This window comes from Bacillus rossius, chromosome 10 (genome assembly GCF_032445375.1).
Source record: "Bacillus rossius redtenbacheri isolate Brsri chromosome 10, Brsri_v3, whole genome shotgun sequence".
Taxonomy (NCBI): Eukaryota; Metazoa; Arthropoda; class Insecta; order Phasmatodea; family Bacillidae; genus Bacillus; species Bacillus rossius.
In genome coordinates this window covers 37,403,326-37,455,020 of record NC_086337.1, presented here as the reverse complement: position 1 = coordinate 37,455,020, position 51,695 = coordinate 37,403,326, and the positions used below count along the sequence as shown (strand labels likewise).

The 51,695-nt window shown below is 36.3% G+C and overlaps 2 protein-coding genes and 1 long non-coding RNA gene across 6 annotated transcripts; 1 reads left to right on the top strand and 2 right to left on the bottom strand.

Annotated features, from left to right (window-relative positions):
• Positions 1 to 2,305: 2,305 nt before the first annotated feature.
• On the bottom strand, positions 2,306 to 20,207 carry LOC134535967 (26S proteasome non-ATPase regulatory subunit 4). 2 transcript variants are annotated; one of them, XM_063375430.1, is made up of 9 exons: positions 19,925 to 20,207; positions 16,907 to 17,047; positions 15,467 to 15,578; positions 14,440 to 14,595; positions 12,794 to 12,925; positions 6,943 to 7,029; positions 5,056 to 5,170; positions 3,860 to 4,021; positions 2,306 to 2,837 (listed from the first exon to the last, which is right to left on the bottom strand). In XM_063375430.1, exons 1-9 carry the CDS (start codon positions 19,948 to 19,950, stop codon positions 2,566 to 2,568), a joined length of 1,203 nt encoding a protein of 400 aa, XP_063231500.1. In that variant the 5' UTR covers positions 19,951 to 20,207; the 3' UTR covers positions 2,306 to 2,565. The 2 variants fall into 2 exon arrangements, with proteins under 2 accessions (XP_063231500.1, XP_063231499.1); XM_063375429.1 differs by having other exon boundaries at positions 12,794 to 12,946; positions 19,925 to 20,195.
• Positions 20,161 to 38,984, top strand: LOC134535969 (NAD-dependent protein deacetylase sirtuin-2-like). 3 transcript variants are annotated; one of them, XM_063375432.1, is made up of 8 exons: positions 20,161 to 20,415; positions 23,510 to 23,655; positions 25,290 to 25,386; positions 29,723 to 29,955; positions 30,659 to 30,782; positions 33,511 to 33,703; positions 35,288 to 35,474; positions 38,498 to 38,984. In XM_063375432.1, exons 1-8 carry the CDS (start codon positions 20,364 to 20,366, stop codon positions 38,624 to 38,626), a joined length of 1,161 nt encoding a protein of 386 aa, XP_063231502.1. In that variant the 5' UTR covers positions 20,161 to 20,363; the 3' UTR covers positions 38,627 to 38,984. The 3 variants fall into 3 exon arrangements, with proteins under 3 accessions (XP_063231502.1, XP_063231501.1, XP_063231503.1); XM_063375431.1 differs by having other exon boundaries at positions 20,192 to 20,469; XM_063375433.1 differs by having other exon boundaries at positions 20,377 to 20,646; positions 38,498 to 38,983.
• A 2,013-nt stretch (positions 38,985 to 40,997) lies between these two features.
• On the bottom strand, positions 40,998 to 45,368 carry LOC134535972 (uncharacterized). Its single transcript, XR_010075739.1, has 2 exons — positions 45,176 to 45,368; positions 40,998 to 44,708 (listed from the first exon to the last, which is right to left on the bottom strand). It is a non-coding gene; the product is annotated as an uncharacterized LOC134535972 (long non-coding RNA).
• Positions 45,369 to 51,695: the final 6,327 nt, after the last annotated feature.

The following is a 51,695-nucleotide window of genomic DNA, read 5'->3' as shown; positions in this document are numbered from 1 at the left end:
AATAGGGTAATGTTCTGACATACATCTCATTTATTAAATAATGATTTTCATTTCCACAGTTAAGTGAGAAATATAATCGAAAATATATTATTATTCATAACTTGCAAAGTAATTAAGATAAAAAGGCAACAGATATGTTGGACTTCTCAAAAATGACAGTACAGTATTTAGAAGGTTTACAATACATTTGATTGGCACCTACTAAAGAAGTTACAAATATTTTGTCCTTCAAATAATGTTTTTTTTTGTTTAAGAGAAAAGTTAAATATAATATTTAGAAGGTTTACAGTAATTTTGAAGAGATCTGATAGTGCACCTACCTGATGTCTACAAATTCTAGTAAACCAATTTCAGGACTTACAATCTGCTTACAACTTTTTCGGACCTTTAATTAAAATGTATTTTATAGCATAGTAATAATAATCAATTAAGCATGCACAAATGTTATATAATTAAACAAAAAAAAATAGGCCTGCTACACAAGCTGTCAGCTTAAATCAGTTTGGAAGAATACTGAAACAGCTGTCCAACAGCTGGCAGTAACGCAACATAGTAGTAAAATAGTTTGAACTTACTGTTAGACTGTGGACCAAAACATTTTCACAGGCAGTTGAATTGTTCATTTCTTTCTTCATACCTCAAGTATCCGTCACAGCCTCAGCTAAACCACACACAATTTACTGTTAGACCATATAAAAATCAAATATCAAAGAAATTACTTAAAATTTTATTTATATTTTAATATTATCTTTCAGTTGTATTATCCTTTGTACATGCATCTGTATTTCTTCTTTAGTGTGCAAAAGTATATATATATTTTTTGCAATTTACTAGCTCTTAGTTCAAATTGCATTCTAATCATTTTTCTTCTGTGCTGATTTTTTTTTCTACCAGTACCTTTAAACAGCAGCGACAGCTCCATAAATACTACGGATAGCAATTAGCGAGTGCTCCGCTAGGTCATCAACCAAACAGTCTTTGTTAATAAAATAACATCTTTCCACAGCTGCATTTTCATGTAACATCTAGTGTTTTTTTTTTTTGCATAAATATCACCCACATGTTTGTTCTACACTCTCAATTCAGAAAGCAGGTTCAAAAGAACAGTGTTTAGTTTATCGGTTTTTCTGTAAAATTTTCTGACCAAATTTTCGAACATCTATTTCACAAAATTTCAAGCAGTCTCGTTTAATGCAATCTACATCTGAACGACGTAGCCCGGGAGGAGTTATGTGGGGTCCTTTATCCTCTACTACTATTCCATGAGATTTTATTGACAGTCAATTTTCTTTACTAGTTCAGTCATGAAGAAAACTTATTCACAGAAAAAATACTGTGGTTATACTGGACCATCTTCACAAAATCCTGGCTACGGCCACGATCTGAAGGAATCATTTGGTGCTTGTCCAAAAATGATTCTAGAGCCATATTTACTCTACCAGTCCTTACAACTTTATTTGTTATTAGAGCTGGAGATAGGCAAGATGCTCTTTTCACAATTTTGTATTGCATTTTAACACACAATTTCGCAAAAAAAAAGTCACACAATTTCTTGCATTCATTTTTGAACTGCATGACATCAATTTCCTTGAAATATTTTAATACAGATTTTGTCCCAAATCCTAAATCAACATTCTCGCTTGGTTTCTTGGGTCAAGGGTACTTTAACTTGGTTCCACTTTGGCTATACAATAAAATAGGTTTTTTTTTTAGATATATAAATCTGGTTGCTATTTCATTTAGGAGTGAGTAAAAATCATTAAAATCTTGCAATAGTGGTTTGTTGGATTGAAATGTGGTAAATAATTGTTCCAACTGCAATGGAACTGACAGAAAAAATTCCATTTTCGGCAACATAATGGATCAACCAAAATGATTTTACCTTAGCAAAATTTTGTGAGTTTGGAGGATGTTTCTCAACAGCAGAGACATATTTTCTTACAAATAACAATACTTCAAGGGCCCTCTTAAAAACAATGGCATTTTCAAAATTTTAGGAGAAACAGAATGGAAGAAGTTACACGTGTGTAATTCTGATCGTTGAGATATAAAAGTCTAAAACTAGTAGATTTCTCCCAGAAAATCACAAATATTCCAGCCTTAATATTTGTGAGTAGTCTTGTACCTATTTATCAGGCTAACCATCAATTTCTTTAACCCTTTCAACAAATAATCCTAGGGACACTACTGCACGGTTCCAAATGTAATGGGTAAAGAATTATAGTTTTATTTCTCAGGGGTAGTGGACACCAAACAAACATTTAAAAAAAATCAATTTTTAATAAATAATAAGAAAACTAAACAATTTAAATAATTATAACTTTATTAAAATTACTGTGTAATTAATTTCACAAAAATGACACAAAACATACATAGCTATTTTAAAGAAATACATCTGTTTCATAACTGGCATTTACAAACAAATGATTTTAACATCAGGAAGTATGCAGGTCACGTTGGCAACGGATAAAAGAAAATAACCAGTGTGACCAACCCCTAAAGAGAAAAGAAAATGTCTATTACCCCTTAAGAATGACAGCAAAAGGTAAACGGGCGCCGGACAATTCACTCCTTCGGCTCGTCTTTGCCCTTGGCTTCTTTCTTCTTATCTTTGTCTTTGTCTTTCTCCTTGTCTTTGTCCTTGGAGAGGCTGCCGACCGCCTGTCGGATGGCTTCGCTCTGGGGGTCCACCCCGGGGAGATTCTCCAGCACGCTCTGCAGGAACTCCGGGTCGTTCATCATCTCCGAGTAGTCGTCGTCGCCCTCCACTTCCATCGGAGTCTCCTTCTTGGGGCCCGCCTTACCCCCTTCCAAGCCGCTTTTTCCGCTCGTCTCCTCTGCAACACACAGACGAGAGCTGCTGCCGCGCACACTAGCCAGGGAGCGCACACACACGTCTGTCCCAAATTTTATATTTACCTGACTCGCTATTTTTTAATTAATCTATTTTGCAATTTTCTGTAAAAATCAAAGAAATCCAGCCTCTATCATTCCCAAAGCTTGCAAACACCATTTTACAGTGTGTAGGACTACGCAAAAAAACATTATAGAGAGGGGGAAAAAAAATTGCTAAAACAGTCTGGGTGATGGCAGACTGGAGTATGACATTTTTTTCCTCAAACTATATCAATGAGAAATTTCCACAAGTTTTCCAGGATTTCAAGTAAACTCCCTAACTTTTACATGATTTTTCAGAATGTGGACACCCTGCTAACAAATTGTGCACAACTGCCCAATTTTTACAGTTTTTTTTAAAATTTTATTTCATCTTAATGTCTTGCCCACAACAAGCTCATTAGAGATGGTGGCACACGTAGATGAGTGGGATGTTGGAGAAGGAATTGTCAACTGCCCAATAAAAAGGAACAATTATTCCAGCATTTGCTTGGAGAGATTTGTGCAAATCATGAAATACCAAAATCAGAATGGCTGAAACTTGGTCCTGATGCAAAGTGAATCTAAATTGAAAGTTTAAAATAGTCGCGAAGTTGAACTGATTTGCAAATATTTTTTCTTGGCTTAGCTGTATTACCCATATTTTATAAAATACAGGATTGAAGCAAAAAATATAATGGTTAAACATTTGTAAAGTTTGTACTGATTAACTTTTGTAATGTTTGAACTGATTAAGTGAATAACCAATTGGGACCTTCATACAACACTCAATAAAATTATAAAATAACCATGCATAATATTAATACTGAATATTCATTAACGTAAACGGAGCACTTTCTTTTGATTTTTTTAAGTAATCAACCTCATTCAAGCAAAAAATATACAGTAAAACAAAAAAAGGAAAAGTCAAATTAAATATTAAGAAGAACGACGTGTCTCCGGTTGAGAGAAGAGCTCCACTCACGGGCGTCTTGCATGGACATCTGCATGGCGAACGCGATCTGTTCCTCCTCCGACATGGCCGCGAAGTCGGGGACCGCCGGGGCGGGGCGCTGCTGCTCCTCCTCCCCTCCCCTCTCCAGGGACATGGCGAGGGCCCGCTCCAGCATCGCTTCCTCGTTTGGGGCTGGCATCACACGTACAGACACATGTTACACACACGCCTGCTCGCGCTCAATACACTGTGTTCCTCGCCTGACGGTGGAGCACCAGCCGAGGTTTTCATCAATCACAACCAGGAGTGTATAAGAAAAAAGTCCACTCATTAACTCCACAGAACAACAAACCAAGTTGAAGCTGTTCTGATACTGGTATAGCATACTGGCCGATATTCAGCTCTCTGCCAATCACTAGGTATCGGCACAGGTATCGGTGTTATTGGAGAAAAAAAACCTGCACAGGTTCATTTTTCAAATACTTGCTATGTGTGCTTGTTGATTGTGACAGATTACAGTCTCTTTGCTGTCAGGTCATAGTAAATCTTAATAATTATTAAGTCTACTGGTTAACTCTGAGTAAACAAGAGAATATTTACATAACAAATATGTGATTTATAGTGTTTCAATGAGATTGCTTTTATTTTAGATTATTTATTTGAGAATTTTAGAATTAATAGTAAGATTATGATATTCATTAACAAAATTATAAAAAAAAATGTTCCAACAACTTATTTATAAAGTGGGGCAAGTAATTATAAAAGTAGGTTGTAGTATCAGGTATAAGTGGTTGTGTCGGAAAAGGGGGCATCAGAAAGGCCTTAATATGAAATAACGAAGAGATTCTCTTTCTTACTTCCTTAGTTTATGTAAAAGGGATAAAAAAATTTAAATTACAATATTTTAGCAAATTGTAATATAAAAACTGTTTTAATGTTTATTACAAAGTTTAGCATTATTTTTAAAGAACTGTATTTTTCTTCCCTGAAATGTAATTTATGGTAACAAATTTTCAGTGTGTGTGAAACCATGGATTAAAGCATTAAATGCAGTCACAGTTAAAACGTTACACTACACAGTTATGTTATAGAATGCTGAAGGCAACCGGGACATCACAGACAAGCTCCACATAAATAATTAGTCACAGCCACATCATGCAATGCATCCAACTTCAGCACACTTTGCCGTAACAGGACCGTAACGAGGCGAAAATCTCAAGTTTTACCTTCCTTGATGGCTTCCGGCACGGGCGCGCTGCCCTCGGTCCCAGATGCGGCCTGGACGCGTCGAGCCTCCTCCTCCTGCCTCTGCCGCTGCTCCTCCATGGACACCCGCAGGGCCTGCGAGCACGGACCCCTTCATCACCCTCTCCCGCCCCTTCTGCATCACACCTTTTTTTTTTTACCAACCTTATCAGCACTTCACAGGGTTCAAGGTTCCTGGTTTGAATGCGAAACGTACATAACAATATCACCTCAGCTCAGAGAAGACTTGAGCTATACCTATCAATGTTTTGGTTTAGAATACTATGGTCTAACAAAATATGGTTTTATTTCACACTGTTACTTTCCAGGTAACCGGAAATCATGCAAAAAAAACAAAGTTTTTTCTCTCTTTATAATATCTTTAAAAAATTAAGGTTTACTTTTACAAAAAAAAAAAAAAAAAAAAAAAAAAAAAACAGTTCAGAGAAAATTAGTTTTCCTTGTAAGGAAAAAAATTGCCACCCTATATACATTAATATTCAAGTGATAATATAAAAAGGACCAAAAAGTTTTTCTCACACCAGATGGAACTATAACACACTCTTAAGAGGTCTGCCTAGACAGGGGTGTATCTGTGTTAGAGAAGTGGGATGACAAGTGCTTCTAGCTCTGTGTCACCTCTAAGCGCAAATCATTTAAAAAAAAACACGTTTTAATTATTTTCACTCTTCTAAAAATAGTTTTAAAAGAAAATGCCGAAATGAAACAACGCATTCGGCCTCAGTGTATTCTTAAATGCATTTTGTAAAAGACACCACTTCAATATCTTGAGCAGTTAAATTGCGTGGTTTCTTCTGAAGCTCTGCACACAGTGTGAGTTTGCGTGCAAGGGTAGGCAGGGGCTTTAACATCATGTCGATGGCAGGGTTATTAGAGACATAAACATGCAACCACACATATTAGAGAATTTGGGGAAAGAATCAGCTATGGAACTATCTCCGCATCTGCAAAACGAGATTTCAGAAAACCACAGAAAGTCATAATACGAAGGCCAGACAGTAGCAAGTTTAGTTTCGCACCATTGTGCCATCTTGCTCCCTAACTTAGTTTTAGAACAAACTGTTCCAGTTTGCATCACATGATCATGCACAAGCAAGTTCTGGAAAAATTATGAGCCTTCTGCTGATTTTCATGGTCAGTACAAAACACAACAGCTTCCTACCGCAAATTGGACATTTATTATTAACTTACTTCCCTTTTGAGACTATATACTTTACATACCCATGTTATCTACTCCCTAGTTTCTATGCAGTGTTCTGCCCAACATAATGTACCCTACCTCGAATGCCAGGCAATTATATTTTCAACTGTAAAATTTTCTGGTGCTACACCACTACTCTAGTGGAAACCAAAACACATACACACACACACACCCAGAAATTATATGCAAGGGTTGATTAAAAAGTAATATCTCCATTGCCTCAACATTTTTTTTTATTTGTAACCAGATTTATGGTATTTACATGTTGGTTTTGTAGGGGTATGCCACAATGTTTCAATGACTGCACCATTAATACTCCCCAACCGGTCTTTGCAACCGTGAAAAAATAAACTACCATTTTGTGTGTCAATGTTGCTAATGAAACACACATTTTTTTTTTTTTTTCCATTGCACACACATCGCTTTGTTGGAAGAAGTCTCGTCCATAAAAAAATAAAAAGCACCTTAAGATATTTATATTACTATGAATAGAACATACTACGGTTCAGCCCAGGGCTCTCTCGTGGAACTACAGATATAAAACATCTTACCCTGAGACACTACACATTAACTTAGAAGTGGTGCATGTTGTCGCAACACGCAGGCCACTAATGTTTTGTGTAAAGTGTGGCAGTGTTCAACTCACCAGAGCCAGTTCCGGGTCCTCGTTGGGGTCCACGCCGAACTCGAAGCCGGACCCTCCGAGGCCAGCACCTCCCATGCCATCTTCACCCTGAGACATTGGATGAACTGTTTCTGCAGACGGTGGTGACACAACAACCAAATCTATCATTGGTAGAAACAAGATTACATATATGGTTTTATTTTCAAGCCAATATTGTTTTTAAAACAGGTTTCTGTTTTAATGTTTTTTTTTTTACACTTGCTGAAGTACCCAGCGTTGCCCGGGCTAAACACATCATAATATAAGGAACATCACTACTGAGTTTCAAGTCTGTAGGACATGCACTTGAAAACTGGAAAAATTTTGTTTTTAAAGACCCATTGTATTATAGGCCAAGAAATAATTGTTAACGATATGTGAAGATTTGTTAGAATGTATTTAACGTACCTATGTTTAGCCTTATTCATTTGTTTTAATTCTACATTATTTGATATTAAAGCATCTATAAATGTACACATTTTGTAGCTTCTGACCTGTTTATGCTAAATAAAGACAAAAAAAATTCATAACGTGTTTAGTAGATGTACTATCAAATCCATTACAAGTTATTGTAAAAATTCTAAACATTATCTTAAACCTTCTGCTGAAACAATTTTTGACGAGACTTTTACCGTAAAAACAGGGTTTGAAATAAAATAAAAAAAATCAATGCTTACTATCAAAATAGTTTGAATATATTTTTAACCATACATATTTATATTATTTTAAACCTAGGTCCAAAGCAACTTTTTATAAGACTACAGCGAAACCCCTTATTTACGTTACCGTTATTTACGTTTTCCCGTTATTTGCACTATATTCTTCAGGTCCCGTTTGGTTCCCATATAGTCCAATACAATACTTTCCCGCGAATTACGTCTCAAAAATCGAATCAATCCCGCTATTTACGTCACGTAACAACCATAAACAACCAGAAAATACCGTGGAGCTAGTAGGCAATGAACATTTTAAATAGCAAAATATACATATTTTATAACATGAAAAGTTGCTTTTATTTCTAAACATGTAATAATTTAAGCCTAGGCGTGTAAAAGTACGAGTAATTATAGCAGGAGACAATCTAAAATGCACGAGGGAAAAACGTAAACTCATGAATGTACAAACATGGCTGCTTGTAAGTTCTGATACTGTATTTATGTCACAACTTAGCCGAAATACTGGTACGAGACATAAACTTCACAAGATAAAATGAGCGGTGTCTTGGTAACTGTTTTATACGTCTTTTATAATTTGGGAAGTATTGTACAGTTGACGCCATATTTTTTAAACTAACCATTTATTTCTGGGGATCGTAAATAATTAATTATTGGTGTCAAGACATCATGATAAACGTAAACTTGAACATGTCACGGCAGCGAGAAAACTGGTGCGTATACCAATAAATTGGTATTAGAACTGGATAAAATTGGTACACGGGAGGTGGAGCTTATATTTTTTTCCGCTAAGCTCGCATCTATTGGTTGGCGGCTGATGGCGTCATGAGTCTGGGCGGAGCATAGAGTGCGCATGCGCCGCCGCGTCGTTACAGCAGCTGACCAAGTACAATGACCTTTCTCCGCGTTTGGCGCGCTATTGACGGTAAATATTCATCAATTTGCGGCCTTTTCTTAAAAATTTTTTTACTGTGAGCAATGTGTATGTAGCCCGTATTTGTTATAAACCCTGCCGGTTGCAACTGTATTTATAATTTGGAGAGGCAAATAATCTCCTTGAACAGCTAAAAAAGCAAGCAGAAGAAAATTTCAAATTTATTTTTTAGGAAGTAATCAGAAAAACATTTTGGCTTTCATTCTTTTTTTATTTTTGTCAAATGTGGTAAATTAATAATTGATTAAATACTAAAGTAAAATTTGCTGTTAGTGTGTTTGTACCTGCATTGTAGTATGTGCTATTAAACAAAAGGAAAAAAATTCTAAATAAGGTAAACTGTACTCCTTTTTATACTTTTCCCTTTATTTACACTTTCCCGCTTTTTACACTTTTTTACTTTGTCCCCATGAAAAGTGCAAATAAGGGGTTTTGCTGTATGTATAAGTGCAAGGGATGAAAAATAATGTTTGAAGGTCAAAAAAATTTCATAACTACGTTAGTGGCATACCATGAAATTCATTCTAAGCTATTCAATGCTGGATGCATTGAGATAAAAACATTCTAAACATTTTCACTGCATGGAATAAAAGCAAAATGTTTTATTAATAATTTTGGAATATTGGACTACAAATGGGGTGTCATTTACACTAAGTTCTTTAATTGTTCCAGAAGTTTATATAAGGTTCAAGAATAAATAGTAGGGGTGTGCGGGAATAGGTTTTTGTACTGCGGGAAATTTTCGGGAAAAATAAATTATTCCCGCGGGAAACGGGGCAGGATTGGGGAAAAAAAAAAAATTCTAATATAAGAAGATGGCCATTTAAACGTTTCTTGCAAAGTTATTTGTTTTTGCTGCTATTTCTTTTGTCTGCTTCACTTGCCCTTTTTTCAGCGGAAACTTAATATTTTTTAGCATCCTCAAATTCCTTCTTCATAGAGGGATGTTTATTGAGATGTCTTAGCAATCCAGACGTGCTACCATGCTCACATCTCAAAAATTTTCCACATGAGACACACTTTGCCAGGGATTTACTGTCTGTCAGACGTTCAAAATACTTCCAAAAACCTTTAGGTTTATAAGTAACAGGCTGATCGGTTGCGACCTCCATTATTTGTAGGCTGCTAGTTTGTTTTAATATACAATGGCATCGAAAATAGGAACAGATACTTTGCACAAGCCTTAATAACGTAACGTCAGCCGACAAAGCCCGCCAAACTAAACAACTATTTTTTTCTCCCAAAGCAAAATCATAGATGTTTAGATACTTGTGAACAGTGGTGTAAAACTACGTGATTTCATATTTTTCAAAGTGCCAATACAGTTCCCTACATCGCCACGGCTATCAAGTAATGAGAACGGTTACGCTTCGTTATGTAACGCAAGTCTAGTATTTCTTATATCTTTGGCGAAAAGGTTGGATTGCGCATGTGTTTTGTTTGTGTCTAAGGAGACATAGTGGTTTTAGGTTAAGTATTTGATGGTGATGGCAATAACGTTATATAACTAGGGATGGGGCGAATCCTGATTTCCTCGAATCCGAATCCTAACTCGAATCCTCGACTGGAATTGCCGAATCTCGAACCCAAACCCGAATCTTTTAATAGATGATGTCCACATATCTAATGTAAGTGAGATGTATTCTGCTTGCACTAAAAGTCCCTTGACTTTATCACATGTAGTTTGGTACATTTCTGGTATAAGTGTATATAAAGACAACAATTTTTTCTTGAGAAATTTCAGTTTTAGTACAGATTAGCGGTTAGGATTTTTCTTTAAATAAGCTAGAGGTCTGCGAGCCTAAGAATTTTACTTCGAGCCGAGCTTGAGCTTTTGTGGTACAGTTACACTTTTGGGAAATTATTTTTATCTTAAACTTAATATCATGTTTGAATAAAGTATTAAAATGAAGTGGGCTTATTAATTTTGGGTAACTATTTACAGAGTGTGTTTACATTTTGCACTGCTAGAAAAAAAAAATATTTTTTTTTCATTGAATCTTACCTGTTTCCATTGGTTCATTAGTAACTGATATCATCCAACTAACATAACCAAGTATATGTTTGTGTAAATGTAACATATCTTTGGAAAAATTTCACCCTTGTCAATTTTTCTGGAGTCCTTACTGAGCTTCAACAAACTTAGCACCAAAAATCATGTTGTTTGAAAAGTACATTCACATTGTTTCAACATTTCCACTTTTCAGCACAATAATTCTGAGAGATTGTCACAGAGTATTAAAATCTATTCTTTAATCTATCATTCAGAACAATAATTTGTTCTGCACGTTCAGGAGTTAAATTAGCTCTACGATTGGAGATAGTGTTTCCAGCAAAAGAGAAGTGTTTCTCGCTGGCAACCTGCTTGGCTGGAATGCTTTAGTAAAATTGCTTAACCTCAAAATTAGTGTCATAAATATCTGTAACTGGTCATTAAAGTTTAATCAATTGAAAGTAATAAAAATAAAAACATTTTACATACTTCATTCCATTTACACTTGCAAAAAAAATATACACACAATAAACCTACATGGAAATTAAAGTCTTTTTCAATATCCTGAAGTCTGAAATATGTTTACTCATGTCATTAAATGTAGAGCTGTATTGAAGAAGCCGATTTTGCCAATATTTAGTTGAATCGGCATTTCTGCCGACTTCCGATACAGTACGCTCGTTAATTTTCGGCCGATATTACTGAAAAACGAAAGAGACTGCCATAACCTAAAAATCCACGAGTACCATTTTCACTTTTCGTAGTAGTACTGCATTCTTTCAGATCGCATTATTTCTTAGCAACATGTGCCAACCGTACATATCAAAGTTTAACATCCTTTTTTTTTTTAACAATGTTCTTTAATTTAATGTCATAAATAAATAATACATTACTATCACGGTAAATATACATCTCAGTTGTTACGGTAACTATAGTGCAAATATGGTAGCTATCATGCTTCTGTAGTAATTATGGTATTCTACAAAGAATCTTGTTCTTTTTATGGTAATTATCTTAAAATAACTATTGGGTTTGTACTGTAGTTATGGCACATCATCCATATTTCTTCGTATGTTGTTGTTCATTTGTCTTTTCTTCATATTTATGTGTGCCATTATTTGAGACAAGAAGTTTCAGAAAAAATTTTAACGGACATTATATCACACATTTAATGGCGTAAATGACGAGACCTCGGGCGATTTAAACGCTTAATACGGAAAAACCTACCATGCGGGACCTCGTAAGCGAGTTTTACTGTATTTTTTTCCCGTAAATAGTAAAAACCGAATCCTTTGACGAATCCTATATCAGACCCGCCGAACCTTCGAATCCCTAGGATTCGGCGGATTCGGCGGATATTGGATTCGGTCGTCCCATCCCTATATATAACTGACTATTCACGTATCTTGCAAATTTGTACCCTTGATGAAATATATTTATGAACGCATACAATATTTAAGGTACTCCATGTACGTTTTTTATATTCCAATTAGATATGTGTAAACGATTATCATAATTCACTGCACACCACAACTGTCGCTACGATCAGCATACGTTTAAAAGATGTTTTACGTTTAAATAGTACGGAAACCCTTCAAAAATGTACGAATTCATAACAAATATTGTTGTAAAAACAGTTTGAATTGATAGAAAACATTTTCACATGATTAGTAAACATTTGTAAATTTTTAAAACAATTTCCCGAAAAATTCGGGAGTAATAAAATTCCCGCCCAGCATTTCGGGAAGCCTATTTTACAGACTTTTTTCCCGAAGCGTCGGGATCCCGCACACCCCTAATAAATAGGAACTTCAAAATCTCACTTAAGTCTGTAGGCTGTGCCGAAAGGGATTTTTTTTTCTTTTGTATATTACTTCATTTTTGACACTTGAAATCTAGATTCGGATTCAAGGGACACTTTGAGATTCGGATTCGAGATTAGAATCACTAGTTTAACACTTCAACACATCAATTTTTTGTTCCAAATCAGTTGGTTGAGGCATGGATCCCAGCCGACCTTCAAATGTTACGCAAGCCATTCATTAAATTGTAAATAAAGACTAAATTGATGTTTTATTTGGTTCTGTTTGTATAAAAAGTTAATAAAATTTGATGGTCTCTTTAAACGAAAGCTTACTCAGAAAATTTTCTGGTCAATTAGCAGAAACTTTTCCCGAAAATACTTTTCCAGAAAACTAACCTCTCTACTGGCAGGAGTGGCCACTGACTCACCTGTATGACCGGGGAAGAGATCAAGGCATCCGACAAGTGGGGGCCTGGCGGCACCGTCACCAGGTGGCTGCCTCCTCCATCCTTCCCGTTCAGGGCGTTCACGAACGCCATCAGCAGGTCGCTGTTCGGGACCTGCAACGCCAGTTCTGGTGTCTGCACGTTCACAAACAAACATTGTAGTTGCACACTCATTGCTAAAGAAACAGCACAGAGCACTTGACAAACCACCACAGTATTCTGAATTCAATAATTAATCAAAATTCAACAGTAAAATACATCTGCAACAACATTTGCCTGTCATGCTGTGATAATAAAATTATCAAAAAGGCCTAATAAAGGAGCAAGCAGTGATAGAAATAATTTAAGACCAAGAAGCAGGAGTACCCTGAGAAAATCCATCAACTCACTGCACCTGCCAGAACTCACAGACTACCTTGAAGAGCCTAGTTACTACAATTGTAACCAGTTTTTGGTAAACAGTTACAAACATTCATACTTTTAAAACAAAAAACTTTAAATTTTGTAATTAATTAAACTGTGTAACATGAAACAAGGTAATATGTGAAATATAATTATCAGTTTTTTTTTGTTGTGAATGATAATTTTACTGTATTAAACATAGCGAGTGAGTGAGTGATTATTATTATTTTTTTTTTTGTAAATTTGAGACTGTACAAAATTTAATTTTGGAAAGCTTTAAAGAACACAATGAGGGTTTCTTTGAAATCTGACCATAAAAATATTTGAATCTTAAGATGCAAACTTTTCCTAATTGAACACCATAAATTCCTGGAAAATTTAAATCCAGCTAAAACAGAAAAAAATAATAAATGTTAAGACGTAAGCATACATTCCTGATTCACAATACATATACATATTTTTTTTTACTGACCATGAAAAACTCGAATGTTCAGCAAGTATAGATATAGTATGACTCATCCTTAAGTTTGCAGTATGCATTTTAATGGCATTTACCCTCTCTTTTCAATGAATGATTTTTGCCACCAGTTTTGTTCTTGTTTCAGTGTGCTATGTTGTCAGATACACACCACAGAGTGCAAAAGTTATTCACACAACTTTATAAGGTAATGAATTATTATTTTTTTATGTTAAAGAAACACATTTTGGAAAGAAAAATTTGGAATGAGAATTTTAGAAATACATTTTCTTGTTGTAATTCATCAAGAGCATTGTCTGATAAGGTAATTAAATTATCCTGTATCATATATCCAAGTTCATCCCTTGATCCTGATGGCATGATCCTGTATGCATTCATCCAAGGGTGTATATGATACTTGCTGTTTTAATTTAATATGTCGAAAGATCCTAGACATTAAAAAAAAAATCCTGGATATCATGAAACAGTTTCACCTGTGAATTAATAATTGGTGTTTGGCATTGAATAATATATTTTTTTTCCAGATTGACAACTGTGATACTGACAACAGACACTAATTTATGGTCTTAGAAGAATATACAAATAGTAAAATTAAAAAAATATGTATTAAAACTTATTATGGTTAAAAGTGGTGTTAAAAATAAGATTCTTAACGATAAAAAGCCGGGTGGTATCACTCTGGCAACAGTGAGCTCCATTTACCCTGATCCGCCAACTAGGAGCGAGACACACCACAGTGATGGCTCACCTCCTCTCCGAAGCTCACAACGTCCACGTTGACTTTCTCCTTCTTGAGCCTCTTGGCCAGCTTCACCAGCTCCTTCTCCTCCGTTTCCACGGGGCTCCCCACGAACACCACGATGCGCATCTTGTGGTTCTTGCCCTGCCGGTGTTTCAGCGCCAGCTGCCGGCAAGGGCAGAGAGTCCGTTCAGAACCCCCCCCAACCTCGCACAGAGCCTCGATGCACGAGGGAAATCACCGCAGGAAAAGAATAAGAACATTCGGCCTGCGGCATTGCTTCGCGCTGCCTGCGTAAGCAATCTTTCCGCTGTCGTATGTTAAGCCGTGTTTGTTTGCACATAGGTAGTGAGAGTTGTCACAAGAAAGAGTACAGAAACCACACAGAAGCCACGCAATAACACTCGAGAATATAATTTCTAATTTATGTAATCTACATATTATTTCATGGTGATTTTTATTTCAGATGTTTTTATTATATTGTAAATACTTTTTAAAAACATATTATTTGTAAATTCATCACATGCCACAAAGTGTATTTATTTGTCACTGTAAAAGAACTTTAAAAAGATAAAAAAATCGTAAAAAACATGTCATTAATTCATTTAGGTCTGGCTCTCGAAAAGAGTAAAGTTGGCAATCACTAAACTAGAAAAAAAATTATAAATATGTCCCAGTATTAAATAGCATGATCATCAATAAAACTTAAAAAAAATGAAGAATACACTTGAAAAACATATCAAATAGATGTTGCAGTCAAAAATATCATATGCTGTTTTTCTCTATGTATCATAGCTTGATTAAGGCAAGCTTCAAAATTAGCTACATAACATTGCTCTGAAACTTAGGTGAAGAAAATTGATTCGAGTGTAACTTTTACATGTGCCGTAGTGCACGATGTTGAAATCAGATGTAAAAATACTTTTACGATTCCATCACAACTAAAAACTTAATATTTGTAAAGATTAATAAAACAATACAGTAGGTATACATACAAGACATAAGCATTTTGCATTCTTGCAAGTAAAGTACTTACGTGGGCGATTCTGATGCCAGTCAGTATGTTGATGTTACCATTGGGTTGCACCTGGTGCAGTTTAGACAAGATCCTGCCGACATCCGAGGTCAATGTTGCCAACACCTCAACGCTGAAACAGTTCCAAAAGCATTGTTGGAATATTAAGATCATTTGAAATAAAACATGTACATAATTTTTATTTTATGTAGAAATAAGAAATTAACTAAAAAAAGTGTGCTGTAGCAGTATGCTTGCCTCTCTCTACAACAAACTGGTTCAACGTGCATTAAGACCTTCCTAGATTTTTTGGAAGTGGGAAACACTATAACTAGGATGCCAGCAAAACCCACAAACAGAATTCCCTGACTTTCCGAGCTGTTTTTAAAAATTTTTCTAATGAAAACCATGTAATAATCTCTATATAAAACAACCAACACAAATGTTTCCGCTACTTCCGAACATTGTCACACCTAGTTACTCATGGATTGTTCAATTTTATAACAAAACTATTTGCCCAGTTTAAAAACTTCATTAAAATTAAGCACTAGTGTTGTTTCTCACATCACAGACACAATTTACTTGTATGTGCCAAGAAATCCGAGCACGTCAGCATTGCGATAAACAAAGAATGAACTCAAGCATAATATACATTGTACAGATAATGGGTTAGGGATACAGGCTGAGCACATTTGTATCATATCCAGTTCATTAACTTAACATCCAGCAAACTTTGTGTTTCGAACCAGTGTTTTCTCAGGTGACACCTGAATCCCTAGAACCATAGTTCATGTTGCGTCCATTGTGTTGGAGCAAAAGGTCAGGAACAAAGATGATGTGTTTAGTGAAGGCATGTAGTCATCCTCCTCAGCATTGGGGCACCTAGGTCTCCTACCACCTCTTGAAGTTGCAACTTATTCTCTAGGGGTTTATGTTTTAATTTTTATTTCTTACTAGCTGCAGTACCCGGCGTTACCCGGGCTATGAGCTTTATTATCTGCGAGTTAAAGCAAACTGGATAGCGCTATATGACAGTGTGTTGGACACAGAGAAATGTCACACAATTACTGTTTGTTTGTTTATGGTCTACGATTTTTTGTTTACCCATGGCGATCGGTTATATATTATTTATTATAAATTATTAAGACCATTAATCGAAATAAAAACTATCCTATCTCTCAAGTTGGAAAAAATTACACATAAATGCCAATTTTCATCGAAACTGGTTGACTTGGTGAAGAGTTCACTGGAAACAAACATCAGGACACTGGATTTATATATATTAAGATTTACATTATTAATTTTTATCCATGACAAACAGTGCAAAACTGCGATGGCATTATGTCCAAAAAAAAATTGCACTCAATCAAAATGTGCCATTGCATGAATCATTTACAGAACTTAAATACAATCTATGAAGGGGGGGGGGGGGGAAAAACCGATAGTCGCACGTGAACTCACTTTGCCAGCGTGAGCAGACCGACGTTGTTCTCGGGGTTGGAGCGGGTCTTGGAGTGGCAGACCAGGTTCACCGCGTCCTGCTGAGCCTGCAGCCTCGTGGGCAGGAAGTCCCCATTGCGCATGTAGTCGCTGTTGTCAACGCTGCCAACAGCAACCTCACTTTCGACATCACTTACCCCACTTCCATCACAACACATTTTTTTTTTCTTAAGCCAAATTTTATGCTGCAGTTGGTTAGGCAACTTCAATGTGGGATTATAGATGTGTCTGTGAAAGTTTCCCCTATCACTAGAGACCGGAAAAATTCGCGGATTCATTTCACGACAGCCTGAAATTCAAATAGTTATACCTCAGTGCTGCCTCTTCTATTGGCTCACAACTCACCTGGACGACTCTGGGCCAGTGAGAAACACTCAACCGAAGCTGTATCGAATCACAGGCCGCTACCTTGGGACACCTCCACAAGACAGCAGCCAATGAGAGGGTGACATTTGACCGAGTGTACGTAGAACTATAAAGTTAATCCTAGAGGTCATTGAACCCACAAATTTTTCCGGTCCCTACCAATCACGTATGATCCCGATTGCATTGGTCCTGTGGTATATGACACTTGATGATTCAAAATAGTGGGCCTACATCAAAAGATCCTGGACACAAAAAATACATGTGATATAACAATGAGTTGAGGCTCAATTCTAGATCAAGATACCAGCAAAGTGCAGAAACTTACTACCGGTAAAAAAAAGTAGGGGAAAAAAATGTTGTCATAGAGTTAGCCAATGATGATAAATTGAATGGCGCAACAAAGGAAAATATAGTACCTATGTATTATTGGCAACAGAGATGGACAAAATATAACCGTGGAAAAAAAAAGACTAATGATGGAGAGAGTTTAAGAACGATGGTAGTGGTCATTTATACGAGGAAGAGTGAATTAATAAGTTGAATATCATTAAAAATTGAATAAATAAGTACATAATAAGCATTAAGTATGTAATAAGATATTTGTTGGATATGTGGGGTAATGAGTGTAGTAATGATGAGAGAAGAGAAAAGTAATGTTTTTTTTTTATATTGTATCAACCACCCACAATATTTTTAAGTATTTTTAACATCGTTAACCTAAAGTAACAAGATTTTACAGTATTTTTAATGTAACTATACTAACCCAACCATCCACAATAGTATTTTTTTGCATCACTATCGTAACCTATGAATCATTCAGTAAGTACTATGTGACCTATAACAATACTTTAAATTGTAGGGGGGGGGAAACACTTTCTTAATTCAATGATATTTGGATGAACAACCAACAAACAGAAAATATGAACAATATTTCCCTACAACTGCAATATGACATCGTATTAACTACTTTTATTATAAAACAACACAGTTGTTTTAATATATGAAACTGTGGGGGAAGAGGGCCACCTGAAAGGTGATATGATAAAGCTGGTGTGCTAGTCGGACAAATGGCACAGGAATAAATGTAAATAAAACTAAAGTGAGGTTTAAAGAGTAGAATGAAGGTAGTAAGGGAAGTACTCCTTTGTTGGAAGGGGCAGGAGATACAAGCGGCAGAGGAGTAGTTCCTGGGGGTGACTGCAGAGCAATCTAGGATAGTGGAAACAGGTCCAGCGTGTTTCAAAAGGGAATGAGGGCAATGGGGTTACTTAAACGAACTTTGAAGGGAACAGAAAGGAGGACGACAAAGGGGTAATTACTCTGTATCACATACACAAGTTTATCCCCTGATCTTGAAGGCATATCATGTATAAATTGATAGTATGGTACATAATGCTTGCTGTTTTAGTTTAGTACGTCGAAAGATCCTGGACATAACTAAAACTATAATATCACAGCACAATCAAAATATGTCAGGTATTGTGGAAATTTTTTTCTTTCGTACACTTTTTGCAATCATAATGCCTTGTTATATCACAAGTTTTTTGTGATATCTAGGATGTTTTAACGTGCAGGATTAATGTATACAGGATCATGCCATCAGGATGAAGGGATAAACTTGGATACGTGATACAGAACTTTAACCAACAAAGGCATACTCCATGTTGGTGAGAATGATGTAGGAGTATGCAGCAGCAAATTGGGACCTGGTAACAAAACTAAAATAGCTGGAAAGGGTACAGTGCAGGGCAGCAAGATGGGTAATGAGTTTATGTGGGCAAGAAGGGGAAGAGGGAGACACACATTGACTTTCAGTGATGATCGAGGAGCTGATTCGGGAAACATTACAGGGAAGGAGGTGGGTCGAAAGTCTGGTGAGACTGTTCACAATATGTAACAAGGAGGATGTTAGAAGATAGGTTGCACAGAGGTGGATTCAGAGTGAGGAGGAACACGAGTGGAAGATACTGAAGAAGTGGAGCAGAACGGAATGAGAGAAGCACTCGTTTCTGGTGAGGATAGGGCGGGAGTGGACTAGGCTTGGAGAGGGTGTTGGAGGGGAGAGGTGCGAATAACTTATATAGAGGAAGCTGCAGGGAATGGTAGGGTGAAATAGAAAAAGAAGGGAAGGGGGACTCCTTGCCACCGGGCAAAAGCCCAATTTAAGGTGTACATTATGAATTCAGAAAAAAAAATTCTAAGTTCAAAGAAGTGGTTTTAGCTGCACATCCCAACTAAATGAAAAAAAATTCAATTTTTATAAAAAATCAAAACCATTAATAAATATTTTTGTTTTGTTTTAGCGAAACGTCTTTATTAGTTCTAGATAATTTTAGAGAAATTAATACCAAACGAAAGGAAACCAATTTGAAGTTAAAAAGCCCACATTATACAACAAAAAAAAAAATTGTTACAAATCAGATGAAAACAATAAATTATACCGACAAATGCGGCTTTGTGTGCGCTCAAACACAACCACAATATAAACTGCTTCGTCAGCACATAACCTAAAATTATGGCATTCACTTTATTTCGGGATAACGTACTAATCTGAATAGGTAATTAACTACCTATTACTTGCATAACTATCTAAAGCATTGATACTGAACTCACCATATCATAGTACTTTCGAGTACCATTTCGAGCTTGATAAATACAACTAGCAGGCTAACTCAAATTACTGACACTGACAGAATATTACAAATAAAAGTGTGTTCGATATGGCGACTCGTTTTGCTCCCAGAATTTGTTATACATAGTATTATAAATTTAGACATTGTACACATTCAACCTCTCATGCGTTCTATTCACCGAATTCGATCGTATTCGAAATTGTAGGAGGTCATAATAAAATATTTGATACTATCCTGCAAATAGTAAATTTGATAACAGCCTAATGATGCAATATTAGTTTCAGCAGTAACCAAGCCATAACAATGTTAAGGGCTTGAGGGGTATAAGGTTTTTACACCATATTTAATTATTATTATTTTTGTTTGAATCCATAAAAGGTGTCGAGTGGATCTTATTATTGATATATTGAGAAGAGAACATGTCCAGGCGTTGCCTCACTACGGTCAGGTTTGCTTGGCTTCACATGCTCCGTAAGGACCATTCCAATAATTTTGGAAACCGTAGTTATAAACTTGAAACGGAAGGTGACCAATGTTATTTTTTTTTTGGGTCTGTTGATATATTTGGTGTAATGTTGTGTTATTTTTTATATCATAAAATTTTGTTTGTATCCATGGTTATTGAGTAGTAAAATATTTAAAATTAATAGCGTATTCCATTTTGTGTGGTTTGGAAAAAGATGGCTGCTGATAGAGCTACAGGTGAGGTTTTATATTTTTTGAAACTATTAGAAACTTTTTGATGAATATATAATTTTTTAAATTTTTTTATTGGTTTGACTATGTATTTCACTTGCGATTGTGCTTCCACCCGGTGGCAAGGAGTCCTCCTTTTTCACTCTCACTTCTTCTCTCCCCATTAGCATTCTATTCAATTACTTTGCATCTTTTACCCTGCTTGTATATAGTCTGCTTTACTTTTCGGATCATTTAGCTACCATGCTCAGTTATTTTTTAATTTAATAATTGGTGTTTGGATATTGAGCTGAGAGACATAGGTTGAGCACTAAAGCCAGTCATTCTTCATTAAGGTAGTCAGAGATCCTGGCTTAATTTTATTTTGCTGTTGTGTGCTTCAAGGGTGCTTCAGTTTCCAATAAAAACATAATTTTGCCTCTTCCGATTCTCGCTGCTCATCACATTCATTCCGAAGGTGATCAGACATCCAGCAGTATCAAGGCAGCTGACTCCACAGTTGGCTAGTATCTAGGGTCCTATACCATGATAGCTGAGGCAACATAATTGTGTGGTTAGTGTCGGAAGCTTTATTCCATACACCTGTATTATCCATTATATAAGCACTGGCTAAAAATCTAGTTTAGAGGCTTACGCAAAAAAAAAATTCCCAAATAAATTTTTTTTTTAAATTTCTACCAAACTTTTTTGTGGTTTTGAGAAAAGAGGCCAGGTTTGTAACATTTAATTGTCTTGCAAAGCATTTATACTTGTGGTGCATCAAGTGAATATTTTTCTTTAATGTTTTAATTCTTCAACATTAACTTGAAATGGGAAAAAAATTAGGGTAGAAAACCATATTGGCTGTGGCTGTAATGTAATGACATTAAAGTCGCTGTCGTTTTTAACACAATTTGGCTATGCTATATTCCTAAGCATCTCGAGAGACCCACAAAGTCAAGTTGCAGCTAGTATCAAGAAAACAGAAGTGCAGTGACAACAGAATCAGGACAATCTTGTCATGAAAAACAGTCTTAGTTATGCTATTAAGCAGCACAACATAAATTTTACATAACTTCATTTACATTACAGGATTTGAAAATTGCTGCAGTTATCACTTTATGTCACTTGATTACCTATCGAGACTATTTTCATATTAAATAAAACATCACACTTGATACAAGTACGTAGTAGCTAAACAGATAGCCACACACATAGTTGAACATGGCGTTATTATTGGTATTCTACGTTAATACATAGGCCTATACATGTTAAGTTTCTCAGAATCCAGTTGGAATTTCTAAGTTAAATGCTGTTTTTTTTATAGGTTTAAATAGATATTCTGTATTGTTAAAAAAACACCACTTATGTAAATATACATATTTTCTTTACCAGCAGCTTAACTAGAAATTTACAGAGCACTGTGTTGGTGCTTAAGTGGTTTGTATTCCACTATAATAGTGATCTGTTCACCATAAATCTTTGTACATAACAGTGTAACTTTAAAATCTACCAGAGGCCATGGTTGTGACAGAACGGTCAGATGGCACACCTACCACCCAAGGCAATACAGATTTTTAATTCCGGCCAGATCACACCTGTATTTGGTCTACTTTGCTGTGGGCTGATGGGTTTTACTCAGAGTATTCCTGTTTACCGCACCCTTTCATTCAGTCAGTGCACTTGATAAAATTCTTAACGTCACGTGATAAAACAATAAAATTTTGAAAATAGTTTTTTTTTTTGTTATTTAAGTTGTTTCCCTGAAAAGTTTTACCCTGAAAACACTGTTTCTGAATTCCTACTGGTTTCTGAGAAATGACCTTTTATAGGTCACGTTAGGTTGCTACCGCAATGGGGGTTGAAGTGTTCGTTGAAGTTTAGGGTGCCACCACATGTATAATGGGCATGTGGACCCGGCTACTCTGTTCTCAGGGCCGCGACATAGCCCGTGTGTGGCGAGGCCCGTTTCCCCCCTGTATCACTGAAAAACCTCCTTCCTCTCGCAGCGCTCGCGACTCACCGACCGTTCGTCCTCGCTCGGCAACTCTCGGCAGCGGAGCACTGACGTCACTCCAGTGGGCGCAGGCCGACACACACACGCACACACACACTTCGGCGGGCGGTTGTGGGGGGTGGGGTTGGAAGGAGGGGGCTCGCAGCGTTTAAGGGGAGAGGTGGTGGCACATCGGGCTCAGAAGGGCGCAGCCCGAGACAATCTCAAGATAGCCTATGTAACGAAGCAGCTGTCACCATGTTGTTCTTTAATTGTGTTGCCGAACCTGTGGTTTTCCCTATGTAAGAACTTGTATATTTTGTATTCGGATGTTGTGACTCACAGGAACGTAAATAAAAAAAGTTTGTGAGCCCCTACTGTGCATCCAAACTCAAGCGTCAACCCTTGACAGGGATTTTCTTTAGCAGAATGGAAGCACGAAATGCTGACATATTACGTGCTGTCGCACGTAACCTGACGTGCAAATAGGAATTATTACGTCTGATACATGTAATGATAATTCCTTGTATACATCAGTTACAGGGTAAATAGAGGAACACTTAATATTCAAAAGGGGTATTTTCGTAATTTTATTATGAATTTACGGAAAATCCACAACGTAAGAATTTTACTGTCCATCATTGTCGTGTCATCACATCTATTGACCTTGATGTTGATTGGACAATCAGTCCTTATTTATCTATTTAATTAAGTATTTATTTATTTATTTAAACCCTTACCTTTATTGTTACCTTCAGTAATCTCATATATGTTGATATTGCTTCTGGTAAAAAAAAAAAAGTTATAGTTATGTAATTGCCTACAGCTTCTCAGACACTGTATTTTGTTTTCTTTTCTTTAATAATTCTTGTTCTCTTCTATTTATGTCCTCAGGTGATAAAAGTGGACCCTGTGATGGTATCATGTCTTCCGAGAGTGACAGTGATGAAGATATTGAAAAAATTCGTCTTTTGGTGCAGCAGAAACTAGGCCTAGATGACGCTACCGCTGAAGGAGATGTTAAAGAAAAAACTGTTAAGGTGGGTTTCAAAATTGTATTGGCTCAGGACTACTAGAATATTCAGAGTGATTAAGAATTTGGTGTTTGTTTGTGTCATCAGTAGTTCTGTTTGTTTAGTTCTATGTTGGTACAGTTTTTTCAATTAGTTTGGTCTGTGGTATGTCCTAATTTTCAAATTCATTTACTTAACTTACTAGCTAACTTATTGCATATGTATACAATTTCAGTTTTATAACAAAAAATTATAATGCACTCAGCGTTTACTCAATTGCTATGAAAACTTACATACCAGCTGAATAAAATTTTTACAGCAATACAATGTGATTACTTTTAACAGATACATATTTGAACAATAGTTGCCACTGTATGTAAATCTAACACATGAAGAGCAAGCATTGAATTAACGAATCATAATGATTACATTGAGGGATTTGAGCCGCTAGTTGATTATGTGGCATGTAATAGCTTTGAATATATATACTGTATAGAAGTCGCGAGTGGATAGGATTTACTCTACGTTTTTCAAAAGCATATGATGAGCAGCTTGGGAACTTCACCGCTGCAGTGCGCTGCCGTAGCGCCCTGTATCGTCTTAGTTGTTATTTACCCGTTAGGGCGCAGCACTGTCGCCCGCTGTCATTCCCCGCACCCCCCACCTATCATTCACTGCAGCTCAAGGTCGTTCAACGGGAGGGGGAAGGGGTGTTTGAAGAGTTCGACACTTGTCCGCTAGGGACCACCACAAGTCGATGCCCTAGAGATGGTGGCGATTGCGGCGGTGAATTAACCAACTACCTCAAAACCGTATTAGAAATTTTAACCTGGGCTGGCGACTTCTATACAGTATATATATTCAAAGGTAATAGCAAGTGAACTCGACCAATGTAATCTCTAGGGACAAAATTATATAGCGAATTGCGATAAAACTGAAATAACATCGAAAAGCATGTCAAAATACAGCATAACACCGAAATGCATGTTAATACAACATCTAGCACAGAAATGTAACTTATATCATGGAATTAAGTAGCATTTAACTAAAACTTAATTTGAATCATAAAAAAAATAATCTTTTAATATTGGAAATTCAAGGATAATCGTTAGGTATATCCAGACAAAAAATTGTACCAAAGTGCATGGATCAGAAAAATGAATTTAATAAATTTGTTTTATTGTGCATCTCTTTTTTAATTACTTTGAAATAAAAAATGCTCGCTAATTTATTTGTACTTTTCTGAATGTATCTGATTTAGACAAATTTATTTCAAATCATTTATCCTAAAGATCCAGCATAAATTCTACCGCTATTCTGGTGGAGTATTACAAAACGGCTTTTAGAAAAATAAAACTGTAAAATCTTCTAGTAATCACCCATTGAATGGTGAACATGTAGTGCAATGTACAAACTGATTGTGAAACGTGGAAAACCGATATCAGAATGGGCGTATAAGGATTCGAACAAGAGTCCTCCAGAATGCCAGCTTAGTTTCCTACTACTGTGCCACTTCACTCCAGAGTTGTAGTTGTACTTAATTAGTGCGTAGCATTATCCTAGATGCAAAACTGCTCGAACACTTTCATAATGGACGGAATGTCAGTTTGTTTTCCCAGTGGTCTTGAAATGTGATTCTCCTCCAGTCATCTCTCTTTCAGGTTCTGGATGATGTGTCTCTAGACGGCATAGCCAATTACATAAAGGATAAGAGAGCACTTAACATAATCACCATGGCAGGCGCTGGAATATCAACATGTAAGCATTGAACCAAATTTGCTTGTCACGTCTCATATGATTTTTTTTTCCTTAATTTTTTTTTCTACGCTCCACTAGACACTGTTTTAATTAATAGTTACTTGATGCCTTAAAATGTTAAACTAATTATGGGCCTTGGTGGTTGAGTGATTAAATTGTATTACCTTCCACCAAGGCAGTATGGTTTTTTTATCCTCTGCCTTATCACACTTGGATTTTTTTGCCATTGGGGAATGTGGTGTATGTTACCATTGCCAGTGGGTTTTCTCAAGCTACTCCCATTTCCTCTATTTGTTTCTTCAATGCTCCATCATAATATTTTCAGTGTGTCACCTCGAGTCGATATCCTGAGCAATTCATTCATGTACGTACTCTGAAATGTTCCTAACTCCTAACAAACAGAAGAAGAAGTAAATCAATGGCAGTAATTTTTTGTTTAGCTAAATGGTGAGGTTAAGAAGAATTCATTTTGCAATCATTGGAGGGACGGTGTTTTAACGACCCTTCAAAACTTTGAAAACTAGGGAAATGGATAAAATTTAGACACCTGCGAGTACTCGAAATTCGAGTTTCGAGTCGAGTTTTTTAGTAATACTCGAACTCGAGCTCGTGGCTTTTCAACAACTCGAAATTCGAGCGAGCTTTTCTTGCACTCTACCTATAGAAAAAAAAAGACTCTCATTATAAGGGAATAAAAGTCTTACAACACTATTATCCTTTACTTTATAATGTAACATGATCGACCGTATACATGAACACATCATTTTTACGTACCCGGGATTTACGAATTTCCGTGATGAATTTTTTTTACTTCTATAATTTTCCGCATAGTTTTAATGTATCACTTTCCTGCTTTATGCGGAAGTATTTCCCACTTTATGCGGAAACATTTCCCGCATTTTACTGTAAAAAGCGTTTAAATTGTCCGGGGTCTCATCATTTACGCCATAAAATGTGTGATATAAAGTCCCGTTTAAAATTTTTATGAAAGTTCCTGCCAGTAATGGCGCACGTAAATATAAATATGAAGAAAAGACAAATGAACAACAACTTACGAAGAAATATGGATGATGTACCATAACTACAGTACAATTCCAATAGTTATCTTAAGATAATTACCATAAAAAGAACTAAAGATTCTTTGTGGATACCATAACTACTGCAGAAGCATGATAGTTACCACATTTGCACTATAGTTGCCGTAATAACCGAGATGTGTATTTACCGTGATGGTAATGTATTTATTTAGGACATATTAAAAAAAAAGGATGTTAAATCTTGATATGTACGGTTGGCACATGTTGCTAAGAAATAATGCGATCTGAAAGAATGCAGTACTACTACGAAAAGTGAAAAGGGTACTCGTGGATTTTTAGGTTATGGCAGTCTCTTTCGTTTTTCAGTAATATCGGCCGAAAATTAACAAGAGTATTGGAAGTTGGCAGAAATGCCGATTCAACTAAATATTGGCAAAATCGGCTTCTTCAGTACAGCTCTACATTTGATGACATGAGTAAACATATTTCAGACTACAGGACATTGAAAAAGACTTTAATTTCCATGTAGGTTTATTGCGCGTAAGTTTTTTTTGCAAGTGTAAATTGAATTAAGTAAAATGCTTCTATTTTTATTACTTTAAATTGATTAAACTTAATGACAAGTTACAGATATTTGACACTAATTTTGAGGTTAAACAATTTGGTAAATATGTAGAGTAACGGTATATGCGAAAAAAAAATGCTAAAAAACCGAAAATACTTTTATTCTATGCTCTTTCACTTCCTCTTTTCAAATCAACCGGCGGAGATAAGAAATTCCAAATACTTTAGGAGATATAGAATTTTTTAATTTTGCAATACAACACCTGTACAACTATTAGACCGACGCAATTTTTGTTATTTTGCCGTGTGTTCGTGAATGCGTAATAAATAAAATGGTCGATTAGGTCAGGTCAGTTACATTATTAATACTTTCAAACTAAGCGGACATAAAAAATAATGTGAATTAATTTCAATGGTTCGTCTTCTTTAGTTTTAAAGTATTTATAATGTAACTGACCTGACCTAACAAACCCGGACAATATCCAAATAAAAAATAAGACTTTAAAATTAGAAACGTTAAAAACCCACCTAAGTTGGAGGCGGGTACATTTCCTTTGCCATTAGAAGGAAATGATGTAGTCGTTCACCTACGTCGCGATACCTCCGACGGATTAATAAATAAATAAATAATCACGTATTGGTTCATTTGAATACTGGCCAATCACGGAACTGTCACGTGACAAAATTATCCAATAAGAAACATAATAGATACTCGTAAACCAGAAACAATGGTGATCGCCGCATGAATACCCAGGTATTGTGATGAAAATTAAAAAATTCGATATTCCTAAAGTATTTGGAATTTCTTATCTCCGCCGGTTGATTTGAAAAGAGGAAGTGAAAGAGCATAGAATAAAAGTATTTTCGGAATTTTAGCATTTTTTTTCCGCATATACCGCGACTCTACATATTTACCAACAATTTTACTAAAGCATTCCAGCCACACAGGTTGCCAGCGAGAGATGCTTCTCATCTGCTGTAAACACCATCTCCAATCGTAGAGCTAATTTAACTCCTGAACGTGCAGAACAAATTATTTTTCTGCATGATAGATTGAAGAACAGAATTTAATACTCTATGACAATCTCTCTCAGAATTTTTGTGCCGAAAAGTGGAAATGTTGAAACAATGTGAATGTACTTTTCAAACAACATGATTTTTGGTGCTCAGTTAGTTGAAGCTCAGTAAGGACTCCAGAAAAATTGACAAGGATGAAATTATTCCAAAGTTATGTTACATTTACACAAACATATACGTACTTGTAAACTGTGGTTATGTTAGTTGGATGATATCAGTTACTAATGAACCAATGGAAACAGGTTAGATTCAATGGAAAACATGTTTTTTTTCCTAGCAGTGCAAATTATAAAAGCACTCTGTAAATAGTTACCCAAAATTAATAAGCCCACTTCATTTTAATACTTTATTCAAACATTATACCTACTAAGTTTAAGGTAAAAATAATTTCCCAAAAGTGTAACTGTATCACAAAAGCTCAAGCTTCGAGAACTTTCAAGTAGGCTCGCTCGAGCTTGGCTCAAAGTAAAATTCTTAGGCTCGCAGACCTCTAATGTAGGTCTATCTATTTAGTAGGCTAACAATGATAATGGTTTCTTTTTTTATTTCCATATTTTTCTCAAAAGTTCTCACATTTTATTACTCCATCACAGTAAATTTATTTATGTGCAATAAACTGAAGAAAAAAAACTCGAACTCGACTCGATACTCGCGAGTATTTTAGCAAACTCGCTCGAGCTCGACTCGAAGTGAAAATCTTCTGCTCGCAGAAGCCTAATAAAATTATAGTTATCACATGTAGTGGCTTAAAACCAGTCTGTATTTTGATCAGAAATTCATGTTTCTTTTAAACGTGTCTGTTTTCATCATTGTGAAATATAACATAAACAATCAATGAGTCAACTGTGTATTGATGTAATGATTCAAATCAAATCTCGATAGTCATTCATCTTGTCACAATCAAGTGACTTTTTTTCCCTTCAAAGTTTGATCCAATGTAGTGGTTACATCAAATACTGGCAGCATTGCTGTAAATGATAACAGTGAAAAATGTGTGTTGTAGGGGAAAAGATTTTATGGTTAATTTAACAATTCATCTGTAGCTAAATTTTTTTTCCTATGATACAGAGAAATAATGTTTGGTTCCACAGGAAAAAGAGGTAAAACTCAGGGTAATCATCCTAAGTAAGAATGTGGGAAACCCTGATTAATACTTTGAAACTTCAAAAAGCTTATTGCAGAACAAAACTTTGGTGTTTTACTTTGATAAATGTGTCTCGCCACCAGGGCCGGCCCGTCCACACAGGCGAACTAGGCAACCGCCTAGGCCGCCAAGTAGCTGGGGGCAGCGCAGCACGACACATAACAGCTGATACAATATGTTTAACGATTATTGAAACTAGATGAAAATGAATATTTGTAACAGTTTGCAATGTTTATATTGATATAAGTAATTATTGAAAGTCCACGGTGACCTGTTTATGATTTGTAATAAGTAAAAAAGAAGAAAAAAACACAAGCCTGCTTACATTTGATTGTTGACAAAATATTAGGCTTACGTGATGTATTTTGAGGCACGGACAATTTTTTTTTTGGGTGTCCGGCCGGGGGGTTGGGGGAGGCAATTACGATTTTTCGCCTAGGGCGCCAATATACATTGCACCGGCCCTGCTCGCCACATCTCTGCGGATGTGTAGGAGCTGTAACTCCCCTTGCAGCCGCTGGCATCCCAGACTTCCGCTCTCCTAGCGTCGGACTGTACCACAACCTCCAGAAGTACGAGCTGCCGGAGCCTGAGGCCATCTTCGACATCGACTTCTTCAAGGCCAAACCGCAGCCGTTCTTCGCCCTGGCGAAGGAGTTGTTCCCCGGCAGCTTTCGGCCAACCAAGAGCCACTACTTCATCCGTCTGCTGCATGAGAAGGGCCTCCTGCTGCGACACTACACACAGGTGTGTGAGCAGGCATGGAGGGCGGAAACACATCCAGAGCCTTGGCACGTTTGTTCGTCTGCCTGAAGTTTTATATCAGTAATCATTTGCCAAAACCATCGTAATATTTTCTTCTCTGTGTAATTGCAGGCATACAGTGGATAATAAGATGTTTTTTACATTACTGATTAAGAATTTTTTAAAAAGGGAGGGGGGGGGGGGGGGGGGAATGAGCACTTCATCACAGAGTTTCAGGGTCGAATTTGCATTATTCATTTTTCTCACATGTTATCATCTCTTTAAGTGTGTTTATATATTTAGCTTCAGAACTTTGAGTAAAGAAAGAGGAAAAGTAAGTCAAGTACTTTTGTCTTGGTAATAGTCTGTGGATTTATCAGTACACGGGATGAGTCGAGTCCACAAGAATTATTTTTGTTTCAACTTGTTAAAGACATAGCACATATTTAGATGTATGGTGTGACCCATATTCGAGGGCCACACTTGCAGTGAAAGTTAGATTTTTATGCCCAAAATTATAGATGGGACCCATACGCAGTTCTTGCAAAACCAGTGAGATCAAATGAGATGCAACCCTGATGGGAACATATTCAGAATACATGTGACCAGTTGGCCGAGTTGAACGTTTTCCGATAAAGTATTTCTAACTGCTGTGTAACAATGGGTGTAAATTATATGTCTTGTTTGCATTGTGATGGTGTTTTAGAACATAGACGCGCTGGAAAGGGTTGCTGGTGTTCCCGACGACAAGCTGATAGAAGCTCACGGCACATTCCACACTTCTCACTGCTTGGGCTGCAAGAAAAAATACTCGCTCGAGTGGATGAAAGGTGCAGCAATCTTACAATGTGTTAACACTCTTTCGTAGGTACAGTAAAACATTGATTAACCGTCACCATCCGGACCAGGGCTGAGATGGATCACAGAAATCACTAATCTTCATTTACAATAACATGATTTCACTGCGGTATGAAAATGAAAATAAAATACTTGAACAGGTCATAATATACACTTATTGTATTTAATTTTACAAAACAATCATTATAAACTTCAATACATGCAAGAGTATTAAGAAATGTATTGTAATAGTTAGACACCTGCAAAAATCGCGGATTCATTCGGTGATAGGCTAGAATTCAAACACATATACCTCTTAGATAATTTTTCTATTGGCTTGCTGTTCATCTGGACGAATCTCAACCAGTTATAATCCCTCAACCAAAGAAGGATCGAATCACAGACAAACCAGCTGAGACAACTTACAAGTCAGCAGCCAATGAACTTGCGTTATTTGCCCGAGTGTACAGGGGTATGTGCAGTCTATCCTGAAGGCCATCGAAACCGCGAATTTTGCAGGTCTCTAGTAATAGTGTACATATGTACATAAGTATAAACATATACCTATTACTGTAATTTTATAGATGTCTGTATGATTATACTAATGCTTTTTTTTAGATGATGATGGATAACAAACAGATGGGTAAACAAGTGACTGTTAATCAAAGTTTTACTGTAATTAAATATTTTGCTAGAGTTGAAAATTAACCAAATTTTAAGCCATTTGGTCCCCCAATTGCTAGAAATTTTATATATATGCTAATAAGCCACATTGATGCAAAATAACTAATTTTTCAATGTCTTGGGTGTGAAAAATTATCGAAACTGTTCATGCAGTACTAATTTGTTTTGAATGACAAATTGACATTGTGACGTGAGTCAAATGATACCAAGTTGTGCAGAACTTAATGAAAACCATAAATGTTAATAAAACATTGATATTTCAAAGGTAGTCATGTTGTGGTTTTATGGCACCCCAGAATTTTGTAATTATAATTAGTCCATACTGTTCCTACACACACTCACTTCAGGCAAGAAACTATCACCTCTCAGCTCATTCTTCTGCCCTTCCACCTTTGTAAGGTCTCCAGAATCAGGAAAACCTGGAAAAAAATTGATATAGGAAATTTTTTATGTCTGGGAATGAATGTTTTGTCTGGTCATTCATACGAAATGGTTAGACAAAATGTATTGCAAACCCATTGACTGTGTAATGCGTATTGTATTTAAATTCAGTCTTTGTTTCAATGTTAGTGAACTAAGTATTTTTAGCATAGTCATATTTTATGGAATATGAGGTGAATTCTGTGGTGTGCCTCATAGTGTGATGTAAGAAACATCACTTTGTGTATAAATTCGAGGGTTTTTGTTACTATGTAAACAGTTTGTCATGACGTTGAGGAATTTGTAAGTACATTGTGACTGGAACAGTGTGAAGTAGAAGTGCAAACATACCACAGTAAAAGGTCTGTAATCCAGCATTTTAAGGACCACTGCCATGCCGTATTATCGGATGTCATTATTGCTTTAGGGGAATACCAAAGAAAAAATTAATATACAATCAGGGTTGCTACAAGTATAGAAAACAGAAAACGGTGAAATTAAAATGATCTGGGAATAACTGTATAAGTCAGGGAAATCAGCAAATCACCAAATATTTCTGGGATTTGTTTTTGTGACAATAAAATTAAACTGAAAATACTGACTCCACCAATATTTAGGCACCTGAAAAAATGCTTAAACCTTTAATCATGAAATTTGTTTGAATTTTCTTTTTCTTTAAAACCTCGGCTTTTTACTGTAAATGCAAAGGAGTTAACTTAATAATGCATTTTTACACGCAGGTTTGATAGTCTACATTCTATATTTTTAGGTGAATTGGTAGTAATTGTTTATAAACACATTTGACTATCTAAAAGCATTAATTTTGCTAAGGTGACACAACCTCTTTTCTTCCGGAAAGCAATATCAAGTGGGCCGTGGGATTATTTGATTTTGGCAGATAAGGAAAACTGGATTCAGATCTGGAAAACCTGGAAAAGTTAGTGAATTTTTAATTTTCAAGCTTTGAGTGCAATTATATTTAAAATTAATTGGAATAAACAGCTCTATGGCTATACACGGTTTGAACACAGTTTTAATACTGTTCAAACGTAGTATGTAACCTGGTAAAAGAAAAAAACAGGAATCTACTGGAAAAATTCAATGTGGGTGGTTCGATCATTGCTGGATTACAGAATACGCACAACCAATAGGAAGTGCCGGATTAAAAGCGCAAACTGTACATTGGTTGTTTGCAATAGAATTATTACATGTTTTAGTCAGTAAAAACTAATGTAAAAGAGAGACTTGGATAAGTAAGGGCATTTTTATCTGCCTCTTTTTGTCACACAGCAAGTTCAGAGTGCTCAAAATGTTTAAATAATGCAACTGTTTTGAGTTAAAACGGTAAAGTTTTTATTCCAAGTTTTGTTACTAATATGGGAAACATCAAAGTAAAAAACAAAATGTGTGTAGAAAGACATTTTGTCATACCAAAAAAAATCATGGATTTGCAGCTGTTGTAATTTTACATTTATGAACTAAAATTTAACAACAACAAAATGGTGGATTTAGGTATTGGCATTTCACTGTGACAAATATAAATCTTCCTGTGTATTTTTTTTTTTTTTTGTGGATGGTTGCTATATAATAGAATATGCTCCTGATGGCTTTGTGCAGAGCAAATCTTCGCAGACAACGTCCCAACGTGCACCGAGTGCAACGAGGTGGTCAAGCCAGATATAGTCTTCTTCAAGGAAAATCTCCCAGAAAAATTCTTCAAAAACCTCAAGTCTGACTTCAGGAAGTGTGACTTGCTCATAATACTGGGCTCTTCTCTCGTCGTGCAGCCGTTTGCTTCCCTTGTGGACACGTAAGAGTTTTCCCGCAGAAGATTCACCATGTAGCATAAGTGGGTGTAAAATAAATAGATTGTTAGCACTTACACTACTTACAAGCTATGACTGGCACTCCCGTTGACTTGATATTTGGGCATGCATTGTCTCATTATCATTCCCAGTCTGTAATGAGTCTAATGTTTTAGACTATGTAACAGCTATTTTGAGGTCCAGGTGCGTAAATGGCATTTTTTTGACGTGACAACGTCAAATAAATCGATGAATGCAGGCTGCACGCCCGAAAAAGTGTCCCATTACGGATGTGCCCTGTTTGCTCATTGTACGCATGCGTGGCATCTCTCTTCCACTCGATTGAAACAACCAACGATTTGACTATTCAATCATATTTTCGTCGTTTGAATTATTAATATTATGTAATTTAACGATCGTCCACCGATTTTCAGCACAATCGGTACGGTTATTTAAAAGTAATGTTGAATATTCAAATTACACCCGGGATCTTTAGCACAATGTTTTAAAAAATATTGTAACACATTATAAATAAGTTTGGTGTATTTGGGATGTGTATTTGTTATAAAATCGTGTTACAAAAACGAAATAATAATATTCCCCTACCGTGAACAAAAATTTTTATAAATATATATATCATCTGAAACAATCATTACTTAAGTGTGGTTTTGTGGCCATGCGGTCAGCGTCACAAACTTCCAATCTAGAGGTTGTTGGTTCAAATCTCTGCAGCTATGAAATTTTTTTTTGTACTTGTAAAAATAAATACGGCGCACGCAACATTTCAAAAGTAATAAATATATTTGAATTAATTAATGCAAATAAAAGTACATTTATCAATTAAATTGTAGATTTCATTTCACTCCTTTGTATCCCTAAAAAATAGTGATAGTTTAATAAAAATGATTCAATTTTATTCATAAAAGTATGCAGAGGTAGATTTTATCATACAAAAGATAGAAACATTTTAAAAAAATTTCTTCCACAAAGAATATAATATTTTTAATGCCTAAATGGTTTGGTTGCAAAAACCTATTACGGCTCAGTCTCAGGCCGAATATATTTCCTTTTCTTCTGGATCAATCATTGCATCAATGTTTTGTTATGACGTCACGTTAAACTATCGTCCGTAAACCGACTTTACAGACAAGCAATTTTTTTTAATGAGTGGTTTGAGTTTGTTTATTCTGTTTCCTAGTCAATCTGCGAAATTTACCCATCACTGATCATTGAACAGGGTGAAAATCATGATTTGGCATTGTGGAAGTGTTCAAGGCTTCTCTAAAATTTTGGATGTCGCGGAACAATCTTAACTGCATTCAAGATAATTGGCATTCGTCTTGGAACTAACCTGCTGTATGTCCAGTCAAAACACTAGCTCTGAAATTGGTTATAACTGAATATAAAAATGGGGATTATCACAACAGTAACAGAATCTGTGTAGGTTTGGGCGCATGGCAGAAGTATACTATACTAAGCCTCCAGCAAAAGGGAGTCTTGGATTGACTTCCGAACTGGTTTCTCTAGCTGCAGTACCCCTGCATGAAGTGGTGTGCGTAGGTACCCTGAACCGTCGCTCCTGTGTGCAGAGTGGAACCAAGTGTGCCGCGGCTGCTGATCAACCGGGATAAAGCCGGCAAGAGGGACAGGCTGATGAAGTTGCTGGGGGTCCCCGGGGGGCTGGACTACGACTCGGAGGAGAACACCCGCGACGTCGCCTGGCTGGGCGACTGCGACGAGGGCTGCCAACTGCTCGCTGACAAGCTCGGTTGGGAGGTGAGTTCGCTTCACCGAGATCAAACATTTCATTATTGATTACTTTCTGCAGGTTCATTAAACGACATGTTTTACAAATTTTCAGCGTTCTTAGTTAATATTTGTGTGTTAATTACCGTATCTACCTGAAAATTCTGAGACTGAATATAATGTGACCCCAAAATTTTTGATTATGAGTTTATGAAAAATACTTTATGGGGCAAAAATCTCAATTCAAAAAATTTTTATAGGATCTTTTTAATCAGATATTCCCAATGTTCCAGATTTCTTATATAATCTTTTCCAACTGATACTTAACATGATGAGAGTACAATTTCGGCCATTCAGATTTTGCCAATCTGTTCAATTACTACAATTTTTTCATTATTTTAGATCCTGTGAATTAGTAGACACAAACTTTTCGTAACTTAAATCTTGAAATTTAAGTTAAGGTAAATGTACCAGTAGTCGTCATGCTAAGAAGAGTTTTAGAAAAAAAAAATTGTGTACATAACCTCGTAGGTGTATTACTGCCCCCAACATGTTTGTTTTTAACCTCAAACTTTACTCTACAATGCTATCCAACACTATTCGATAAAAGCAAATTATCTTTGTAGATTTATAATTTTGAAAAAAGTGTGATTTCGAGCCAGTAGTCGTCATGCAAATTTTCGTGTTTGCCAGTGTTCGTCACATGTTTGTGCCAGTAGTCGTCATGTGCAATTTCGGCTGTATTAGTTTTAATTCATGGATCCAGAATGATAGTATTGTACTATTTGGGCTTCAAATGTTATTTGGTACTATATTTTAAACATCAAAATGGCAATTCATAAAGATCGTTTAGTAATATAATGAATAATCCTCATTAAATTTTGAATTTACTTACAGCACTCACGGAACAAAGAGGGACAGCACAACTAACATGAAAATATATAGAGCTGTAGCAAACCGTATGTATTCGGTACTAAGTAACGGGTGCGCCTTCTATTAACGAGTAACGAAACGTTACACACGGCTGCATTTTGTTACTCGCATTTTTCGTATGTATTACGCATGCGCGCACATATTCGATGAATTAGCGTTACAAAGAACGATGTTTGTTTGTTAAGTAAAGTATAATTTGGAAATTCCTCGTCCAAGTTTTTTACTGTTAATTAAAGGTATTATGTGTGTAGACAAAGTTTGAGATTGGAACAGAAACAATGTAACAAAGTATTTTTTTACAAATTAGAATATGTATGTTTTTGTTTTTCACTATTGCGTATTTTCACGTTTTTTTGGTTCTTATCTTAAGAGATAATATAATAAAGCCACTCTAATGAGATTAAATGTTTCTTGGTTAACAAAAACGGTTTAATTATCAGATATTGTTAATTGTTTATATTCTATTTATTATTATTTACGCAACGTCATACTGTACGCGCACGCAATACGACTCAATTCGTTGCTGCAACATAACATAGCATGTTATGCGGTATCAGAAGTAAAATTTAAAAAATGAATTGGGGCCCATCTTCCTACCCAAGGGCGATTTGCCTTTGTGTTTATCGGACAATGTGTTTCTTGGCACACTATTTTTTTCCGCTGCTCGTTTTATACTCATACCATTCGCTACATCTTTAAGAGCAGCTTCTATGGCTGACTTTTCATACAACAGTATTTTCCGTTTTGGCATTTTGCCCTGTAATTAAAGAATGAGACACATTATAATGTTTAATTAACTTATTAATGTCAAAATATATATCGAATGACCCCTAAATTAATGTAAACAACAATGCCTACACAATTTCTGCAATCAATAAAGTAAAGTAATGTCCGACCCAGAAGTCGTCATAAACATGCATCGGAAGTCATCATAGGTGACGACTACTGGATCTGATCATAATAATGTTATTTGCCTATCAACAACAAAGAACCAATATTATTTAAGAACTCTAGGGTGTAACTTAGCACAACTTTAAATAAAATATTAAATGTACCAGTGCTCGTCAGGTATGACGAACACTAGCAATACAAGGTTTTTATTGATCCAGTTTTCGTCACCCTAACTAAATCATACAAAGAAAACAATTTTTTTTAAAATAAACACTTTTGCCTCTTCAAGAACATTTAACCAACATATTCAGCACAAAACATCACGAATAAACATGAAAAATTACAGAATTAGAAGTAAAAATGTGCACTTGCCTCCTTAGTGTTTTATTATAGGAATTCCCCTATTTATCTTCACTGCTCTACGAACTTTTGATGCACGGACTTTTTTTGATTGAAAATAGTGTTTGTTCCGAAAACTATTGTGGTAATTTCAGCTAGAAAGTCAACCAAATTTTTGTCAATATTTAAGTTGGCGATATATTGAGCTACTTCTCTATTATTTACATTTGAAGTTGCTAGTGACGACCATTGGAGCAGTGACGAGTACCGGTGCACTTACCTTATGTCGATATGCGGTACCACACTTATACATATGTTTATTGGAAAAGTCATCTTGTTTATAACTTGTTAATAGAATACCATGAAATGAAAATATCTACAAATGCAATTATTTTCAATGTAACCCGAGGCTAAAGGTAGCACCAACAATTAAAGTGAGACAATCAACAAACCAAAAAAAATGTATTAAATGGTCGCCTTCCTTAATATAAACAACTGATACACACAGTGCAGTACTGCTTTAGTTAGGAGAGATGTGTGTTGTGCCATGCACAAATGTTATGTAAAGAAGTACTTTTTGTTTTCCATCTACCTAAAAAATTCTTTTAAAAAATAATTTTTTTTCAAATATTGAATTTGTGGAGACTTTCTCTGTGATTATTTACAAAAATAATACAATGGGTTTTGTATTAGTTGTGGGATGGTTAAAGAAATATATCTGTAATTTGATCAGCATCGGATATTATCCGTATTCACCCATCATTAATTTTTGGGACTGCATATTTGTGAACCCAGGCTTGGAAATATTTTGAGTTTTTGTGCTTCTCTGATGAATATTGTACTGAGTTATCATAACTTACATCATTAAACAAAATTATTATGCTTGTCAGGATGATCTGAAAGCCCTGATGGAGTCGGAACACAGGAAGTTTGTCGTCCCTGTGCAATCGCAGAAGGAAGAGAATCCTGAGTGTGGTGAAGGCAGCGAACCAGAAAGTGCAACCACATCAAAAATGTGATTTGTTTGGTTGGATTATTTTTTCATTGGATAAATTGGTGCTGTTGTCTATGTTTTATGTAATAAAATATTATTTATTACTAGTGTTAGGTGTTTAAATATTTTATACAATGTAAATATCTTGCAAGTAGAAGCCTTTTTGTATTTTCCACAGTAACTGCAAAATCTTGAAATGGCTACCATGTTGAAAGCTATTTTTAAATTAGTTATTGCTCTGTTGTAATACATGTAATTTAATGTTTTTTTTTTTTTTTAATTGATGTGTAAACAAAAGGAGAAGGAAAAAAAAAAGTAATTATTGTAAGAAAGCTGTATTTATTTGAATAAACTTTGATGATGAAGAAAACATTTTGTTGTGTTTCTATAGCCTAGACAGGTAATAACTTTCTCATGGACACTGAACAAAGATGATAAAGACAACACAATGTCAAAAGTCATTCTCTCCTCCCTCCCTTTCTCTCATCTCTCTTTTTCTCCCAACCAACTTAACCATCTAAATTTCTCGTAAGGGGCTCACAACACCTGCTACCTATGTTCATGTGAATAACTAACTAAAATTTATAAAAATGTTTTCCAATTAATTTACAAAAACTAATATTAATGTTCTTTTAAAATTCTTAAACAGTAATAGGTCTACATATTACCAGAATTACTTTTTAAGAAATTAATTATTTCATGTAAAAACATTTTGAAAAACTCTTTTTTCCACCTTTTTTGATTTTGGACCAACTTCAAAAGGCTATAACATGGGCAAAAAAATTTTGAGGCAAAATTCTTTTAGCACACTTCTTGTCTCCACTGGTTGTAACTGCTGTAGTTTTTTAAAGCAAATCCATGATGGTGACCTAACACATTTTATTGCTAACTGCATGAATTGGGGTGGAATGGCTCTACAGAATCATTGCATGCGCATTATCTTAGGGGCATTCCCTTTGACACCGATTCCATGTATGCAAAAAGAATTGGAGCTACCGCTGCTCACCCTGCACAGGAAATATATTTTAGTGAAACATTGGGTACAATCATGGACTTTCCATGTTGCCGGCTACGCGAGAGCCATTGATAAGTTGAACTTGCTACTACCAGAATCCTTATACCACCAGGTGTTACATATTCATCCTACGACTGTTTATATAGCTATTGTTGCTTATACGAGGTAATGTATCAACCGTTGGAGATAACAGTCGTAGGGAATTAAGAGCAGCTTCCGAGATCTCCATAGGACGGTGAATTTAAGACCAACATGTAAAACAACATACACAGAAGCATCTAAAACGGACCATGGTGTTGGGGCAGCCATTTATGATAGAATAAAACCTCTGGGTTATAACAGCTGCCGCTTATAACCACCATTTACTATGTTGAGGTCTATGCAGTATATCAAGCCTTGCTGTATGTCCGCCGGACAACATACAACACTCCATCATTATTACTGACTTGTATAGTTTAATCCACTCTCTCATTCCTACCCCCTACCTAAGGAACCCATAGGATGGCTCATCAAAGACCCTTGTATGGAATTGTCCAAATTACACATTGCAGTACAATTTATATGGATACCAGGTCAAATTGGGATTCAGGGTAATGAGATGGCTGACCGTCTTGCCAAATTAGCTATGTATATGTACAGGCATGGTGGTGACAGCAATAACATATTCATACCCTAATTAAAGACACTACTCATGGAGAAATGGGCTATGGTGTAGTGAGGATATGTACGTTAGCATGACAGTATATTATACAGAACTAAATTGTGATAGCGCCGCGAGCAATAACATTATATTTTGACCATCAGCCCTGCACTATTGCAGTTTTATTATTCTGCCTCCGGACTACTCACAACGCACTTGGCATCCAGGACCTGCCTGCCTGTGGTTGTGACACCACCCTGGTTGACATTAATCATTTGTAGTTTGAATGTCCTACTGTCCCATCCAGACATAACCTACACACACAATTAGGTGCTCTTGGTTTTAAATTTTACCCCTAAATTCTCTTCTGGTCCACACATGTGGTCTGTATAGTACTCTCTACTTATTTCTTAGAACATTCATATTTTATTGATGACATATTCTTGGGACCACGGCCGTAGCAATAGCTTTCACATGGGGGGTGTCCGCGGGTAAAAGCTAAAAATTTAAACGCTCAAATCATAGTCATTTAACAATTACTTAAACATGAAATGGGTACACACTAGTTCAGCTACATACAACTAAGCTACATACAAACAATAGTTACTTTAAGTACATTAAAATAAAATTTGTAAGTAATGTCCTTAAAGAATTTATTTTATTATAATAAAAGTAACAAAGAAGATAGATAACATAAACATAATATTGTATATCAATAGTTTTTTTTAAACTACATAGGTATTTTTATTTAATCTTTGTGATGCTTCGGATTTTATTTATTTTCGTATTGCACAATCAACATAAAACATTTTGACATAAAAAAATACTACAATCAATTAAAACATTTGACATAGAAAAACCTTCAAAATAAAATAATAAATTAGAGGTAAAAAGTTAAAAAATTGAAAACTTCAAAGTATTAAATTTAGCATTTTACGTCTTGTGGCCAACATATTTATGATTTCATCAGAATTCAGTTCAGAAACTATGTCACGATGAACTCTCATCAACGCAAGCCCAGTTAGTCGTTCATCTCCCATGCTGTTTCTCAAGTAGTTTGTTAACCTCTTGAGGGTTGAAAACATATTTTTGGGGTTGCTGTGGACACTGGGAGTGTGGCCAAAGTAGTGATCAGCTTTTTTATAGTAAAAAAAATTGATTCTCGCACTTATCTAGACTTTCTAGTGTGGTGGATGGTTTTTTCGCCATATGTTCCCAATGATTCTGCCATATTTCATACTCACTTGAAAAATTATTTGCCTCAGTTTCTCCCAAAAATAATAGTGCTATTTTTTTAAGCCTTCCGCTTATCCTGGATCCTTATTGATCTTCTCAGGCAGAAGCATTTGAATCACTTCTATTGTTTTTTCATGTGGTTTAAAGCGTGCATCAAGTTTTGTAATCACATGGTCAATGAAAGGGTAAAATACATTTCGACAATAATATATCTCAGCAGTTTCTCCTGGAACATTACTGCGCTGAGTTTGCCTTCCAGTCGTTCTTGGAACATTTATGTCGTTTAAACTGAAATTTTTTGCCTGCTCAAAAAGGATCGCGATCTCGTTTTCATTCCGAATATTTTGTAAAGTAATTTTATTGTTTTTACATAACTGCAAATTTTGGTCAAATAGGCATTGATCTTTTGCATTGCCTTATTTAGATTTACTGTATATGAAAATACTTTTCTCAGTACAACTAATGACACGATGAATTGGCTGTTTTCCATAGCTGTTTGCAGTTGGTATGCTTCAGTGCTGACATTTCTATTAGTAGAATCCTGAAGTGTTTCAAGTGCTGTGCGTACTATTAGAAGCATTTCTGCGAATCTCTCAACAGCCACATGTTTTTCTGTCCATCGCGTCTCACAAAGAGCGATAAGCATTGAATGAGATGAGTTATTTTGATGCGCAATTTTCTTCATAAGACTGACTCTAAGTGGAAATTGATGAAAAAAAGTTTACTATACTTTTTATGGTTCCGATACAGTTTCTTATCATAGGTACCTCACTTGAATGCACTAGAACCAAATTCAGAACGTGAGCCACACAGTGTACGATTTGCGCTTTTGGGTATTGTTATGCAATAATTGTTCTCACGTCTCGTAAGCGACCACTCATCACTGCAGCACCATCAAACCCTTGCCCAATAAATTTATCCATGTCCAAATTATAGCTTAAGAGATGCGTTATAATAGTCTTCTCTAACGCTTGAGCTGAAACATCTTCTAAGTTGATAAATTATAAAAAATCTTCTCGGATGACAGATTTTCCAGTCGAGCAGTCAGTCTACTTCTTCAAGGTGGGATTTCACTCTCTCCTTTTTTTTTCAAAAAAATCCAAAAGTGATACTTGGTTTGATGACAGTTTCATAATAAATTTTTATTCAATAGTAGATATTTAAAAAACCACAAAATATGGCTTGAAAAAACATGTTGGCTGGTGAAGGCGCGTGGTTCTATCAAGGTCGCGAGACTCGACTGTTGTGCGCATGCGCAGTAAGCGCGTCGCGCGGGAGACGGGTGCGGCGCAGGCGCAGTATGAATGGTGCGCAGAAGTCGAGAGGGGGTATGTGCAAGGCGCAGTGTCCACCTAGCATATATAGGTAGTTCATTGTTTTGACGCATGCTCATATTTTGTGGCACAGATTATATTATCCGTCATCAATATTCTGCTAATTTTAATTATGTCGTATGCTAAGGGGGGCGGGGGGTCTGGACCCCCTGAACCCCCCCCCCCCCCCCCCCTTATATACGCCCATGCTTGAGACCCCCGTCCATGGTGGCCAGTTCTATATACCAACGATCCCGCTCCATTGCCTATTCTACAATTGGTCAATGGGCCTCGACCACCAAGAGAGGTAGTCGTTAGTTCCACTGAGGATGAATTAGATTAGAATCTGAGATTCGTATTTGAAAAATTACCGGATTGTACCATAATTATCGTACACACCTTAAAAACACAGAAATTCCATCGTGCAACAACAGCCTAAGTCAATTCCTTAAATTAATGCGTATAAAACAGGAAAAAAAAAATAGATATGTTCATGAACTTATATGTTAGGTAAATATTTACTTGGGCGGTATTTCCGAAAAAAAAAATGTTAAAAATCCGAAAATACCTTTATTTTATGCTCTTAAACTTCCTCTTTTCATTAAAAGTGGCGGAAGTAATAAATTCCAAATACTTTAGGAGATATCGAATTTTTAAATTTCATCATATGTAGTTGAGCGGTATTTGCGAAAATAAATGTTAAAAATCCGAAAATACCTTTATCATATGCTCTTCAACTTCCTCTTTTCATTAAAAGCGGCGGAGATAAGAAATTCCAAATACTTTAGGAGATATCGAAATTTTTAATTTTGCAATACAAGACCTGTAGAACTTTCGAGCGGCGCCATTTTTGTTATTTTGCCGTGTGTTCATGAATACGTGAATCGTGAATGCGTAATTAATAAAATGGTTGATTAGGTCAGGTCAGTTACATTATTAATACTTTCAAACTAAGCCGACATTAAAAATTATTTTGTGAATTAATTTTAATGGCTGTTTAGTTTTAAAATATTTATAATGTAACTGACCTGACCAAACAAACCCGGACAGAGGGTGAACAGTAAACTAAAATGGTCGATTAGGTCAGGTCAGTTACATTATAAATACTTTCAAACTAAGGTGATATTAAAAATAATGTGAATTAATTTTAATTATTCTTTAGTTTTAAATTATTTATAATGTAACTGACCTTACCTAACAAACCTGTAACAAAGGATGTACAGTAACAACTCACGTAAATTTTTTTGTTACTTATTACTTGCGCAACAATATCAAAATAACAAATAAGACTTTAAAATTAGAAACGTAAAAAACTCACCTAATTTGGAGGCGGTAATTAAACACCGTTTTAAACAATAATTGAACTAAATAATCACGTATTAGTTCATTTGAATTCTGGGCTATCACGAACAATCACGTGACATCATTATCCAATAAAAAAATAGATACTCGTACGTAAACAAGAAACAATGGTGCACGCACGCCACAGGAATGCGCTGGTTTTGTGCTGAAATTTAAAAATTCGATATCTCCTAAAGTATTTGGAATTTCTAATCTCCGCCGCTATTAATGAAAAGAGGAATTTGAAGAGCATATAATAAAGGTATTTTCGGATTTTTAACATTTTTTTTCGCAAATACCGCTCAACTACATATGAAGAAATTTAAAAATTCGATATCTCCTAAAGTATTTGGAATTTCTAATCTCCGCCGATTTTAATGAAAAGAGGAAGTTGAAGAGCATAAAATAAAGGTATTTTCAGATTTTTAACATTTTTTTTCGGAAATACCGCCCAAGTAAATATTTACCTTGTTCGGGATCTCAGGGTAGGTTCGGCCTTGTGGCTAGAGGTAGCGGGTCAACGCAGTAGGGCCCCCCGAGCTGTTATGGCCACTCAGGATGCCTGAAAGAGAACACGAAAATACTGATTGATGACTGATGAATTTATTACGTCACAGCCCTATACATAGTGATGCCTGTCCTGGCCGTAACGGTTGTCCTGAATTGAATAGTCACACGCGCGACCACTTCATCTGTGGCGGCTCACAATTTTATTGCGCGGTGAGGTCATACACTTGAACACGAGCGGTGATTATAAAACAAACCCTAACATGACATATTAAAAACCTGACGAATAAAACACTTCACAATTACACAATACGTATTACACTGGGCTAATGACATGTAGGCCCGTAACTCCGGCGACTCTACCTGACTCTTAGACCTGTCCCAGATATTGACTCGTTTGTTAGTATGGTGGCACGTGTCGCCTACTGGCTGCCCCGTGCGGGCTGAAACTACTTAGCCGGTCGGCTAGGTTGTTGCGTGAAGCGCCGACGTTACTTCTCATAGATTCCCCACAGTACTTACGTATAATGCCGAACACTCGTCTTGGAGCACTGAATAATGTAAGTGAAATACCACATGGTAAATTGAGGCCGACCACAGAACGGTACGAAAAGATTGAGAAAGATTATGACTATTGAAACTACATGTCAGTGAAAACAAAAGTTGCTGGTTCCGTGTTGCGCAGAAACTGCCGGCCTCTCCGAGCTCCAGAAGGATACTCCCATAGAGTAAATAAAGTACTCCCGCTATCACCGCGCGCGACCCCCCTCACCAGCCAGCCCTCCCGCGGAAACGTGTGATTTTCGCGGGAAACTGAACCGGCCAGGTTCGGGACAAGGCGCACAGTGAAACATAATTTTGAAGGAATTAAAATATTAATTGATGCAAATAATGTCTAATAAAATCCTGTGGAAAAAAAATACATATATTACATTTGTTGTAGTTCGGCGGAGGGATATGCCATACCCAGCAACATCCTTCCGCCAACGTAGCACTTGTTGCCTGGCGTTCGCCTCGTTGCACGCTCTACACTTTGGTGCGCGCACGAGCGCGTTTGGTGCACACGCCTTTGTGAGATGTTGATGAGGCATAGCGGTCTATGAGACATAGAGGTGCATTGGCGGTCGGCGTCAACCGTTCATCAAAATTAAAAATAAAATTAAAAAAAAATTAGGATAAGTAAGATTCGAAACTGAGATTCGAATTTGAAAACAAGAAGCATAATTTTATGGTGCAACATTCGGCTTGGAGCAAACGTTTAAGGAGACCCTTGGTTACACCACACAACATTCAGAATTGGGGGATATGGCACCATTTTATTTTACCACGAGCCTCCCTTTGTGTTAAATGTGTGTATTTTGATCGGACTTGTCAATAATAAAAATCAATAAAAAATAAACTAGACAATGGTGCAACATTCGGCTTGGTGCAAACGTTTAATGAGACCCTTGGTTACACCTAACAAACTTCCAATTCTGAAGAGATTCGTCCTTCGGAAATCTAAAATTAGAATTACGAACAGTTAGTAATATCGTATTTGTTGCAACCAAACATTGAATAAATTTTTCCAGCCACACTAAACAACTACTAAAGAAAACTTTTAAAAAACGTGAAATAAAAATCGCTATAATAACATGGTCCCAAATGTCCTTACGTTGTAGGAACAGAACATGCCAATAGAATGCGCTGCACAACGTGTCGCCCATATTTTTTTTGGCGACTTTCCTATATTGTTCTTCTACAATATTTGATTATACAATGAATCGTTCATTAATATGTGATTCAAAACCCTACTTTAAATGAAATCGGTGCGAGGGGTCCTGGGTTCGAGTCCCGGGTAAGGCATGGGTGTACCATATATATTCTGATATTTGATAACGATTTGAAATTGAGGTATTCACTGAATATAATGACTCTTTGGCCGTTGGCGGAAAGCTGTAGGCCACATAATTAAAAAAAAAAAAAAAAAATTAAATGAAATGTCAAAAAAAAACTTTCTTAATTTAAATTAAATTTGAACAAACAACCAATAGACGGAAAATATAAACCGTAATATCTTCTGACAACTGCAATATGCCGTCATATTAACTACTTTTATTATAAAACAGTATCTTCGTTGACTAAAGTTCTCCAAAATAAACACAGATAACCCGTATCGTATGAGTAAACAATAATGGTGGGTCATTGAGCTCGGTAAAGTTCTATATTGTATATACCAACACCAACACCGGAAACAAGATGGCGCAGGGTGATGGGCAGAGAAAAATACTACCGCAACCAAAAACATCACAGCAAAATGATAAAAAAAAATAAAAAAACAATGGCAAATCATTTAATAAACACGTAGTATTATTACTAAAACACGCAACCATTTTTTATTAAAATAATTAAGAGATAATGGTCAACCTAAATAAAAAATCTTGCAAATAAAATCTTATAAATATATTAATTCATGGGAATAAAATTACCTAAGGATTATCCGAACATAACACATGATTCCAATGTTAGCTAAAGGTATCCTTTACAATTTGTACCATCCACAATTTTAAGCTGGGCCGTGAGATCTTCTGTATATACTTTTACCAAAAAAAAGTGCGCCGAATGACTGAACTAACCTGCGCGAAATGTGCTCGAATTAAAGATTTTTTTCCTTAATTCTCAATCTAAAAAAAAAAAAGTTTCAAATAAGCATACGAAAGTGAAGGTTCTACTCAGCAATAAACCAGAAAATATTTATGTTTGAAAAATAAGTTCTTAAAAAAACACTAGCTAAACATGGACCACGACAGCCAAATATTTATGATAAATTTTAATTCATAGGGATCAAACTAAGGATTGTCCGAACATAACACATGATTCCAATGTTAGCTAAATGTATCCTTTACAATTTGTACCATCCACAATTTTAAGCTGGGCCGTGAGATATTCTGTATATACTTTTACCAACAAAAAAGTGCGCCGAATGATTGAAGTAGCCTGCGCGAAATGTGTTCCAAAAAAAAATTTTTTTTTCTTCATTCTCAACCGAGAAAGAAATGTTTTACAATACGTTTACCAATTTGAAAGTTCTACTCAACAATAAACAAGATAATATTTTTTTTTGTTTTAAGAATAACTACTTAAAAAAAAACACTTTTTGAACATGGACCACTGCAGCGAGATTTTTATTATAAATTTTAATTCATAGGGATCAAACTAAGGATTGTCCGAACATAACACATGATTCCAATGTTAGCTAAAGGTATCCTTTACAATTTGTACCATCCACAATTTTAAGCTGGGCCGTGAGATCTTCTGTATATACTTTTACCAACAAAAAAGTGCGCCGAATGACTGAAGTAGCCTGCGCGAAATGTGTTCGAAAAAAATATTTTTTTTCTTCATTTTCAACCGAGAAAGAAATGTTTTACAATACGTTTACCAATTTGAAAGTTCTACTCAACAATAAACAAGATAATATTTTAGTTTTAAGAATAACTACTTAAAAAAAAAAAAAACACTTTTTGAACATGGACCACTGCAGCGAGATTTTTATTATAAATTTTAATTCATAGGGATCAAACTAAGGATTGTCCGAACATAACACATAATTCCAATGTTAGCTAAAGGTATCCTTTACAATTTTTACCATCCACAATTTTAAGCTGGGCCGTGAGATCTTCTGTATATACTTTTACCAACAAAAAAGTGCGCCGAATGTAGAAGTAGCCTGCGCGAAATGTGCTCGAATTAAATATTTTTTTCCTTCATTTTCAATCTAAAAAAAAAATTTCAAATAAGCATATGAAAGTGAAGGTTCTACTCAGCAATAAACCAGAAAATATTTATGTTTGAAAAATAAGTTCTTAAATAAACACTAGCTAAACATGGACCACGACAGCCAAATATTTATGATAAATGTTAATTCATAGGGATCAAACTAAGGATTGTCCGAACATAACACATGATTCCAATGTTAGCTAAAGGTATTCTTTACAATTTATACCATCCACAAATATTAGCTAGGCCGTGAGATCTTTTGTATATACTTTTACCAACAAAAAAGTGCGCCAAATGACTGAAGTAGCCTGCGCGAAATGGGCTTGAATAAAATAATTTTTTTCTTCATTCTCAATCGAGAAAGAAATGTTTTACAATAAGTATACAATATTGAAGGTTCTACTCAGCAATTAACCAGAAACTATTTAAGTTTGAAAAATAAGTACTTAAAAAAACGCTAACTAAACATGGACCACTGCAGCCAGATTTGTATTATACATTTTAATTCACAGGGATCAAACTAAGGATTGGCCACACATAACTTCTTATTCCAGCATTAGCCCAATGTTTTCTTTACAATTTGTACCATCCACATTTTTAATCTGGGCCGTGAGATATTCTGAATAAATAACTACAGCTGTTCTTTAGTATATTTCGTCACATTATAAGCAACGACATTTGTAAGACACAAAGTGTAATATTGAAAATCATTATAGTGTTGGACTTATATGTAACTATTTTTAGGAAACAACCGAAGTCATTAATGCAAGTTAATGATTCTAAATAAATAATTGCTTTCATAATAAGTCTCTTTTTAAGCGAGTGGTTTTGAGAGTAAACTATTGTGCACAACCACTGAAAATAAACTGTAAAATAAACAGTGAATTTAACCTATTATTGTGCTATTAAATATTTTTTTTTATAAAGTTACGTCTTCTTTCAGACCTGTAAGATGTGAACTACGGTCACATCATTACCATGGACAGTTACTTGCCGTCGGAGTGATTCACTCAGTTTCTAGTGTGAGGCTAAGTTACATTGCACGAGCGTCGGTGGGTCTGGCTACGTGAGGCTTGTCATGTGACACCTAACGGCCGTGTTATAGCGACTGATAAGACTGAGCGAGTATTGGAGATTGGAACCAGGTCTGCCAACTATCCACCTGCCTAGTGAGTCCCTACTCGCCTGAGGACCAAGGCGAGTACCACAACTTAAAGCGTCGTTTGCTGATCAGCAGTGGGTACCCTACACCCGGAGTCCAGGGAGAGGTTTGGAATTGGTACCGGGTCACCAGCGAGTAGCAGAGCCGCGAGCGAGTCGCAGTCCAGGCCGCTGGTTGTGGCTGATCCTGGGGTTGCGCCCAGGACCCAGATGAGGAGAGAGGACCAGGCACAAGCTCAGGCATTCCTGGACGAGATGAACAATCGCCTGGAGATGCGGCCATATCGCTGAGCCGCGAACCGAGAGGCAGTAGTACTGAGACGTGCAAAATACCCATTGCCCGCCCGAGTACCTATATTGGCGTCGACTGACTGGTCTCTTCGTGAACTAGCGAACTTAAAAAGGACTGAGGCTGCCTGTATTATTAGGACTGTTAGTGTTCAGAGGGCAGCCTGTCGTAATAATATATTAGTTATAAATGTAATTTTCATGTGGTTTATGTATTTTAATACTAGCTACACATTAGGTTTAATTAATAGCTCATCAAGGATGATTGCTCTTTAAGACCTGTTGTGTTTATCTTATGGCCAAGTTATGAGAGAGATTTGTCGTGGACTGGGAGCAGTGTATGGTTTTTGCCTACTCGTGCCTGAACTGAGTTTATTTTGTTACCAGAGTAGTGGCCAACGAGTCACCAGCAAACACGAGAGAAAGGGAATGCAGGCCATGTTGGAAATTATGTTTAAATTGTTTGTATTGTCATGGTTGAAATAATAACTAGCTCGAGTCCATTCTGTTGTGAGTGGCCGAAGCGCTGGCACTTGCTGCACTGCGTGTGGCACCGGACGCCTGTAGTCGTCCACTCTTATGAGCCGCCTGCGAGCTCGCGTAGGGTGCGGATGCGCTCAGGATCGCAGGCCTGAGGCGCCCTCGCTCTTCTGCCTGGTCCCGCGGTTTGCCAGAAACCACAATTTATAGACAGACAGTCGTAGGGCTGTGAATTCCTCCTGGAGGAAGTCGGTCGGGGTTTGTGCAGCACGAATCCCTCTGAAGGGGGCCCGAGTGTTGGGCGCCTTGACCGCGCGGTGATACTCGGCGATGGAGCCGTGACGGCCGCGGTTTTGGCACGTGTGCTTCTTTGAGCGCATGAAATCCCCGTGGGTACTGGTGCCCCTCGTCACTAGGGAGGGAGGGGGGCTGTCGGTCGTAGAGACCTCCCGACCGTGGTAACCGGCTGCTTGCTCGTGCTCAGCCCTGAAGGGGCCTGGCAGTCCGTCATTGTAGTCGCGTCACTCATTGTTCGTGCGACGGTCGCCTATTCACTCAGGGCCACCACTGACCTTCCCCCGGGGCTAGTTAACTGCTAGTTAGACTAGGCTACAGGAAAGCTATATCCCTAGAAACAAAAGTTTGTGAAAACTTTGCCCAAAGATGAATTTTTGCACAGTGGTAGAGTCAACTATGCTAAATATATACCGAATGTTTACCGCTGTAGTCATTTAGAGTATCACCGAAAACGTGCAGTTACGTCCTAGATGACAGCGACTCACAACAGTCCATTAAAATGTTTCTTATTTACGCAGTTTTTAACATAGCCTCTCCATAAATGCATCAAAATAATCTAGAAGCACTATTTCACACATTTATACTAAAACATGTGCCAAATATTAGTATAAAAGGTATGATAGAAATCGATAAAGTAATAAAAAAAGTGTTTTTTTCTTTATCTCAGTCAATGACATAAAAATATGAATCACATTAAAATAAAGGGTCCGATGTAATAATTACCTTGAAAAATGTTCGTGCATATTTCGTAAGCTAAAATGTGACATATATCTGAAGAGGCTTGAGTAATTGATTAAATCGCTAGAACGATCCGAGTGTAGCAGTGTTGAGTACCTACGTATTGCGACAGTGCTACAGCTGCAAAGGCTGGGGTGACTTTCGCTCCCATGAAATCGAGGTTTTGTAACCTATGAAATATTCACCCCAAACTGAGATTTGGTACCGTTGTAATATCATCTTTTTCTAGTTACATGTTAAATTAACCTCCGCAAACCTTGTGCTTTACACCAAAAACGTAAAGTGAAACTTTGAATAATAGCTTCTTGAGTGCTCCACA

Bases quoted from the DNA above. Each gene is read 5' to 3' on its own strand.
- LOC134535967 (XM_063375429.1), bottom strand. From the start codon at position 19,950: ATGGTACTCGAAAGTACTATGATATG. The intron at 12,947-14,439 runs GTGAGCCATCAC...GTGAACGTGCAG, and splicing joins TTGTGAGCTTCGGAGAGGAG to ACACCAGAACTGGCGTTGCA. The intron at 4,022-5,055 runs GTAAAACTTGAG...GTGTGATGCCAG, and splicing joins GCCGGAAGCCATCAAGGAAG to CCCCAAACGAGGAAGCGATG.
- LOC134535969 (XM_063375431.1), top strand. From the start codon at position 20,364: ATGTCCAGGCGTTGCCTCACTACGGTCAGGTTTGCTTGGCTTCACATG. The intron at 20,470-23,509 runs GTGACCAATGTT...TTATGTCCTCAG, and splicing joins TTATAAACTTGAAACGGAAG to GTGATAAAAGTGGACCCTGT. The intron at 30,783-33,510 runs GTGCAGCAATCT...GGCTTTGTGCAG, and splicing joins CTCGCTCGAGTGGATGAAAG to AGCAAATCTTCGCAGACAAC.